The sequence below is a fragment of the Salmo trutta genome, chromosome 39 (assembly GCF_901001165.1).
Source record: "Salmo trutta chromosome 39, fSalTru1.1, whole genome shotgun sequence".
NCBI lineage: Eukaryota > Metazoa > Chordata > Actinopteri > Salmoniformes > Salmonidae > Salmo > Salmo trutta.
The window spans coordinates 1,599,593-1,671,681 of record NC_042995.1 but is presented as its reverse complement, the minus strand read 5'-3'; the positions used below and the strand labels follow the sequence as shown (position 1 = coordinate 1,671,681).

At 44.3% G+C, this 72,089-nt stretch overlaps 3 protein-coding genes across 3 annotated transcripts; all 3 read right to left on the bottom strand.

Moving 5' to 3' along the window:
- Positions 1 to 19,028: 19,028 nt before the first annotated feature.
- Positions 19,029 to 28,185, bottom strand: acadl (acyl-CoA dehydrogenase long chain). Its single transcript, XM_029741708.1, has 11 exons — positions 28,028 to 28,185; positions 26,933 to 27,109; positions 26,502 to 26,639; positions 22,566 to 22,730; positions 22,173 to 22,239; positions 21,813 to 21,977; positions 21,296 to 21,397; positions 20,932 to 21,045; positions 20,496 to 20,623; positions 20,150 to 20,236; positions 19,029 to 20,057 (listed from the first exon to the last, which is right to left on the bottom strand). Exons 1-11 carry the CDS (start codon positions 28,111 to 28,113, stop codon positions 19,964 to 19,966), a joined length of 1,323 nt encoding a protein of 440 aa, XP_029597568.1. The 5' UTR covers positions 28,114 to 28,185; the 3' UTR covers positions 19,029 to 19,963.
- A 13,565-nt stretch (positions 28,186 to 41,750) lies between these two features.
- On the bottom strand, positions 41,751 to 48,361 carry LOC115179308 (myosin light chain 3, skeletal muscle isoform). The gene is made up of 6 exons (XM_029740707.1): positions 48,203 to 48,361; positions 47,495 to 47,555; positions 43,522 to 43,665; positions 42,754 to 42,924; positions 42,409 to 42,486; positions 41,751 to 42,204 (listed from the first exon to the last, which is right to left on the bottom strand). The coding sequence occupies exons 1-6, from the start codon at positions 48,203 to 48,205 to the stop codon at positions 42,176 to 42,178; spliced, it is 486 nt and encodes a 161-aa protein (XP_029596567.1). The 5' UTR covers positions 48,206 to 48,361; the 3' UTR covers positions 41,751 to 42,175.
- Positions 48,362 to 52,857: 4,496 nt separating this feature from the next.
- LOC115179877 (glutathione S-transferase LANCL1) lies at positions 52,858 to 64,733 on the bottom strand. The gene is made up of 10 exons (XM_029741766.1): positions 64,652 to 64,733; positions 64,104 to 64,252; positions 63,761 to 63,878; positions 63,296 to 63,506; positions 62,741 to 62,894; positions 59,611 to 59,757; positions 56,521 to 56,703; positions 55,592 to 55,768; positions 54,552 to 54,624; positions 52,858 to 54,261 (listed from the first exon to the last, which is right to left on the bottom strand). Exons 2-10 carry the CDS (start codon positions 64,188 to 64,190, stop codon positions 54,185 to 54,187), a joined length of 1,227 nt encoding a protein of 408 aa, XP_029597626.1. The 5' UTR covers positions 64,191 to 64,252; positions 64,652 to 64,733; the 3' UTR covers positions 52,858 to 54,184.
- Between the last annotated feature and the right edge of the window lie 7,356 nt (positions 64,734 to 72,089).

Here is a 72,089-nt window from a genome sequence, read left to right as displayed (position 1 = left end):
CTTCCCAAGCAGGATATTTACTGCTGTCTGTTGAATGAGAGGCCAGCCGCTTTCCACATCTTCCCAAGCAGGATATTTACTGCTGTCTGTTGAATGAGAGGCCAGCCGCTTTCCACATCTTCCCAAGCAGGATATTTACTGCTGTCTGTTGAATGAGAGGCCAGCCGCTTTCCACATCTTCCCAAGCAGGATATTTACTGCTGTCTGTTGAATGAGAGGCCAGCCGCTTTCCACATCTTCCCAAGCAGGATATTTACTGCTGTCTGTTGAATGAGAGGCCAGCCGCTTTCCACATCTTCCCAAGCAGGATATTACTGCTGTCTGTTGAATGAGAGGCCAGCCGCTTTCCACATCTTCCCAAGCAGGATATTTACTGCTGTCTGTTGAATGAGAGGCCAGCCGCTTTCCACATCTTCCCAAGCAGGATATTTACTGCTGTCTGTTGAATGAGAGGCCAGCCGCTTTCCACATCTTCCCAAGCAGGATATTTACTGCTGTCTGTTGAATGAGAGGCCAGCCGCTTTCCACATCTTCCCAAGCAGGATATTTACTGCTGTCTGTTGAATGAGAGGCCAGCCGCTTTCCACATCTTGCCCAAGCAGGATATTTACTGCTGTCTGTTGAATGAGAGGCCAGCCGCTTTCCACATCTTCCCAAGCAGGATATTACTGCTGTCTGTTGAATGAGAGGCCAGCCGCTTTCCACATCTTCCCAAGCAGGATATTTACTGCTGTCTGTTGAATGAGAGGCCAGCCGCTTTCCACATCTTCCCAAGCAGGATATTTACTGCTGTCTGTTGAATGAGAGGCCAGCCGCTTTCCACATCTTCCCAAGCAGGATATTTACTGCTGTCTGTTGAATGAGAGGCCAGCCGCTTTCCACATCTTCCCAAGCAGGATATTACTGCTGTCTGTTGAATGAGAGGCCAGCCGCTTTCCACATCTTGCCCAAGCAGGATATTTACTGCTGTCTGTTGAATGAGAGGCCAGCCGCTTTCCACATCTTCCCAAGCAGGATATTTACTGCTGTCTGTTGAATGAGAGGCCAGCCGCTTTCCACATCTTCCCAAGCAGGATATTTACTGCTGTCTGTTGAATGAGAGGCCAGCCGCTTTCCACATCTTCCCAAGCAGGATATTTACTGCTGTCTGTTGAATGAGAGGCCAGCCGCTTTCCACATCTTCCCAAGCAGGATATTTACTGCTGTCTGTTGAATGAGAGGCCAGCCGCTTTCCACATCTTCCCAAGCAGGATATTTACTGCTGTCTGTTGAATGAGAGGCCAGCCGCTTTCCACATCTTACCCAAGCAGGATATTTACTGCTGTCTGTTGAATGAGAGGCCAGCCGCTTTCCACATCTTCCCAAGCAGGATATTTACTGCTGTCTGTTGAATGAGAGGCCAGCCGCTTTCCACATCTTACCCAAGCAGGATATTTACTGCTGTCTGTTGAATGAGAGGCCAGCCGCTTTCCACATCTTGCCCAAGCAGGATATTTACTGCTGTCTGTTGAATGAGAGGCCAGCCGCTTTCCACATCTTCCCAAGCAGGATATTTACTGCTGTCTGTTGAATGAGAGGCCAGCCGCTTTCCACATCTTGCCCAAGCAGGATATTTACTGCTGTCTGTTGAATGAGAGGCCAGCCGCTTTCCACATCTTCCCAAGCAGGATATTTACTGCTGTCTGTTGAATGAGAGGCCAGCCGCTTTCCACATCTTACCCAAGCAGGATATTTACTGCTGTCTGTTGAATGAGAGGCCAGCCGCTTTCCACATCTTCCCAAGCAGGATATTTACTGCTGTCTGTTGAATGAGAGGCCAGCCGCTTTCCACATCTTACCCAAGCAGGATATTTACTGCTGTCTGTTGAATGAGAGGCCAGCCGCTTTCCACATCTTCCCAAGCAGGATATTACTGCTGTCTGTTGAATGAGAGGCCAGCCGCTTTCCACATCTTACCCAAGCAGGATATTTACTGCTGTCTGTTGAATGAGAGGCCAGCCGCTTTCCACATCTTCCCAAGCAGGATATTTACTGCTGTCTGTTGAATGAGAGGCCAGCCGCTTTCCACATCTTCCCAAGCAGGATATTTACTGCTGTCTGTTGAATGAGAGGCCAGCCGCTTTCCACATCTTCCCAAGCAGGATATTTACTGCTGTCTGTTGAATGAGAGGCCAGCCGCTTTCCACATCTTCCCAAGCAGGATATTTACTGCTGTCTGTTGAATGAGAGGCCAGCTGCTTTCCACATCTTCCCAAGCAGGATATTTACTGCTGTCTGTTGAATGAGAGGCCAGCCGCTTTCCACATCTTCCCAAGCAGGATATTTACTGCTGTCTGTTGAATGAGAGGCCAGCCGCTTTCCACATCTTACCCAAGCAGGATATTTACTGCTGTCTGTTGAATGAGAGGCCAGCCGCTTTCCACATCTTCCCAAGCAGGATATTTACTGCTGTCTGTTGAATGAGAGGCCAGCCGCTTTCCACATCTTCCAAAGCAGGATATTTACTGCTGTCTGTTGAATGAGAGGCCAGCCGCTTTCCACATCTTCCCAAGCAGGATATTTACTGCTGTCTGTTGAATGAGAGGCCAGCCGCTTTCCACATCTTCCCAAGCAGGATATTTACTGCTGTCTGTTGAATGAGAGGCCAGCCGCTTTCCACATCTTCCCAAGCAGGATATTTACTGCTGTCTGTTGAATGAGAGGCCAGCCGCTTTCCACATCTTCCCAAGCAGGATATTTACTGCTGTCTGTTGAATGAGAGGCCAGCCGCTTTCCACATCTTCCCAAGCAGGATATTTACTGCTGTCTGTTGAATGAGAGGCCAGCCGCTTTCCACATCTTCCCAAGCAGGATATTTACTGCTGTCTGTTGAATGAGAGGCCAGCCGCTTTCCACATCTTCCCAAGCAGGATATTTACTGCTGTCTGTTGAATGAGAGGCCAGCCGCTTTCCACATCTTCCCAAGCAGGATATTTACTGCTGTCTGTTGAATGAGAGGCCAGCCGCTTTCCACATCTTCCCAAGCAGGATATTACTGCTGTCTGTTGAATGAGAGGCCAGCCGCTTTCCACATCTTACCCAAGCAGGATATTTACTGCTGTCTGTTGAATGAGAGGCCAGCCGCTTTCCACATCTTCCCAAGCAGGATATTTACTGCTGTCTGTTGAATGAGAGGCCAGCCGCTTTCCACATCTTCCCAAGCAGGATATTTACTGCTGTCTGTTGAATGAGAGGCCAGCCGCTTTCCACATCTTCCCAAGCAGGATATTTACTGCTGTCTGTTGAATGAGAGGCCAGCCGCTTTCCACATCTTCCCAAGCAGGATATTTACTGCTGTCTGTTGAATGAGAGGCCAGCCGCTTTCCACATCTTCCCAAGCAGGATATTTACTGCTGTCTGTTGAATGAGAGGCCAGCCGCTTTCCACATCTTCCCAAGCAGGATATTTACTGCTGTCTGTTGAATGAGAGGCCAGCCGCTTTCCACATCTTACCCAAGCAGGATATTTACTGCTGTCTGTTGAATGAGAGGCCAGCCGCTTTCCACATCTTCCCAAGCAGGATATTTACTGCTGTCTGTTGAATGAGAGGCCAGCCGCTTTCCACATCTTCCCAAGCAGGATATTTACTGCTGTCTGTTGAATGAGAGGCCAGCCGCTTTCCACATCTTCCCAAGCAGGATATTTACTGCTGTCTGTTGAATGAGAGGCCAGCCGCTTTCCACATCTTCCCAAGCAGGATATTTACTGCTGTCTGTTGAATGAGAGGCCAGCCGCTTTCCACATCTTCCCAAGCAGGATATTTACTGCTGTCTGTTGAATGAGAGGCCAGCCGCTTTCCACATCTTCCCAAGCAGGATATTTACTGCTGTCTGTTGAATGAGAGGCCAGCCGCTTTCCACATCTTCCCAAGCAGGATATTTACTGCTGTCTGTTGAATGAGAGGCCAGCCGCTTTCCACATCTTCCCAAGCAGGATATTTACTGCTGTCTGTTGAATGAGAGGCCAGCCGCTTTCCACATCTTCCCAAGCAGGATATTTACTGCTGTCTGTTGAATGAGAGGCCAGCCGCTTTCCACATCTTCCCAAGCAGGATATTTACTGCTGTCTGTTGAATGAGAGGCCAGCCGCTTTCCACATCTTACCCAAGCAGGATATTTACTGCTGTCTGTTGAATGAGAGGCCAGCCGCTTTCCACATCTTCCCAAGCAGGATATTTACTGCTGTCTGTTGAATGAGAGGCCAGCCGCTTTCCACATCTTCCCAAGCAGGATATTTACTGCTGTCTGTTGAATGAGAGGCCAGCCGCTTTCCACATCTTCCCAAGCAGGATATTTACTGCTGTCTGTTGAATGAGAGGCCAGCCGCTTTCCACATCTTCCCAAGCAGGATATTTACTGCTATCTGTTGAATGAGAGGCCAGCCGCTTTCCACATCTTACCCAAGCAGGATATTTACTGCTGTCTGTTGAATGAGAGGCCAGCCGCTTTCCACATCTTCCCAAGCAGGATATTTACTGCTGTCTGTTGAATGAGAGGCCAGCCGCTTTCCACATCTTCCCAAGCAGGATATTTACTGCTGTCTGTTGAATGAGAGGCCAGCCGCTTTCCACATCTTCCCAAGCAGGATATTTACTGCTGTCTGTTGAATGAGAGGCCAGCCGCTTTCCACATCTTCCCAAGCAGGATATTTACTGCTGTCTGTTGAATGAGAGGCCAGCCGCTTTCCACATCTTCCCAAGCAGGATATTTACTGCTGTCTGTTGAATGAGAGGCCAGCCGCTTTCCACATCTTCCCAAGCAGGATATTTACTGCTGTCTGTTGAATGAGAGGCCAGCCGCTTTCCACATCTTCCCAAGCAGGATATTTACTGCTGTCTGTTGAATGAGAGGCCAGCCGCTTTCCACATCTTCCCAAGCAGGATATTTACTGCTGTCTGTTGAATGAGAGGCCAGCCGCTTTCCACATCTTCCCAAGCAGGATATTTACTGCTGTCTGTTGAATGAGAGGCCAGCCGCTTTCCACATCTTCCCAAGCAGGATATTTACTGCTGTCTGTTGAATGAGAGGCCAGCCGCTTTCCACATCTTCCCAAGCAGGATATTTACTGCTGTCTGTTGAATGAGAGGCCAGCCGCTTTCCACATCTTCCCAAGCAGGATATTTACTGCTGTCTGTTGAATGAGAGGCCAGCCGCTTTCCACATCTTCCCAAGCAGGATATTTACTGCTGTCTGTTGAATGAGAGGCCAGCCGCTTTCCACATCTTCCCAAGCAGGATATTTACTGCTGTCTGTTGAATGAGAGGCCAGCCGCTTTCCACATCTTCCCAAGCAGGATATTTACTGCTGTCTGTTGAATGAGAGGCCAGCCGCTTTCCACATCTTCCCAAGCAGGATATTTACTGCTGTCTGTTGAATGAGAGGCCAGCCGCTTTCCACATCTTCCCAAGCAGGATATTTACTGCTGTCTGTTGAATGAGAGGCCAGCCGCTTTCCACATCTTCCCAAGCAGGATATTACTGCTGTCTGTTGAATGAGAGGCCAGCCGCTTTCCACATCTTGCCCAAGCAGGATATTTACTGCTGTCTGTTGAATGAGAGGCCAGCCGCTTTCCACATCTTCCCAAGCAGGATATTTACTGCTGTCTGTTGAATGAGAGGCCAGCCGCTTTCCACATCTTCCCAAGCAGGATATTACTGCTGTCTGTTGAATGAGAGGCCAGCCGCTTTCCACATCTTCCCAAGCAGGATATTTACTGCTGTCTGTTGAATGAGAGGCCAGCCGCTTTCCACATCTTCCCAAGCAGGATATTTACTGCTGTCTGTTGAATGAGAGGCCAGCCGCTTTCCACATCTTCCCAAGCAGGATATTTACTGCTGTCTGTTGAATGAGAGGCCAGCCGCTTTCCACATCTTCCCAAGCAGGATATTTACTGCTGTCTGTTGAATGAGAGGCCAGCCGCTTTCCACATCTTCCCAAGCAGGATATTTACTGCTGTCTGTTGAATGAGAGGCCAGCCGCTTTCCACATCTTCCCAAGCAGGATATTTACTGCTGTCTGTTGAATGAGAGGCCAGCCGCTTTCCACATCTTCCCAAGCAGGATATTTACTGCTGTCTGTTGAATGAGAGGCCAGCCGCTTTCCACATCTTCCCAAGCAGGATATTTACTGCTGTCTGTTGAATGAGAGGCCAGCCGCTTTCCACATCTTCCCAAGCAGGATATTTACTGCTGTCTGTTGAATGAGAGGCCAGCCGCTTTCCACATCTTCCCAAGCAGGATATTTACTGCTGTCTGTTGAATGAGAGGCCAGCCGCTTTCCACATCTTCCCAAGCAGGATATTTACTGCTGTCTGTTGAATGAGAGGCCAGCCGCTTTCCACATCTTCCCAAGCAGGATATTTACTGCTGTCTGTTGAATGAGAGGCCAGCCGCTTTCCACATCTTCCCAAGCAGGATATTTACTGCTGTCTGTTGAATGAGAGGCCAGCCGCTTTCCACATCTTGCCAAGCAGGATATTTACTGCTGTCTGTTGAATGAGAGGCCAGCCGCTTTCCACATCTTCCCAAGCAGGATATTTACTGCTGTCTGTTGAATGAGAGGCCAGCCGCTTTCCACATCTTGCCCAAGCAGGATATTTACTGCTGTCTGTTGAATGAGAGGCCAGCCGCTTTCCACATCTTGCCCAAGCAGGATATTTACTGCTGTCTGTGGACTGTTGCAGAGGGCTAGCGAAAACAAGCAGCGCTGTTTAGCCTCCAACATCTGGAAGCCATAAAGGCTGAATGGCTACGGTAGGCTATTTACACTAGGCTAAGTAACAGCAGGGCCTGGGGCCATAGATCCTGGGAGATAGACTCATTAGAGGCTGTGGGCACTAGCAGGACCAAGATGGGACCTCCTGTCACTCTCCTTCTCCTCTCTCTCTCTGCCGTCACTCTCCTTCTCCTCTCTCTCTGCCGTCACTCTCCTTCTCCTCTCTCTCTCTGCCGTCACTCTCTTTCTCCTCTCTCTCTCTGCCGTCACTCTCCTTCTCCTCTCTCTCTCTGCCGTCACTCTCCTTCTCCTCTCTCTCTCTGCCGTCACTCTCCTTCTCCTCTCTCTCTGCCGTCACTCTCCTTCTCCTCTCTCTCTCTGCCGTCACTCTCCTTCTCCTCTCTCTCTCTGCTGTCACTCTCCTTCTCCTCTCTCTCTCTGCTGTCACTCTCCTTCTCCTCTCTCTCTCTGCCGTCACTCTCCTTCTCCTCTCTCTCTCTGCCGTCACTCTCCTTCTCTCTCTCACTGCCGTCACTCTCCTTCTCCTCTCTCTCTCTGCCGTCACTCTCCTTCTCTCTCTCACTGCCGTCACTCTCCTTCTCCTCTCTCTCTCTGCCGTCACTCTCCTTCTCCTCTCTCTCTGCCGTCACTCTCCTTCTCCTCTCTCTCTGCCGTCACTCTCCTCCTCTCTCTCTCTGCTGGCACACTCCTTCTCCTCTCTCTCTCTGCTGTCACTCTCCTCCTCTCTCTCTCTGCTGTCACTCTCCTTCTCCTCTCTCTCTGCTGTCACTCTCCTCCTCCCTCTCTCTGCTGGCAAACTCCTTCTCCTCTCTCTCTCTGCCGTCACTCTCCTTCTCCTCTCTCTCTCTGCTGTCACTCTCCTTCTCCTCTCTCTCTCTGCTGTCACTCTCCTCTCTCTCTCTGCTGTCACTCTCCTTCTCCTCTCTCTCTGCTGTCACTCTCCTCCTCCCTCTCTCTGCTGGCAAACTCCTTCTCCTCTCTCTCTCTGCTGTCACTCTCCTTCTCCTCTCTCTCTGCTGTCACTCTCCTCTCACTCACTCCTCTTCCTCTCCTATCACTCTCCTCCCCTCCTATCACTCTCCTCCTCCCCTTTCATTCTCCTCTCCTATCATTCTCCTCTTCTCCTCTCCTCTCCTCCTATCACTTTCATTTCCATGTGTTTTCTTAATGAGAGTCTGGAGAAACCAGTTCCTAAAATAGAAACACATATTGTGAAGAATGTGTTCATGAGCAGTTGTCTGCATGTTTGTGCTCTAACGGAGCGGTCTGGAAGGAGGACACACTGAAGCCACAGAGGATGTCATCACAAAGTATGAGACACTTGAAGAGATAAATCCACAGTAGGACATACAGCACATCGTCCTATAGACCCCAGTAGGACATACAGTACATAGTCCTATAGACCCCAGTAGGACATACAGTACATCGTCCTATAGGGCCCAGTAGGACATACAGTACATCGTCCTATAGACCCCAGTAGGACATACAGTACATAGTCCTATAGACCCCAGTAGGACATACAGTACATCGTCCTATAGGGCCCAGTAGGACATACAGTACATCGTCCTATAGACCCCAGTAGGACATACAGTACATCGTCCTATAGACCCCAGTAAGACATACAGTACATCGTCCTATAGACCCCAGTAAGACATACAGTACATCGTCCTATAGGGCCCAGTAGGACATACAGTACATCGTCCTATAGACCCCAGTAGGACATACAGTACATAGTCCTATAGACCCCAGTAGGACATACAGTACATCGTCCTATAGACCCCAGTAGGACATACAGTACATCGTCCTATAGACCCCAGTAGGACATACAGTACATAGTCCTATAGACCCCAGTAGGACATACAGTACATAGTCCTATAGACCCCAGTAGGACATACAGCACATCGTCCTATAGACCCCAGTAGGACATACAGTACATCGTCCTATAGACCCCAGTAGGACATACAGTACATAGTCCTATACACCCCAGTAGGACATACAGTACATCGTCCTATAGACCCCAGTAGGACATACAGTACATCGTCCTATAGACCCCAGTAGGACATACAGTACATCGTCCTATAGACCCCAGTAGGACATACAGTACATCGTCCTATAGACCCCAGTAGGACATACAGTACATCGTCCTATAGACCCCAGTAGGACATACAGTACATCGTCCTATAGACCCCAGTAGGACATACAGTACATCGTCCTATAGACCCCAGTAGGACATACAGTACATCGTCCTATAGACCTCAGTAGGACATACAGTACATCGTCCTATAGACCCCAGTAGGACATACAGTACATCGTTCTATAGGGCCCAGTAGGACATACAGTACATCGTCCTATAGACCCCAGTAGGACATACAGTACATCGTCCTATAGGGCCCAGTAGGACATACAGTACATAGTCCTATAGACCCCAGTAGGACATACAGTACATCGTCCTATAGACCCCAGTAGGACATACAGTGCATCGTCCTATAGACTCCAGTAGGACATACAGTACATAGTCCTATAGACTCCAGTAGGACATACAGTACATCGTCCTATAGGCCCCAGTAGGACATACAGTACATCGTCCTATAGGGCCCAGTAGGACATACAGTACATAGTCCTATAGGGCCCAGTAGGACATACAGTACATAGTCCTATAGACCCCAGTAGGACATACAGTACATAGTCCTATAGACCCCAGTAGGACATACAGTACATAGTCCTATAGACCCCAGTAGGACATACAGTACATCGTCCTATAGGGCCCAGTAGGACATACAGTACATCGTCCTATAGGGCCCAGTAGGACATACAGTACATAGTCCTATAGGGCCCAGTAGGACATACAGTACATCGTCCTATAGACCCCAGTAGGACATACAGTACATAGTCCTATAGACCCCAGTAGGACATACAGCACATCGTCCTATAGGGCCCAGTAGGACATACAGTACATCGTCCTATAGACCCCAGTAGGACATACAGTACATCGTCCTATAGGGCCCAGTAGGACATACAGTACATTGTCCTATAGACCCCAGTAGGACATACAGTACATAGTCCTATAGACCCCAGTAGGACATACAGTACATCGTCCTATAGGGCCCAGTAGGACATACAGTACATTGTCCTATAGACCCCAGTAGGACATACAGTACATTGTCCTATAGACCCCAGTAGGACATACAGCACATCGTCCTATAGACCCCAGTAGGACATACAGTACATCGTCCTATAGACCCCAGTAGGACATACAGTACATTGTCCTATAGACCCCAGTAGGACATACAGTACATAGTCCTATAGACCCCAGTAGGACATACAGCACATCGTCCTATAGACCCCAGTAGGACATACAGTACATCGTCCTATAGGGCCCAGTAGGACATACAGTACATTGTCCTATAGACCCCAGTAGGACATACAGTACATCGTCCTATAGACTCCAGTAGGACATACAGTACATCGTCCTATAGGGCCCAGTAGGACATACAGTACATCGTCCTATAGACCCCAGTAGGACATACAGTACATCGTCCTATAGGGCCCAGTAGGACATACAGTACATCGTCCTATAGGGCCCAGTAGGACATACAGTACATCGTCCTATAGGGCCCAGTAGGACATACAGTACATAGTCCTATAGGGCCCAGTAGGACATACAGTACATAGTCCTATAGACCCCAGTAGGACATACAGTACATCGTCCTATAGACTCCAGTAGGACATACAGTACATAGTCCTATAGACCCCAGTAGGACATACAGTGCATCGTCCTATAGACTCCAGTAGGACATACAGTACATAGTCCTATAGGGCCCAGTAGGACATACAGTACATCGTCCTATAGACCCCAGTAGGACATACAGTACATCGTCCTATAGGGCCCAGTAGGACATACAGTACATCGTCCTATAGGGCCCAGTAGGACATACAGTACATCGTCCTATAGGGCCCAGTAGGACATACAGTACATCGTCCTATAGACCCCAGTAGGACATACAGTACATCGTCCTATAGGGCCCAGTAGGACATACAGTACATAGTCCTATAGGGCCCAGTAGGACATACAGTACATCGTCCTATACACCCCAGTAGAACATACAGTACATCGTCCTATAGGGCCCAGTAGGACATACAGTACATAGTCCTATAGACCCCAGTAGGACATACAGTACATCGTCCTATAGACCCCAGTAGGACATACAGTGCATCGTCCTATAGACCCCAGTAGGACATACAGTACATCGTCCTATAGACCCCAGTAGGTCATACAGTACATCGTCCTATAGGGCCCAGTAGGACATACAGTACATAGTCCTATAGACCCCAGTAGGTCATACAGTACATCGTCCTATAGGGCCCAGTAGGACATACAGTACATCGTCCTATAGGGCCCAGTAGGACATACAGTACATAGTCCTATAGGGCCCAGCAGGACATACAGTACATAGTCCTATAGGGCCCAGTAGGACATACAGTACATCGTCCTATAGACCCCAGTAGGGCATACAGTACATAGTCCTATAGACCCCAGTAGGACATACAGTACATAGTCCTATAGACCCCAGTAGGACATACAGTACATCGTCCTATAGACCCCAGTAGGACATACAGTACATCGTCCTATAGGGCCCAGTAGGACATACAGTACATAGTCCTATAGACCCCAGTAGGACATACAGTACATCGTTCTATAGGGCCCAGTAGGACATACAGTGCATCGTCCTATAGACCCCAGTAGGACATACAGTACATCGTCCTATAGGGCCCAGTAGGACATACAGTACATAGTCCTATAGACCCCAGTAGGACATACAGTACATCGTCCTATAGGGCCCAGTAGGACATACAGTACATCGTTCTATAGGGCCCAGTAGGACATACAGTACATCGTCCTATAGACTCCAGTAGGACATACAGTACATCGTCCTATAGGGCCCAGTAGGACATACAGTACATCGTCCTATAGACCCCAGTAGGACATACAGTACATCGTCCTATAGACTCCAGTAGGACATACAGTACATAGTCCTATAGGGCCCAGTAGGACATACAGTACATAGTCCTATAGGGCCCAGTAGGACATACAGTACATCGTCCTATAGGGCCCAGTAGGACATACAGTACATCGTCCTATAGACCCCAGTAGGACATACAGTACATCGTTCTATAGACCCCAGTAGGACATACAGTACATCGTCCTATAGACCCCAGTAGGACATACAGTACATCGTCCTATAGACCCCAGTAGGACATACAGTACATCGTTCTATAGGGCCCAGTAGGACATACAGTACATCGTCCTATAGACCCCAGTAGGACATACAGTACATAGTCCTATAGGGCCTACACAACCCTGTAACACAATTGTAAACAAGACTAGTGTTTCTGCATTTGAGAGATGTTTTCATAAACAGGTGGTACATGCATGTGGTTGTACAAGACCTATATGACATTGGTAACGGGTAATATGACATTGGTAACGGGTAATATGACATTGGTAACGGGTATTATGACATTGGTAACGGGTAATATGACATTGGTAACGGGTAATATGACATTGGTAATGGGTAATATGACTTTGGTAACGGGTATTATGACATTGGTAACGGGTAATATGACATTGGTAATGGGTAATATGACATTGGTAACGGGTAATATGACATTGGTAACGGGTAATATGACTTTGGTAACGGGTAATATGACATTGGTAACGGGTAATATGACATTGGTAACGGGTAATATGACATTGGTAACGGGTAATATGACATTGGTGGGTGTCCTAGTGGGTGTTCTAGTGGGTGTCCTAGTGTGTGTCCTAGTGGGTGTCCTAGTGTGTTCTAGTGGGTGTCCTAGTGTGTTCTAGTGGGTGTCCTAGTGTGTGTTCTAGTGTGTGTCCTAGTGTGTGTCCTAGTGTGTGTCCTAGTGTTTGTCCTCTGTGATATAAGAAGGGGACAGCTCTGTGATGCACTGTGACATGGGCTGACAGGAGTGATTGGGCAGAGTGGCTTCTAGGGAGGGGAGAGTCTTGGTCACCCACAGCCAGGGTCTTAGCCCTGACTCTATCTGCGGTCTAACTGGCTTCCTATTCCCTATACCCCTCAAACTCAACTCTGGACTCTCTCTCTCTGTGTGTGTGTGTGTGTGTGTGTGTGTGTGTGTGTGTGTGTGTGTGTGTGTGTGTGTGTGTGTGTGTGTGTGTGTGTGTCCGTCCTAGCTGGAGGTCAGTAGACCGGCTGGTCTGTTAGACATGTGAGAATTAGCTTAGACTCCACAGACAGCTCAGACACCTTGAGACTTAATCACACATTAAACCACCCCACAGCCACCTCTCATTAGACGCCTGTAGAGAGGCCATGTTCACACACATACAGTGAGGGAAAAACTATTTGATCCCCTGCTGATTTTGTACGTTTGCCCACTGACAAGGAAATGATCATTCTATAATTTTAATGGTAGGTTTATTTGAACAGTGAGAGACAGAATAACAACAAAAAAATCCAGAAAAACGCATGTCAAAAATGTTATAAATTGATTTGCATTTTAATGAGGGAAATAAGTATTTGACCCCTCTGCAAAATATGACTTAGTACTTGGTGGAAAAACCCTTGTTGGCAATCACAGAGGTCAGACGTTTCTTGTAGTTGGCCACCAGGTTTGCACACATCTCAGGAGGGATTTTGTTCCACTCCTCTTTGCAGATCTTCTCCAAGTCATTAAGGGGGGGTAATGTCACGTCCTGACCAGTATAGGGGTTATTTGTTATTTTAGTTTGGTCAGGACGTGGCAGAGGGTATTTGTTTTATATGGTTTGGGGGTTATGTGTATGTAGAGGGGTATTGTATTTATGTGTTCCGGGGTTTTTGGTATATGTTCTGGTGTTGGTGTTCTAGGTTTTTCTAGTTTGTGTATTTCTTTGTTGGCCTGGTGTGGCTCTTAATCAGGAACAGCTGTACATCGTTGTTCCTGATTGAGAGTCATATTTAGGGAGCTAGTTTTCACCTGTCTGATGGTGGGTAGTTGTTTTTGCATTGCTTATAGTCTAGCCTGCAAAACTGTTTACTATCGTGTTTTCCCGTGTTCACGTTTATAATAAATATAATGATGAGCACGCATCCCGCTGCGCCTTGGTCTAATCACTACGACAGACGTTACAAGAGAACTAGTTTCCCCTGCACTCTGGCACTGCAAGCCACTATTCCCAATCTGCATGACAAAAGCTAAACGCACACTTTAGGATGAAATTAGCGTCAAGTCTGTTTGCAAACTCCTACAGTACAAATAGACCTATGAATGGTTTTTCAATCCAAACAAAACTTCTACTGCTGGAAAAGGAAGTCTCCCGAGCCAAGTGTGTATCCATTTCCCACGTGGCACTCGAGACAGACTCAGTTTCCCAGGCTTGCAACAGCAAAGTGTGGAGAAGATTGAAACTGAACCGCCGTTGGGGCTCCTCAGGGCTCAGTCAGAGTACCGCTCAAGGTTGTGATTAAGGTCATTTCAATTACCGTTGCTGTGATTACAGTTACCCCAATCTAGGCTGATAGAATAATGTCCATACAGGAGAGATGGGGGACCCGGATACACACGTCCAGTGTGTACTCACTAATGTACTTTGTCAAACCCCATTTTGCTTGGACTGAGCACCCGCTAATCTCTAGATTGAGGAGGAGGAGGACATTGAGGAGGAGTGTTACTAGCGTAGGGGGTCAAAGGTAGCCTGGTTAACAGACTGAAGGATAGTTTAACCAGGAAAGGTCCAAGCTGTTTCTGGGTCTCAAACCCAAACCATATTGTGTATTACTGATAAATGTTTATTTTATGATTTATCCCCCTTTGTTTCATCTATACTGTACTGTAACATCTACAGTATTCGCACAGTAACATTCACAGCGTTTTAATTTGGTTCCCATAACACATCCATGTTTTCCAGAGGTATTGATCAGTAGGCAGGCCTATACCGTATGTATCATAATATCCTACTATACAATACAGAATGTTTTATGTGGACATTAAATCCCCACAGACCCTATATTATACACAGGAATGTTCTCACATCCAGACATGGGAACTCAAACGTCCCTGTACTCCATCAAGATGTAAAGACCAGGCGTTTAGATCAGAGAACGCATAGCAGCACTATAGCACTTCAATCAGACTCCAGTCAGGCCAGAGTAATGGAAACAGAGACCGAATGAGATCAGTATCTACTGTAAAGTGTCAGGACATCAAACTGAGGTATAGAGGTGTTCATCTATTAGCTGTACTGGCTGCAGACACTGGCCTGTTACGGGGGATTCACAAAGAGCACAGAATCACAATGTAATAATGTGGAATTGGTTCAATATTGGAAATATAATCATGTCCAATGCTGCTATTTGATTCACATAACATTATATGAACTAAGGGCTCTAGGCACTGCCCAGTATTTAGAGGGAAAATAGGTGTGTTTTTTAATAAATACGTTTTGAATATGTCCTGTAAACTAGCTATACTGTATGTTGTAGATGTACTTATTACATCAATACTCTTAGAAGACTAGCTGCTGTCTAGGGTTGGCACCTGGCAATGCAGAAGTATTTGTCTGGGTGTGCTTTTTCAGAAGCTCTCACATCTGAGAGTTTTTCAGATGCTTGATATTGTCTATTGCTGTGAAACTTCAAAATGTAAAAATGACCACACCTCTTTCATTGTTAACAATTGCAATGCATATTGACGGGGTTTGTGGGGCATTGGTTTCGACTGCAGTGCTGAATGCTGTAAGTAGGACTACACTGCAGGTCTCCTGTATATTCCGGTGTGGCTCCTAGACTCCATTCAAATCAGATCTAGAACACTGCTCCTGCCCATACGTCATGAAGAGTGAATAAACAATAAACAACGAATAACAAAGATACCACCAATAGTCCTATATTGCCATACAAAACCGTAGGCCTAGTTTAAATGTGGGATTAGGCAGAGAGTAGGCTATAGCAGGCTGGGGCGGTTACTGCAGTTATCCGCCAGAGCAGCCCCCGCACCGTTTCAGCACCATGCATGGTGGACCTGAACAATGGGCACAGCCCGCAGCCCCGGAGCGCTCACACGTTGACCAACAAAAATACTAACGGCCTTTTTATTACGAATTTTTACGAGACAAATAAACACTTAAAGGTGTGAGGTAAAAAAAAAAGTAAATAAAACGAGATGGTAGCAAAAAAGCAGACGAATGGACATGCCGACTAAGCCTTTCTCTCGTAAGGGTGAGGCTGATGTGCAAACCTTGTTCATTCTCAAAGGTAAAATACAGTAGTATTCTTACCAAGTTAACAAACAAGGTTGTCATTTTTAACTAGGATATAGCACAAACAGTTTAACACATGCCTTTCCTAAATGCGCAACAACTCGGATTAGAAGCCACCTTCAATGCTTTCAGTGATTCCGAGAACATCAAACTTTTTTATCTAAACTAAATCAAGTGTGTTGAAAGTGCAATTCATTTAAATGTAATTAAAACATAATTAACCATGCTTTGCCTTTAAATTGAATAAATTCAATATCGCATTTCCCTTACCTGTTCGTGGCAAATGAACCGTATAAATAAATCCCTTGTGCACTGTGCCTTGAGCCCTAGTGACAATGCAAAGAGATGTCGGACTCTCTGACCCTTCCCACTGCGTTCAAATGCCGTAATTACATCAGTAGTGGCGCATTCATTTGTATGCAATCAACGGTTGCAGGTTCTCGCTCTCACACACACGCACGCATGCGCAGCCACGCACACACACACACACACACACACACACACACACACACACACACACACACACACACACACACACAGGTGGGGAGCTACATTTAAGAGGATGGATGGGCTTCTGTGAGTAGCTGCATTGCTCTGCTTACAGGGAGGGGTGCGGCATTGGTTGAGGAGTGAGAGAGATGTGGAGGGGAGAGAGGAGATGGGGGTGGGGAGGAGAGAGGATATCGGGAGAAAGAGCGAGGGAAAGAGGGGAACTGGATTCATCAAGAGAGCAGCTGCTCCTGTCTTCCCCCTTGGGATCCCAGCCACACCATGTCTGGTGCCCGTGCCAAGACTGGCACTGTTGGATTTGGGGGAATGTGGGGGTTGGAGCAGATTGACTCTCCCTCTCCTTAAACAGATAACATGTGTACCCATGCCAGCTGGCCACAGGCATATTCCCCCTGACAGCAGCATACTAGAACAACTGAAACACCAGCTTGATCATGTAAAAACAACACAAGACATCCAACTCAACCTAAATCAAGCTATGTATGTTAGCCAACAGTATATAGGTTTCCTTGCAGTGTCAGAGCTGTAGCTTGCTGCTTTGTTTCCTTGCAGTCTCAGAGCTGTAGCTTGCTGCTTTGTTCCCTTGCAGTGTCAGAGCTGTAGCTTGCTGCTTTGTTCTCTTGCAGTGTCAGAGCAGTAGCTTGCTGCTTTGTTCCCTTGCAGTCTCAGAGCAGTAGCTTGCTGCTTTGTTCCCTTGCAGTCTCAGAGCAGTAGCTTGCTGCTTTGTTCCCTTGCAGTGTCAGAGCAGTAGCTTGCTGCTTTGGTCCCTTGCAGTGTCAGAGCTGTAGCTTGCTGCTTTGTTTCCTTGCAGTGTCAGAGCAGTAGCTTGCTGCTTTGGTCCCTTGCAGTGTCAGAGCAGTAGCTTGCTGCTTTGTTCCCTTGCAGTGTCAGAGCTGTAGCTTGCTGCTTTGTTTCCTTGCAGTGTCAGAGCAGTAGCTTGCTGCTTTGTTCCCTTGCAGTGTCAGAGGAGTAGCTTGCTGCTTTGTTTCCTTGCAGTGTCAGAGCAGTAGCTTGCTGCTTTGTTCCCTTGCAGTGTCAGAGGAGTAGCTTGCTGCTTTGTTCCCTTGCAGTGTCAGAGGAGTAGCTTGCTGCTTTGGTCCCTTGCAGTGTCAGAGCAGTAGCTTGCTACTTTGTTTCCTTGCAGTGTCAGAGCAGTAGCTTGCTGTGTTGTCTGTTGGTGAGACTAGCCTACATGCTACATCCATATATATATATATATATATATATATATATATATATATATATATATATATATGTATATATATATGTGCTACAGTAGGCTAGTCGGTGCATTGACCTGCTTGCTAATGCTAGGATCCTGTTACCAGCTGTGCATCCCAAATGAAACCCTATAGAGCTCTGGTCAAAAATAGTGCACTACTTCATAGGGCTCTGGTCAAAAGTAGTGCACTACTTCATAGGACTCCATTCAAAAGTAGTGCACTACGTATAGAGAATAGGGTGCCAGTTGGGATGCTTACACAGTACATGTATGTGTTTCAGTTTGGGACTGGGTCAATGGGAGCCAGAAATGACACCTACCTTTATGTTGAGCCAAAGCATTTTACAACAGAAGTGTTCAGAGAGGCAGCTGGACTTAATACCACACCTGGGTAAATAGGTTCAGCCAAGAACAACGTTGTAGATTTCAGATAGAAATGCATTATGTAGAACAGAGTGATGTGTAGAATAAGGAAGCACTTCAGCTCTATTCATTACATTTCTCTCTAATTCAGCAACATTTGACTACTGAATGTGGCCCCTGCCCAACGGTGTTTCATGAATTGGACAAGCTTTGAAGCCACAGACAGAATATGATACAAAACAGTTGGTTAATATTAAAAGCACCTTAGATGCGTTATAACAGTGTGTGGATTTACTTTTTGTTCTACATCCTCTCTCTCTAACACAGCACCTGGGACAGGAGCTTTTAATGGCTGTGCCCATACCACTCCACTAAGCTTTAATATTGAAGGTAACAGGATGATTATCACAACCATACGGATAGGAATTAATAAAAATAAAAGGAATAGAACCAAAGCTAATGAAAATGCTCCTAGTAGACAGACATCCTATTGATATGGAATGAAACCCAGGTTTAATCGGTTCACAAGACTTACTGCCATCTTGTGGTTAAAATAATCCATAGCAGGAGACAGCACTGCGCAGAAGACTATAAACCTTAGTAGTTGAGGCTGCCGTTCTCGTCTTCCAGAGCTGTCACGAGGGCATCAATCTCAGGCTCACACATCTTCTCACGTACCACAGACGCACACCCAAAAACCAGGCTTATAATGCATTATTCCTGTATGCCTTCATCCACTGCAATAGAACACCCCACGTCTTCATGAAACTGACAGAACACAATAGAACCCCCCACGTCTTCATGAAACTGACAGAACACAATAGAACCCCCCACGTCTTCATGAAACTGACAGAACACAATAGAACCAAATAAATTGTTAGAGGGATCACCAAAATTGTATAACTTTAATAAACAAGCAATATCATTACATTACAATCAAAATTAAAAAGGTGGCGTTTAAAATGTTCAACCATACAGCAATGTTCTAATTACCAGCTTGTTGTGGTGTTAAGTCAGCCCCCCGCACCTCTCCGATTCAGAGGGGTTGGGTTAGATGCGGAAGACACATTTCAGCTGAATGCATTCAGTTGTACAACTGACTAGGTCTCCCCCCTTTCCCTTTTAATGCTGACCATCAATAGTTATCAGGAGAAGAACGCAACGGCACTTCAGGTTAGGAGCTACGAACAAATGGATGGATAAAATACTGTTCATTCAAACTAAAACATTCTAACGTACATGACTATACCATTTAGTTTTCTACCCCCATAAACACAGCAGGACAGACAGTTGGACACAAACACAAAGGTGGTATTACAAAAATACACAATTTAACTGTGCATTTATTTGATCAATGTTTCAAACTTCTTAGATTTCAAGTGTGAAAGGAAGGACGGATTCAAGAACATATTGTTGACTTTGTAGAAGCCCAAAAGGATAAACAATTCCACATCTAGAGTGTTAAAACCACATATTCCCAGCAATATTAGCAAATAAATGGGAAAACCTGAATATCTATTATTTCACTCCATGCTTATTCAAAGAGGAGTGAATGCTAAGTTCCACTTAAGCAAAATGTTTATCTCAGTCCTGCACTGAAGTCTATGGGAGACTAAGTGAAAATTTGACTTAAGTGAAAGTTCAGATTCACCCCAGAAATACCACTGGCCAACCTTCAGTGAACATCACTTCAAAAGGCACGGACAACCAGCTCAGTAGCTAACCCAGTCAAAACTGCTGTTGGTGTTAAGAGACTTATGTTAACCACTTCCCAGCTCTCCTCCATGGTGATGTCACTGGGACGTCCCCTCACTTCTGGCTGACGATACTGCGGGCGATCAGCTCCTTCATGATCTCATTGGTGCCTCCATAGATGGGCTGGATACGGGAATCCACAAACGCCCTGATGGGGAGAGAGAGGATTTTCATATGCACTGACAGCATAGAACTAAATAGAAAAACGTGTTATATTTCCATGGCACAGACGTCACTCACTTGGCGATGGGGTACTCCCACATGTAGCCCCAGCCTCCGTGGAGCTGCAGACACCGGGTGGCCACAGAGTTCTGGAGGTCAGACGCCCTGATAAACAACAAAAAAGTCAAGTCAGACGATACAGAAGGTGTCTCAATTCTCTACCCTTCTCCCTGAAGTGTGCACTTCATCACTTCATCATGGGTTTAAAAGCATTGTCTGGAAAGACATCTCCAGCATTACTCTTATATCAATCCACTCCCTTTAAATCCATAAGTGCACTTTACACGTCAAACATACTGACAGTTCTGGACTGGAGTACCATAAAGCTGGTGAAATTAGGTTTAGTATCTGGTAGTGTTCTCACCAGTACTTGGCCATAGAGGCTGTTTGAGAGTCCAGGCGTTTCTCTGCGTGGAGCTGGAGACAGTTGTCTAAAAAGGATCGGCCCACACAGATCTCAGTCTTCAGCTCTGCCAGCTTGTGCTGCACAGTCTGCACCATGAGACAGGGGGATGGAGTTAGTGGATCACTTCAATATACTACAACTTTATTCATCCATCTGATCAAACACAAATGTGTCCTATGGAGCTAGTTTGAGGTTAAGTGCCTTGCTCAAGGGCACAACGGTAGGAGAGACGGGGTCTGACACCAACAGCCCTCTAGTTGCTAGTTCAGTCCCCACTTTGATTCAGCTTCTCTAACCTAGGTTACCTACCACCCGAATAGAGCTAGTGTTCACTACACTGAAAACATACCTGTTACTACAGCAGAAATACATGTCAAAGATAATGCTATCCAACCTGAAGGTGAGCGATGGTCTTGCCGAAAGCCTTCCTCTGAGTCACATAGTTCCTGGTCTCCTCAAACATGAACTCACTGCTGGCAATGGCCATGTCTGCAATCAGTAGGCGCTCCTGCAAGAACAAGAGGAAAGAAGGTGAAGAGCATTAATAATGACGTGGTTTGTAGCTACTAGATATAGCCATACCTTTGTGACAATCGAGTACATAGGAATAGGTTAGGGGTCAATTCCCTTCTACTCAGTCATTGCTTTTTAAATAAATACAATTGGTATTGCAATTTCAGTTTACTTCCTAAATTGAAATGTAACTGACCCCAACCCTGGTATATCATGCAAGTGTAATTCATCTCTGAAAGGTGTACCTGTGGCAGCTCGTTCATCAGGTAGTAGAAGCCCTTGTTGGCCTGTCCCAGCAGGGCAGAAGCAGGGAGACGCACGTCCTCAAAGAACAGCTCAGCCGTGTCCTGTGGGGACAGAGAGACAACAGTTAATATATATAGAAGGTAATGGCTGTTCTAGAAAATGGGCTGACATGACCGTGACCCCTTCTGGTCATCTGAATCCACTTCTCAAGGGACATCAATGTCAAACCGACTGTTTGAAGCAACGAGGGGTCTTTTCATTTCACCAGACCTGGATTCAATAGTGTTTGTTTTCTTTCAAATACTTTAGCGGCCTTCAATTAAGCTTGAACTACGCAATGGAATCAAAGGAATAGTAAAACAAAAACATACCCATCCATCTGGGTCTACATGCAGGCTCAATCAAACTCAAAGGATTTGAAAAGGAAATCAAAAGTATTTGAACCCAGCCAGGTGGTCAAAATGGCCCCTTAACAAGAGGGGGTTAAAAACTAGCAATTGAGAATTCTGACTGTACCTGTGCCATCAGGCCAATCTTCTCCAGCTTCTTGCCCGCCTGGAAGCCTGGCATTCCTTTCTCCACCAGGAAGAGGCTGATCCCGTGGGCCGCTGTTTTTGCCTCGCGGTTCGTTACGGTCACCACGATCACCATGTCGGCCATACAGCCGTTGGTGATGAACACCTGTGGGTCAATGGACAGAAGTCAATGACATGGGTCATATTCAGTTGGGAGAAAACATTTTGAAATGGAGAGGCACTACTCGAATTTGTCAAACAAGAATACAGATTTTTGTTCTTCAATGCAAAACGTTTTGCTACAGCGTGCCCTACTGAACACAACCCGAGTCTGGTTAAACCACATCCACCCTGAAAGCACCTTGTTGCCGTTGAGGATCCAGTCATCGCCGTCCTTCTTAGCATACGTCCTGACACCTTGGAGGTCACTGGGTAGAAAGGAGAGAAGAGGATCTTTAGGATGGACTGCTATTGGCTAGACAGAGGTAGAAGTTGGAGAAGACAATGAAAATAGAAAACAAGCAGAATGACCCCCACATTGACCTTACCATTGTCAAATTGTCATGCTGAAAGTATAGCCTATTAAATTAACAATTTTCACACCATCGTGCCGACCCAAACCGTATTGTGCCTGCTTGGATATTTTCTTTTCACATCGTCCTTTCCAGTAGGGGTCCAGCAACTAAAGATGCCTAAACAGACCAATGCAGTACAGCTCGGGTCAGCTTGGCCCAGTCGTGTTAAAAGTCCTCACCTGCCAGCTCCTGGCTCCGTCATGGCGATAGCCCCGATGCAGGTCCCAGCAGCCATCTGGGGTATGAAGCGATCGATCTGTTCCTTGGAGCCATAGTTACTGATGTAGGGCATGCAGATCTCAGAGTGGAGGGCAAAGCCTGGGCCAGAGCAGTTAGAGTACATCCTTGAAGAGTAAGAGAGACAGGGTGAGGAGAGGGGTCTGCTGGGTGGGACTGGGTGGGAGGGGGGGTGACTGTGTGTGTGTCGAGGGGGAGTGTTGACTGTGAGTGTGTGTATGAGTTGGTGGGAGGGAGGTAGTGTTCAAATCAAAATTTGTCACCTTACAGTGAAATGCTTACCTACATGCCCTTAACCAACAATGCTTTAAGAAGAAAAAAGAAAAAAAGTGTTCAGTAAAAAATTGAAAATAAAAGTAACAAATAATTAAATAGCAGCATTAAAATAACAATAGCGAGGCTATATACAGGGGGTACCGGTACAGAGTCAATGTGGAGGCTATATACAGGGGGTACCGGTACACTGTCAATGTGCGGGGGTACAGGTTGGTCAAGGTAATTGAGGTAATATGTACATGTAGGTAGAGTTAAAGTGACTAGCAGCAGCGTAAAAGAAGGTTCTGGGTAGCCCTTTGATTAAATGTTCAGGAGTCTTACAGCTTTGGGGTAGAAGCTGTTAAGAAGCCTTTTGGATCTAGACTTGGTGCTCCAGTACCGCTTGCCGTGCGGTAGCAGAGAGAAGAGTCCATGACTAGGGTGGCTGGAATCTGACAATTGTTAGGGCTTTCCTCTGACACCGCCTGGTATAGAGGTCCTGGATGGCAGGAAGCTTGGCCTCAGTGATGTACTGGGCCGTACGCACTACACTCTGTAGCGCCTTGCGGTCAGAGGCCAAGCAGTTGCCATACCAGGCAATGATGCAACCAGTCAGGATGCTTTCGATGGTGCAGCTGTAGAACCTTTTGAGGATCTGAGGACCCAATGACAAAACCTTTTCAGTCTCCTGAGGGGCAATAGGCTTTATCGTGCCCTCTTCACGACTGTCTTAGTGTGTTTGGACCATGTCAGGTCTCTGACCTCCTCCCTATAAGCTGTCTCGTTGTTGGTGATCAGGCCTACCACTGTCATCGGCAAACTTGATGGCGTTGGAGTCGTGCCTGGCCGTGCAGTCATGAGTGAACAGGGAGTACAGGAGTGGACTGAGCACGCACCACTGAGGGGCCCCTGTGTTGAGGATCACCATGGCGGATGTGTTGTTACCTATCCTTACCACTTGGGGGCGACCCGTCAGGAAGTCCAGGATCCAGTTGCAGAGGGAGGTGTTTACTCCCAGGATCCTTAGCTTAGTGATGAGCTTTGAGGGCACTATGGTGTTGAACGCTGAGCTGTAGTCAATGAATAGCATTCTCACATAGGTGTTCCTTTTGTCCAGGTGGGAAAGGGCAGTGTTGAGGGCAATAGAGATTGCGTCATCTGTGGATCTGTTGGGGAGGGGTGCAAATTGGAGTGGGTCTAGGGTTTCTGGGATAATGGTGTTGATGTGAGCCATGACCAGCCTTTCAAAGCACTTCATGGCTACAGACGTGAGTGCTACGAGTCGGTAGTCATTTAGGCAGGTTACCTTAGTGTTCTTGGGCACAGGGACTATGGTGGTCTGCTTGAAACATGTTGGTATTACAGACTCAGTCAGGGACAGGTTGAAAATGTCAGTGAAGAAACTTGCCAGTTGGTCAGCACATGCTCGGAGTACACGTCCTGGTAATGTTGACCTGTTTAAAGGTCTTACTCACATTGGCTACGGAGAGCATGATCACACAGTCATCCGGAACAGTTGATGCTCTTATGCATGCTTCAGTGTTATTTGCCTTGAAGCGAGCAGAAGTAATTCAGCTCGTCTGGTAGGCTCGTGTCACTGGGTAGCTCGCGGCTGTGCTTCCCTTTGTAGTCTAGTAGTTTGCAAGCCCTGTCACATCCGATGAGCTCTACCCTTTAGCTCAGTGTGGATGTTGCCTGTAATCCATGGCTTCTGGTATGTACGTACGGTCCCTGTGGGGACGAAGTCATTGATGCACTTATTGATGAAGCCAGTGACTGATGTGGTGTACTCCTCGATGCCATCAAAAGAATCCCGGAACGTATTCCAGTCTGTGCTAACAAAACAGTCCTGTAGCTTAGCATCTGCTTCATCTGACCACTTTCTTATTGACTGAGTCACTGGTTCTTCCTGCTTTAGTGTTTGCTTGTAAGCAGGAATCAAGAGGATATATTTATAGTCAGATTTGCCAAAAGGAGGGCGAGGGAGAGCTTTGTACGCATCTCGGTGTGTGGCGTAAAGGTGGTCTAGAGTTTTTCCCCCCCCTCTGGTTGCACATTTAACATGCTGGTAGAAATTAGGTAAAATGGATTTGAGTTTCCCTGCATTAAAGTCCTCAGCCACTAAGAGCGCTGCCTCTGGATAAGCGTTTTCCTGTTTGCTTATGGCTGTATATAGCTCATTGTGACAACAGCAAATTTTTGACATATACCAGGTTTAGTATCACGATACATAATACCAAAACATGTGACTGGGTGGGTGTGTGTGTGTGTGTGAGTGAGTGGGTGGGTGGGTATTGTTCCCTTCGGACTTTCCCTGCAGTACAACAAAGCTTGTTGACAGAATAACATTGATGTTATCAGTAGCCATCTTAGTTAAGTCAATTGTGTCGTGATGTGACTTTCAGTAACGTGATGACTTTTGTTTATCGAATCAACTATGTTTAATTGTTACCAGATTATTTGGGGCACCACGGAATACGTTTTTTTTTATATGAGTTAACATCTCCCGAAATTTAACTCAAGATGATAAATATATATGATATATCAATAAGTAATTTATTTATTACCTCATATCAGTCTCATTCTGAACGTCGCAGACTTCTTGAATCTGCAAAAACCCCAACCTTTTCTGATTATTCAGTTCTACACAAATTGATTTAATGATTTATTTACTAACTAACACAGAATTCACATACACGAGACAATTACATGAGACAAAAGTCCCTAGTGGACTGACAACTAATGACGGCTTATTACACAGAGGGAGACGGGGGTGGGGGAAAATAGAGAGATAGGTCGTAAGGGACATTTGTCGTACATTTGTTAACTACGCTCACAGTAACCATATACCTTGCACACAAGCCCCTGCCCGTTTGGGTAAGAAACGCAAAAGATCTTTAGATGCACCAAAGGTTGTCTGAGATGGGATTTCTTCCTTCCCACCTCGTGTCTTTAGTCAAAGTTCTAGGACCACCTTGACATGCCCAGCTGCAGACTGGCAATGTTAAGGTCTAGTCTTTCTCTTCTTCACCTCATGTGGAGATTCAAAGTTCTGGCCATTTTCAGCCATGTAGCCACAGCTACACATTTTCTGGTCTTAATGAGTTTCAACAATTTGTAACGTTTAGCTCATGCTTCACGTCTTCTGGTCTGAATATGTTCATTCTTAGCAAGTCCTTTTAAGCACTCTGGTCAGGAGTGGGTGTTAGTTGTGGTGGCAAAAATCTTCTGGGGGGGAGATTTCCCACCATCCTAATTTATGACAGTGTTAAGGTGTCAAAACCATCTCAACCCCCCCCTTCTCTTCTGTGGGTTATTGGGGTCTGGTCATGTTGTCAGCCATTTGCCAAGCTGATCTGAGGCCTTGGATCCTCAACCAGGAGAGACATGAAAGTTGTTTGAAATATATCACAACTGTTACATTCTGATATACGCCCATGGTCATAGCAATAGGGCTTGTGGAATTACTAGCCAATCAACCAACTCCTACACATAGGACACCAGGGCCTGTATTCATATAGCATCTCAGAGTACGAGTGCTGATCTAGGATCAGTTTAGATAATAATGAAAATTATTATATGGACAGTGGGGAGCTGATCCCTGATCAGGACAAGATACTCACTGCTCCTCCCACATCACAGCTGCAGACAGCAGATCACCTCCGATTCCACCGTGCTCCTCTGGAGTGAGGATGCCCAACAGACCCTGCTCCCCAGCCTTCTGCCACAGCTCCCTGCTCACCATACCTGCCTTCTCCCACCTGGAGAGGGGAGGGAAGACAGAGACCATACCTTAAGTCAGCATAGAGTCATCACAATACACATCATGAAAACCATTCAGTTCACTAAAGAAAAAAAAAGCTTGATCACCAGGGCCTGTTTATTAGGTCACACAATAGCAAAACCATTTCAAAACATTCTGCAATGGAAAACGAGTGTTCAACTGGTTCCTCCCTCTTTCAGTCAGTTTCCTACCGTTTGGTACTTAATGAACAGGACCCTGGTGGGGAACACTAGGCACATGCAGAGATGGTTACAGACAGTCAATACATACTCCTTGTGGTAGGGCACCACCTCCTCTGTCCAGAAACGTCGGACACTCTCCCTAAACATGTCATGGTCCTCGTTGAAGATCCTGCGGGTGCCGATGTCCATCAGAGTCTTGGCGCTGGACGTCTCTGGCCGATTGGACGGGGGAGCTTTCCCTTCCTGGGGCTGGCTATGCTGCATTCTGGGAAATGGAGGCACGGGCACTTACAAATAAACTACATGTTGGTCTAAGGGCATAACAAGGCTGTCGTAAGGCTTAACGTGTCCTACAAAGTCCACATTTAATCTTCTAGGTGTGGTACTGAAACACTTCTGTGTTTGCTAAAAAAAGTTATAAACTGACTTATTCTGAGATCAGTGTAGTTAGTAGTGGATTGAGTCATGGAATGAGACTAGCCCCCATGGTGGGCTGAGTAATCTAGAATGACATTCCTAATGTATTTAGGTTAATGCGACCAAACCTAGGAGCAAACAAAACAACCAGTCAATCAACCAGGATAGTCAGGTTCATGAATAACTTAGCGAGTATGCAGTGATGTATCTCCAAATTAAATCACATTATCTGGTGTAAAAACCTGTAGCTAGCAGTGTTTGATATCTGACTTACAAACTCAAACCCACTAGTTACCTCATATTTGAAGGAACACGTTAGGTAGGCTTTTTTATTGTGTTATTGACTGTACGTTTGTTTATCCCCCGTGTGTAACTCTGTTGTTTTTGTCGCACTGCTTTGCTTTATCTTGGCCAGGTCGCAGTTGTAAATGAGAAATAGTTCTCAACTGGCCTACCTGGTTAAATAATGGTGAAATAAATAAATAAATAAATAAATAATACAAAAAGGTCATTTCTGGGGAAAGTGTGCCAAAGGTGACTGTGTCCCAGTTTAGCATTAGCAGGTCAACAGACAATGTTGAACACTATAAGTAGCTATATTTTGCTTCCGGACTAAATATATGACAAGGCTGTCCAACAAAAACATTTATGTTTAAAACAACGAACTTTATTTCCTGCTCAATGACAGTAAATGAACGTTTATGATTAGCATATCTACGCACACCGTTTCCGCCGTAAAATTAGCATGTAAAACTACGACACGCACCTGGCATTTGCAGAAGAAAGTACTTGTCCACCTCGACATACATTTTTCACACCAGAATAACACGTTTTGACAGATTTTGACAACATTTTCCTCTGTACCGCCTTAAGCAACAGACACAACAAAAGTGAATGCGTTTCTTCTTCAGTATTTCAAGGGTAGGCTACGGTCTCACCTGTTGAATTTGCTGCCCTCTACTGGGCGGAGGTAAGGCCTGCTGAATGAACATATTACATCAGTTTTACACATTCCAAACATAATGGATGATATACAGTGCATTCGGAAAGTATTCAAACCCCTTCACTTTTTCCACATTTTGTTACATTACATCCTTATTCTAAAAAGGATTAAATAATTATTGTTTCCTATCAATCTACACACAATACCCCATAATGACAAAAAGAAAACAGGTTTTTAGAAATGCTTGCAAATGTATTAAAAATGTAAAATCAGAAATACCTTATTTATATAAGTATTCAGACCCTTTGCTATGAGACTCAAAATTGAGCTCAGGTGCATCCTGTTTCCATTGATCATCATTGAGATGTTTCTACAACTTCATTGGAATCCACCTGTGGTAAATTCAATTGATTGGACATGATTTGGAAAGGCACACACCTGTCTATATAAGGTCCCACAGTTGACAGTGCATGTCTGTGCAAAACCAAACCATGAGGTCGAAAGAATTGTCCGTAGAGCACCGAGACAGGATTGTGTTGAGGCACAGATCTGGGGAAGGGTACCAAAACATTTCTGCAGCACTGAAGGTCCCCAAGAACACAGTGGCCATCGTCATTATTAAATGGAAGAAGTTTGGAACCACCAAGACTCTTCATAGAGCTGTCCACCCAGCCAAACTGAGCAATCGGGGGAGAAGAGCCTTGGTCAGGGAGGTGACCAAGAACCTGATGGTCACTCTGACAGAGCTCCAGAGTTCCTTTGTGGAAATGGGAGAACCTTCCAGAAGGACAACCATCTCTGCAGCACTCCACCAATCAGGCCTTTATGGTAGTGGCCAGATGGAAGCCACTCCTCAGTAAAACGTACATGACAGCCTCCTTGGAGTTTGACAAAAGGCACCTAAAGGACTCTCATACCATGACAAACAAGATTCTTTACACTGATGAAACCAAGACTGAACTCTTTGGCCTAAATACCAAGCATCACATCTGGAGCAAACTTGGCACCATCCCTACGGTGAAGCATGGAGGTGGCAGCATCATGCTGTTGGAGGTTTTTCAGCGTCAGGGACTGGGAGACTATTCAGGATTGAGGAAAAGATGAACAGACCAAAGTACAGAGAGATCCTTGATGATAACCTGCTCCAGAGCACTCAGGACCTCAGACTGGGGCAAAGGTTCACCGTCCAACTGGACAATAACCCTAAGTACACAGCAAGACAATGCAGAAGTGGCTTCTGGACAAGTCTCTGAATGTTCTTGAGTGGCCCAGTCAGAACCCGATCAAACATCCCTGGAGAGACCTGAAAATAGCTGTGCAGCGATGTTCCCCATCCAACCTGACCGAGCTTGATAGGATCTGCAGAGAAGAATGGGAGAAACTCTCCAAATACAGGTGTGCCAAGCTTGTAGCGTCATACCCAAGAGGACTCGAGGCTATAATCGCTGCCAAAGGTGCTTTAACAAAGTACTGAGTAAAGGGTCTGAATACTTACGTAAATGTGATAATTTCTAAAAAAGTTTTTGCTTTGTCATTATGGAGTATTGTGTGGTGATTGAGGGGAAAAACAATTTAATAAATTCTAGAATAACGGAACGTAACTAAATGTGGAAAAGTAAAGGGGTCTGAATACTTTCCAGATGCACTGTATACTAGGGTAATATGGGATTTGGGCTTCAATAATAATCCAGTGAGATTTTTAACAAAACATTTAAATCTGTTGTTTTATTCAAAAGGCAATATGTTTTGTGGTATATTGGCTTTTCACAGTAGAAGTCAAATCGTATTCATCACATGCGCTGAATACAACAGGTGTAGACCTTACCATGAAATGCCTACTTACAAGTCCTTAACCAACAGTGCAGTTCAAGTAAAATAAGAGTTAAGAAAATATTTACTAAATAAACGAAAGTATATATAAAAAAAAAAGTAACACAATAAAATAACAATAATGAGGCTATATACAGGGGGTACCGGTACCGAGTCAATGTGTGGGGATACATGTTATTGAGGTAATATGTATGTATGTAGTGGTAAAGTGACTATGAATAGATAATAAACAGCGAGTAGCAGCATCATAAAAAGGGGGGGGGTCAATGTAAATAGTCCGGGTAGCCATTTGATGAACTGTTTAGCAGTCTTATGGCTTGGAGGTAGAAACTGTTAAGGAGCCTTTTACCGCTTGCCGTGTGGTAGCAGAGAGTCAGTCTATGACTAAGGTGGCTCATACTTCATACTCCAGGTAATCCAGAGATTGTGAACTATCTTTTTGAATTGGTCATTTCATTCAACAGCAAGTATGTACCAAAATAGAATATGTTTTACAGTGAGTTTTAGAGTGGGCTAACGTACATCTTCTGCAGTACAAAAATGCTTTATGATATAGCCACTCTTGATATATTACTTGATGACACTTCAATACCCATACATGGATAAATGTCACAGCTCATATGCTAAGTGGGATCCTTGAGATGACCCTAGAGTTTGATGTCCCAAGGAACCCACTTAGCATAGACCGACATGGATGTTGCATTGGTTTCATCCAGGTTTGTTTGACAGGGATTGACTGCAAACGTATTCACTCATTCCATCCACAACATAAGACTTCTGGTCGTATTATCTCATAAATGAACTAACTTATCTTCATTGGACCCAATGCATCATTGATAGGTATTCTGACAATGGATCAAGTTTCTGAAAATGTGTCAAACAGTTGATGGAAAAAAAGTGACTTTGTAATGTCTTATTCAGTCTTCTTCTTTGATCCCACTAACTTACTGTTGCAACATGTTACTGTAGAGATTCAGCTGTGTCTTCTTTCAGTCAACAGGTGAGGTGAGTTGTTCACATTACCTAAATACCTAAATATAGATTTAGTATATATATATATATATACCAGTCAAAAGTTTGGACACACCTACTCATTCCAGGCTTTCTCTTTATTTGTACTACTTTCTACATTGTAGAATAAAAGTGAAGACATCAAAACTGTGAAATAACACATATGGAATCATGTAGCAACCAAAAAAGTGTTTAACAAATTAAAACATATTTGAGATTCTTCAAAGTAGCCACCCTTTGCCTTGATGACAGCTTTGCACACTCTTGGCATTCTTTCAACCAGCTTTCCCTGGAATGCTTTTCCAATAGTCGTGAAGGAGTTCCCACATATGCTGAGCACTTGTTGGCTGCTTTTCCTTTACTCTGCGATCAAACTCATCCCAAACCATCTCAATTGGGTTGAGGTTGGGTGATTGTGGAGGCCTGGTCATCTCATGCAGCATCTCCTTCTTGGTCAGATAGCCCTTACACAGCCTGGAGGTGTGTTGGGTCATTGTCCTGTTGAAAAACAAATGATAGTCCCACTAAGCGTAAACCAGATGGGATGGCGTATCGCTGCAGAATGCTGTGGTAGCCATGCTGGTTAAGTGTGCCTTGAATTCTAAATAAATCACAGTGTCACCAGCAAAGCACCCCCACACAATCACACCACCTCCTCCATGCTTCATGGTGGGAACCACACATGCGGAGGTCATCTGTTCACCTACTCTGCGTCTCACAAACACACAGGGGTTGGAACCAAAAATCTCAGATTTGGACTCATCAGACCAAAGGACAGATTTCCACCGGTCTAATGTCCATTGCCCATGTTTCTTGGCCCAAGAAAGACGCTACTTTTCATTGGTGTCCTTTAGTAGTGGTTTCTTTGCAGCAATTCGACCATGAAGGCCTGATTCACACAGTCTCTGAACAGTTGATGTTGAGATGTGTCTGTTACTTGAACTCTGTGAAGCATTTATTTGGGCTGCAATTTCTGAGGCTGGTAACTCTAATGAACTTATCCTCTGCAGCAGAGGTAACTCTGGGTCTTCCTTTCCTGTGGTGGTCCTCATGAGAGCCAGTTTCATCATAGCGCTTGATAGTTTTTGCCACTGCACTTCAAGAAATTTTCCGGATTGACTGACCTTCATGTCTTACAGTAATGATGGAGTGTCGTTTAGCTTTGCTTATTTCAGCTGTTCTTGCCATAATATGGACTTGATCTTTTACCAAATAGGGATATCTTCTGTATACCAACCCTACCTTGTCACAACACAACTGATTAGCTCAAACTCATTTAAAAGGAAAGAAATTCCACAAATTAACAAGGCACACCTGTTCATTTAAATGCATTCCAGGTGACTACCTCATGAAGCTGGTTGAGAGAATGCCGAGAGTGTGCAAAGCTGTCATCAATTCAAAGAGTGGCTACTTTGAAGAATCTCAAATATAAAATATATTTTGATTTGTTTAACACTTTTTTGCTTACTACATGATTCCATATGTGTTATTTCATAGTTTTGATGTCTTCACTTTTATTCTACAACATAGAAAATAGTAAAAAATTAAGAAAAACCCTGGAATGACTGGTATTGTAAATGTGATGAGTTTTCAGCTTATTTCAGAGATAAGATAACCAACATTAGGCTGGGTATCAGTCTCAAAATACCTGATGAGAAGTTATGATATTTGCCCTAGCCTACCATGCAAAGGCTCTATGGATGTATTTTCCCTGGTTGACACAGACATGCGCAGGAAAGCTTTATCACAACTTAAGCCTTCTACCTGCCTTCTCGATCCTATTCCCACCTTCTTCAAACAGTTTTTAATTGCGCATCTGAAGAAGTGAAAGCTATTGTTAATCACTCCATGTTCACAGCCTCTTTCCCCACCGCACTAAAAACTGCTATGGTGAAACCCCTTCTGAAGAAAAGTCATCTAGATTCTTCAGCTCTTAGCCAACTGTATCATGTTTTGAAAAATTCCAATCTGGTTTTCGTGCCGCCACAGCACAATGACAGCTTTAGTTAAAGTGGTAAATGATCTTAGAGCCAACAAAAATGCCGAAAAGCTCTCTGTCCTTGTACTCTTAGCTTTAAGTGCTGCATTGAACACTATTGACCGTGATGTCCTTCTGGACAGACTGGAGAGGTGGGTTGGCCTCTCCAGTCCAGTTCTAAATTGGTTTAGGGCCCATTTAACCAGTCGAGAGTTTGTCACCCTTAACTCAGGAGAAAATACATATCACATGTGGCGTTCCATAAGGATCCATTTTGGGTCTGGTACTGTTCAGTTTATATATGTTATCCCTTGGCAGCGTTAAATACTTGGATGGCTCACAACTTCCTCCAGCTAAATCAAGACAAGACTGAGGTACTTATTGTTGGAGCCATAGCACAGAGATTCACGGGCAATAAAGATAAAACACCAGGTAAAAAACCTAGGTGTTGTTTGAGATTCTGAACTAAATTTCAAATCACACATTAGGAATGTGACCAAAACAGCTTTTTACCACCTGAGGAACATTCCCAAGGTGCGACCATTTCTCTGAAACAGAGGCTCATCCATGCTTTTATTAAAAGCAGGCTTGACTACTGTAATGTCTGGTCTACCCAAGAAAGCCATTTGTCAACTGCAAAACATACAGAATGCTGCAGCACAGGTACTGACCAAGACCAGACGGATAGCACACATTACACCGGTTTTAAGGTCTCTGCACTGGCTGCCTGTGAGTTTTAGAATTCATTTAAACATTCTTCTATTGGTTTTTAAATCAATCCACGATTGTGCACCCCAATACATGTCAGACATGCTTTTAAGTTATGTACCCAGTAGGTCCCTCAGGTCCTCTAGCACTGGCCTTTTAACTATCCCAAAGCCTCAGACCAAGAGGCATGGAGGCAGTGTCATGACTTCCGCCAAAGTCGGTGCCTCTCCTTGTTCAGGCGACGTTCGGCGGTCGACGTCACCGGCTTTCTAGCCGCCATCGATCTACATTTCATTGTCCATTTGTTTTGTCTTGATTGTACACACCTGGTTTCAATTACATTATTATTTATTCCCTATTTAACCCTCTGGTTCCCACATGGTTTAGTGCGTGTTTGTTCGTTGTTAAGTGTTCAACATTTTCTGTGAGCTGGAGTATTTTCCCTGCGTGGAATTATTTTGTGGTTTATTCGAGTAAAGTACGTTTTTTTACTCAGTTCTGTGTCCTGCGCCTGATTTCGTTCTACCCGCTGCACACAGACACTTGACAGGCAGCCTTCAGTTATTATGCCCCCAGCCTTTGGAATAGCCTGCCAGAGAACCTGACGGGGGCTGAAACTGTGGACATATTTAAAAGAGATCTTAAAAAAACATTTTTAGCTTTGCTTTTCCATAGGGTGCTTTCTAGTTGTTCAGTTTGTGTCATTATTTTGGTTTTTATATCTTGTTTGTTGTGTAGTAAATATTTCGACATTAATTTCCATTGGTTTTTTTTTGTTTTCTTCTGTAAAGCACTTTAAGTTGCAATCCATGTCTGAAATGTGATATTTGATTAAGTGAAAGTTCAGATTCACCCCAGAAATACCACTGGCCAACCTTCAGTGAACATCACTTCAAAAGGCACGGACAACCAGCTCAGTAGCTAACCCAGTCAAAACTGCTGTTGGTGTTAAGAGACTTATGTTAACCACTTCCCAGCTCTCCTCCATGGTGATGTCACTGGGACGTCTCCCTCACTTCTGGCTGACGATACTGCGGGCGATCAGCTCCTTCATGATCTCATTGGTGCCTCCATAGATGGGCTGGACACGGGAATCCACAAACGCCCTGAGAGAGTGAGAGGATTTTCATATGCACTGACCGCATAGAAAAATTATAAATATATATACACACACACACTACCAGTCAAAAGTTTGGACACACCTACTTATTCAATGGTTTTTCATTATTTGTACAATTTTCTACATTGTAGCTTCATGAAGTAGTCACCTGGAATGCATTTCAATTAACAGGTGTGCCTTGTTAAAAGTTAATTTGTGGAATTTCTTTCCTTCTTCATGGTGAAAGGCTTCCTACAGCCACTGACTCCCACTGCAGGTAACACAGTTATTGAGCGCAGCCCTGCTCCAAACCAACTTGGTCATTTTTTACTGTTATAAAGATCACACATTTTATTTACCTTCCTTGCCATGTTGAATATCCTTTTGCAGAGTTCCATTGTGAGACATGCAAGGAGACCGGTACAGCAGGCATGAAGGACCGGCAAAGGAGTGGCTACTTGCCTGCCACCTTCAACAAACGTGTTCTCTTCATATGAAGAAATGAAGATTGCTGCGCCATGCATGTCAAAAATGCTTGATGTTACAATGCTTGATCAGAGGACCGAACATTATTCTAAAGCAAGACTAACAGACTCATTTTAATGCAAGACTGGTGGAGGCTATTTAATAATTTACTGCTCTTTTGTTATTTGTCAGACACGGAAAACCACTGCCGTCTTCTAAACTTCCATGGCTAGTTGCAGGTGGAACGTTGGAATTTAGAAAATGCTCTGTTATTAAAATAAATACATGTTTTGCTCCACTAAGTAGTACAACAATGCGTACGCCGCCATCTTGTCTATTTCAAATCTTCTCTCATTGAGCGAGACAGGTAGGTATCCACCCCAAAGTGCTGCATGTCATGAGCGTGTCTCAGAAATCAAGCGTTGCTCAGTGGCTGTAGAAGATTTGAAATAAGACAACATGTTGGATGTTGGTGGTGGGGATGTTGGATTACAATGTTGATCATTTTTTATGTAATAAACTGAGCATTTTCTCAATTCCAACTTTCCACCTGCAACTGGTCATGGAAGTGTAGAAGACGGTGGTGGTTTCCAAGTCGGGAATTTTGAAAAGTCCTTTACTTGGTGGTACAAATGCACTCCTTACCATTAACACTAGCTACTGCACGTATCAGCGGCTGTCCACCAGCTGGAACAGCTAGTGAAGTCAGGCTAGCCATTGATTTATTAGTTAGGTGAGAGACGCAGCGAGAGAGAGATTCCAAAGTATAAATACACATCCAAAAGCCTGTTGATTTTAATTGCTTATTCAGTGGCCCTCTCCTTCTCCCGGTAGATGTGAGGCTGGTCGAGGCTGAGGTCCTGAGTGTCCCAGTGGAGTAGTGCAGACAGGGAACAGAGCCTAGACACTTACTCATAGACCTGAACACCGGCCTGATAAGGAACACATCAGCGAGATGGACAGGAGAGTTAAGGAGGTAAGGAAGATTAATAGAAACGTTAAGGTCATTTTCCAGACATTTTGAATAAAGTTCTGTCAACTGCTGGAAGTCTCTCTCTCTCTCTAGTGTACACTCCTTCTGTGGGCTAGTTCAGATAGGGAACCGAGAACTCCCAGAAAACTCTGGTGGACATCAGGAGCAGACGCATCATCAATCCTGTCAGGAGATGGAGAGAACTTGCACCTCAGGATGAGGAAGTGGGTGTGTGTACTGATGGAGTCTGCTTGCTGTAAAGCCCTATCTAAACCATTTACAATTGTCTGTTCACACTTTCCAGGCTGCCAGTCACTTCCAGTTATGCGGGGTACGTACAGGCCAGAGTCAGCTCCTCTATGTCCTGGGGGACATGAAGAACATCCAGAAGCCCCTGGTAGACATAAGCAAGGACTGGAGGCAAATCATCGACATCATTGAATCCTGAAGGACGTAAAATATGCTGGTGGCAGACCCTCCTTTTAATGATAGAGGAAGCCGAGTTGCTGGAGGGCCACCACAAGCTGATGACCCTGGAGTGTTCATGGAATGACCTCATGTATGAGCAGTACCGCATGGACAGCAAAAACACGCACAACATAAACCTCAACCCGCTTTGGCAAGGTGGAGGGCCTGTTGAACGACCCGGCCAAGCAGCTGTGGCGCGTCAAGGGCACCGAGTCGGTGACACGGGAGTCGGTCAAGATGTGGCCGAAGGAATCAAACCTAAAACCTCAGCAGCACGATGACGACAATCAGACATGATGAGCAACACCTGCGTTAAAAGACAGCGCCAGGAGGCTGTTGAAGGAAGAGAGTGTCAGCTTGTCTATCCACACAACTCAACCTGGTTTGTCTTTAATATTTAGAAAAATAATAATATCTCTGGAAGACCCATCTTCTCCATATTGTAACACAATCACACTGGGATATATGAATGAGAAAACCATGTATGTGCTTTACTGTACTGTGGACATTCACACATAATGCACGCACCCGCACACACATACACTACAGTACCTGAATCAAGCGCAGACGCGTGTTCAATCAGTGACATTCCCTGCTCTGAAACCTAGAAGTAGTAATTTCCCTTGATCTGGGTATGCGGCTTTGTGGAACGATAGGTTACGATGCTTCATGGGTGACTGTTGTCGATGTGTTCAGAGGGTCCCTGCTTCGAGGCCAGGTTGGGGAAAGGAGAGGGAAGGAAGCAATACCGTTACATACAGAAACACATACCCATTCACAGAAAATCAGAGAGAATATCTATCATTTAAATCGGTGCAGGCAGGCCAAACAAAGCTAACACTTACAGTACGACAGCAGCAGCAACCATATATTTGTGGATCTACTTTCCATGCAATAATGAACAAATTCACGTTAAGGAACAGATTGTACAATAAAACTGGACTACTTGATAAAAATCCCAGCTTTTAAAATCCTCACTTGCGCCTACATTATTCATAATAATGGGCATTCCCCTTATTTTTTCCAGAACTGTTGCAGTGGCTTAAACAGAAGGATTGAATGAACGCTGCTAAGAATTGAAATAGCAGTGTCGAAAACATCATTACACACTTCCATGTTGACATTCCTTCAGTGCTTTGCACCCCATTGAAGTTGGAATTTAAAATGGTTAAGGTTAGGGTTAGTTAAGGTTTATGGTAAGGACGTCCCAAGGACCCAGAATAGCACTGACATATGATAAACACAGTTTATGATGGTGGACACGTCGATGGTGGACACTTTGCAAGTCGCATTGGTACACTTTCTAACATCTCCCCCAGTACTTAATAGAGCGTCTGACAGAATTACGCAAGATTTTAGTTCTGGGTTAACCGAAATTAGCCATGAAAGACTGAAGTGTTTTTGTATTGCTTATAAGCCCATACTCAGTCAAAGACCGTACCACATCGTACTTGGTATTGTTGGTATCATAGCGTGGTTAATAGTCTTTGACAATAACGTGCTCATCACAAGGAGGCAGGTAGCCTCGCAGTTAAGAACGTTGGGCCAGTAACTCATTCGAATCCCCAAACTGACTAGGTGAAAAATCTGTCGATGTGCCCTTGAGCATGTTACTTAACCAGAGCGACTTACAGGAGACATTACAGGTTAAGTGTCTGATAAATGACTAGAATGCAAATGTAAAGACAGAATACTTCAATTGGTGAAACAGCCAAGTCCGTTTGGGATATTATAACAACAAAGAAGTTACTTTGGACAGTGGGGGCACTGAGTTGATTTTGTCTTGTTCATTTTTCCTGAAAATAAAAAAACTGTGTTGTGGGTAATATAAATGTTGAGCTGACCCGAGTAATCTAATGGAGAGGATGCAAAATAAAGCACCAATGCAAGCAAAAATGCAATAAAATGTATAAATGAAATATAAAGAATTATAATTACCACTGAACAGATTCCAAGATCCCAGATTGTAACTTTATGGGTTCCCCAATCCCAGATTGTACCTTTATTGGTTCACAAATCCCAGACTGTACCTTTATGGCTGGTATCAGGAACAAGCCAACAATGTGGCAAGCTCTAATAACAGGTCTGAGATCTGCATACAAATAAACACCCTTTTTTAAAACTGTATAACTGATCTTGGACCTGCAGTTTGCTTGATGGTACTAAGGTATTTCATTTTTGCTGATATTATTTTATATTTAACCTTTATTTAACTAGGCAAGTCAGTTAAGAACAAATTATTATTTACAATGACAGCCTATGATTTCCAGGATTGTGGTAAATAAATTTGAAACCATGCTGATCAAACGAAATTATTTTGAGAATCTATGAAATCATTACACTGCGACTATGTTAAAATGCAGATAGGGATCAGCTATTGTTATAAACTGTAAATGAGGTTTGTTAAACACACGTTTGGCTAACCTTACTTTATGAATCCAGTATGACTGTTTCGGTTAAACTTCGGAACTGATCGGGGAAAATGTGCGTTCGGTCGCCGACGAACCATAACAGTATTGATTACTAGGCAGCATGAAGCCAAAAGATAAACGAAAGAGCTTCAGAAATAGAAGCACCCGATTAGCCCCCAATCACCCCATTAAAATGTGGAAAAATCCACATTCACCATATGAATGGTGTGATTGGTAAGATGTTTCCACCTTTTAATGGAGTGATTGGTAAGATGTTTCCACCTTTTAATGGTGTGATTGGTACGATGTTTCCACCTTTTAATGGAGCGATTGGTAAGATGTTTCCACCTTTTAATGGTGTGATTGGTACGATGTTTCCACCTTTTAATGGAGCGATTGGTAAGATGTTTCCACCTTTTAATGGTGTGATTGGTAAGATGTTTCCACCTTTTAATGGAGTGATTGGTAAGATGTTTCCACCTTTTAATGGTGTGATTGGTAAGATGTTTCCACCTTTTAATGGAGTGATTGGTAAGATGTTTCCACCTTTTAATGGAGCGATTGGTAAGATGTTTCCACCTTTTAATGGAGCGATTGGTAAGATGTTTCCACCTTTTAATGGAGCGATTGGTAAGATGTTTCCACCTTTTAATGGTGTGATTGGTAAGATGTTTCCACCTTTTAATGGAGTGATTGGTAAGATGTTTCCACCTTTTAATGGTGTGATTGGTAAGATGTTTCCACCTTTTAATGGAGCGATTGGTAAGATGTTTCCACCTTTTAATGGAGCGATTGGTAAGATGTTTCCACCTTTTAATGGGGTGGTTGTAGTCTAATCGGGTGCACCCGCAGTCACACGCTATTGCCAAGGACTGAGTAACCTAGATAACGTCAAAGTTAGGTTTAAACCAAGTCAAGAATTAAACAAAGCAACCATTCAATCAATCAGGATAGACAGTTTCATGACTAGGGAGTATGTATGCAGTGTTGTATAGTTGAGTTATTATGGACTCAAACCCTCTACCAAGCTAGCTAACTAAGCGTAAATAGGTATTTCTGGTTAAATGTTCCCAAGGTGACTGTGTCCCAGTTTCGCATTAGCGGGTCAGCAGACAATGTTGAACAATATAACTAGCTAGCTATATTTTTCTGGCTGACTACATGACAACATTGTAAAACTAAAATATGTTTATGCATAATTTTGATGAATTCAACACTATTCTCCATAGAAACAATAAACAACTTATGTACTGCTCATTGAGTACTGCTCAAAACTAACGTATCTGGCACTTGCAGTAGAGAGTATCTGTCCACCTCGACATACATTTTTCACACCAGTTAAACACGTTTTGACAGCTTTTGAGAACATTTTCCCGTGTAACACTTTTACCCAACCGACACAACAAAAGTGAATGCGAAGGCTACGGCCTCATCTGTTGAATTTGCTGCCATCTACTGGGCGGAGGTAAGGCCTGCTGAATGAGTCTACGACATATTTTCTCTGCCTACACATTACATACGTAACGGATGATATATCCTAGGGTAGTATGGGATTTGGGCTTCAATAATCCAATAAGATTTTTAACAAAACTTTTTAATTTGTTATTTTATTCAAAACCCAATATGTTTTGTGTTACATTGAAAAGTCGAAATTTCCCTCAGGGTATTTTTTAAATATTTAACCTTTATTTAGCTAAGCAAGTCAAGAACAAATTATTATCCCCCATCAGTGTGGGACTTGCTATTCTCTAATCCAGTGAGATTGTGAACTAACCTTTTGAATTGGTCATTTCATTCAACAGCAAGTATGTACCAAAATAGAATATGTTTTACAGTGGATTTTAGAGTGGGCTAACGTACATCTTCTGCAGTACAAAAATGCTTTATGATATAGCCACTCTCTATGTTATTTGATAATACTTCAATAACCATGTATGGATAAATGGCACGGCTGTCTGGGACTAGTCAAACATGGTAGATGCTAAGTGAGATCCTTGGGTTTCTGAAGATGTGTCAAACAGTCGATGGAAGAAACGTTATTTGTAATTTCTTCAACCTTCTTATTTTGATCCCATTAAAGGCCCATTGCAGTCAAAAACGTGACTTTCCTGTATTATATATTTCCACGCTATGAGGTTGGTATAATACTGTGGAATTGTGAAAATTATGCCCTTTTAGATTAAGAGCTGTTTTGATAAGAATGCCTTAAGTTTCAGCCTGTTTTGGTGTGATGGAGTTTAGTTAATAAACCAGTAACAGAGTTCCAAAACTTTCTGCCAATAAATGTTTTCAGCCCCCCCATTGAAAACAATAATGCATCCTTTAACTTACCATTGCAACATGTAACTGTAGATTCAGCAAATTGTGTTCTTTCAGTCAACAGGTGACAGTAGTTCACATTTAATATAACTACATGTTTATGAAAAAATATGCTATGATATATGATAGTTGTATTTCATTGAAGGTGTAATTTATACACTTCTTTAGACAGAGGATACACATCTTTATATTCCTGTCTTATCTTTTCATGGAGGACACCTCTAAAATAGTACATCGTCACAAGCTCAATGAAGAAGACCAAGAACCAAGCCAGGTGGGGGATGTACTTTTGGAAAAGTTTATTCTGATACGACAGAGTGAAAATAAATATAACTGATGGGGGAGGGGCTTGGCGGCCGATCCACAATCTTTTCCAGCCAGCATGGCCGGCAAGATGATGATGACATGAGGTGGGCGGGGCAGAGGGTACAACCTCCCACTTGATGAGTGGTCACCGTCCCACCCCAAGTGGAGAAACATGCCCCAGGTGGAGGCGAGGCCAGGGTCGCCATCTGACAGCGGAGAGGTACCTTCTGTAGAGAGGAGGAGTGAGGTGTTGAAAAGTTGACGGACGAAAATAAAACAAACACAGAATGGCTTTTCGACATCCCATTATAGTCCTTTTCTTTCCTAGGTTGGTCTTTAGAAAAACAGTCCTGACACCATGGGGTCTGGGAGATAGATCAGCTCTGGTTGCCGCAGCACTATCTTACACAGACAGGACGTGCTTGACAAATGCTGTGGGGAGAACAGAGGACGCATAAGTACAGGAGCAAGAAACATAAATAAAATAATCATATAAAAACATACATTTATAAAATCATGATAAACATCAATTTGATCAATTTAAATAAGAGTACAAATATTTGAATGATAGTGTTATTAAAACAGATCTGTGCAGGATCCTGGGTATTTGCTCTTTAGAGGTTGAACAAGACTTGCCCTCATAGTTGATGCTGCCGTTCTCGTCCTCCTGACCTATAAGGAGGGAATCAATCTCGGCCTCGGACATCTTCTCACCTAACAGGAACCAACAACGAGCCAGTCAGGAAAACACACACATCCTGAATGCTAAATCAACCCCAACACACCCTACACCCGAAGCACTTGTGTAGATCTGAGACGGTTAGACAGGTGTAAGCAATCTGGCAGTAGTGTACCTAGGGTGTAGGGTGGCCAGGGGATTGACGTCACCCAGCCAACCAGACTTTTTAGCTGGCTAACCCCTAACCCACTGCCCAGCCAGTGCTGTAGTGTAACGTGTCTAAATGTATCGACTCCACTCACCCAGTGTGCCCAGCACGATGCGCAGCTCAGCCCCAGACACGGTGCCGTTGCCCTCCTTGTCGAAGACGCGGAGACCCTCTACGTAGTCATCAAGTGTACCCTTCACTATTTTATCGACTTTTTCCATCATGGGCATGAAATCGGCGAAGGCCAGCCTCTTGTTGGCCATATCTGACACGACGAAGGAGAAGAGATCGACGTTAGTCACACACGGTAGGGTGGTCCATCTATAGCCTTCCACTGCTTGTTTTCATACGATCACATCATGCACACCACGTCAATGACAAACAGTGTCTCGCTAGTGACGGTCATTACATCATTATTTTATATGATCAGTCTTTCAACCAGACAACTAAATTAACATTCGTATCGTTACCAGATGTGGGTTCAAAGAGTATTTGTTTTTTTCAAATACGTGGAGTGTTTGATCAAGACCACCCGGAGGGCCAGATGGGGGCGGGATTTACACTTTTGGGACTATTCCATCCCCGGGGCCACATTCAGTAGGGCAAACGTATGTGGGACTTTGCAATGTCATGACTAGAACAGACATCATTACTTATTCTACAGGAGTAGAGAGGCCTGTTTGGTCTTCATACTACATTTATACCTGAACCTATCATGACGTTCTCACAACGTTCTCACAACCTATCCCTATAGGAGTAGAGAGGCCTGTTTGGTCTTCATACTACATTTATACTTGAACGTATCATGATGTTCTCACAACGTTCTCACAACCTATCCCTATAGCAGTAGTGGTGGTCTCACCATCGACGGATGGTTTTCCCAGGATCGCTGCAACCTCCTTGTTCTGGGGGTTCTGTCCCAGGGCGCGCATGACATCAGCCACCTGGTTGTATCCAATCATGCTGTCACCGACTCTGTCGAAGAGCCCGAAAGCCTCTTTGAAGTCTGGAGGGTGGAGGGAAACGCAGAAGAGTTACGATGAGTTGGATGAAGACAAGCGGAAAGTGTGCAAAAACATACAGTAACCTGACAACTCTTGTTCACACTCAAAATGTTTCAATAAATCAAAGTTGTAATATTTTAGTTATTGAAAGGGACGAAAAGGAGCTTCGTCGTTATTAGTCATTTTGTTTTGTGAACCAACGGCAAAACAGACCAGATATTTGTTCAATACTTCTAGTAAAACTACACGCAATCAATGACCAAGTTCACCGTCCTCGTAAAAGTTCATTCTAAATGCAGCACTGGAGAATGGTGAGAAACGACATGTCTCATGTTGCCCTGCAGCAGATTCAAAGAAGGCGACCACTCGATTCCTCCCTCATTGTCCCCTGAATAATTATCAACTGTAGAGGTGCAGAAAGGTAGCATGGTAGGCGGGTCACTATTTCTCTGGACTCCACTGTGAATCCCAATTGAAAGTGATCCAACAGATTACTGGCCTTATGTGATTTCCTGAACTGCAGCAGCTGCCCCCCTCCCTCCCTCACTCCCCCCTACAAGGCCCGCTGGCGTTTGGCATTTAGAACCACCGACTGACAACCGATACGCCCTAAGAAACCCATGCCGTATACGGGCACGGACGTTTCCTCCTGCCCGGCTCGGTTTAAACATAAGAATGCTGACTCCGGAGTAATCAACACACGCTAGCATTGGGCCAGCCTGTATTCCTGCAGCACCCAGCCTAGCTGCTCCTCCAGCCAATAGGGCCAGCCTGTATTCCTGCAGCACCCAGCCTAGCTGCTCCTCCAGCCAATAGGACCAGCCTGTATTCCTGCAACACCCAGCCTTGCTGCTCCTCCAGCCAATAGGGCCAGCCTGTATTCCTGCAGCACCCAGCCTAGCTGCTCCTCCAGTCAATAGGGCCAGCCTGTATTCCTGCAACACCCAGCCTTGCTGCTCCTCCAGCCAATAGGGCCAGCCTGTATTCCTGCAGCACCCAGCCTAGCTGCTCCTCCAGTCAATAGGGCCAGCCTGTATTCCTGCAGCACCCAGCCTAGCTGCTCCTCCAGCCAATAGGGCCAGCCTGTATTCCTGCAGCACCCAGCCTAGCTGCTCCTCCAGTCAATAGGGGCAGCCTGTATTCCTGCAGCACCCAGCCTAGCTGCTCCTCCAGTCAATAGGGCCAGCCTGTATTCCTGCAGCACCCAGCCTAGCTGCTCCTCCAGCCAATGGGGCCCGCATGCATTCCTGCAGCACCAAGCCTAGCTGCTCCTCCAGCCAATGGGGCAGCCTGTATTCCTGCAGCACCCAGCCTAGCTGCTCCTCCAGCCAATGGAGCTCGCCTGCATTCCTGCAGCACCCAGCCTAGCTGCTACTCCAGCCAATAGGGCCAGCCTGTATTCCTGCAGCACCCAGCCTAGCTGCTCCTCCAGCCAATAGGGCCAGCCTGTATTCCTGCAGCACCCAGCCTAGCTGCTCCTCCAGCCAACAGGGCCAGCTTGTATTCCTGCAGCACCCAGCCTAGCTGCTCCTCCAGCCAACAGGGCCAGCCTGTATTCCTGCAGCACCCAGCCTTGCTGCTCCTCCAGTCAATAGGGCCAGCCTGTATTCCTGCAGCACCCAGCCTAGCTGCTCCTCCAGTCAATAGGGCCAGCCTGTATTCCTGCAGCACCCAGCCTTGCTGCTCCTCCAGCCAACAGGGCCAGCCTGTATTCCTGCAGCACCCAGCCTAGCTGCTCCTCTAGCCAACAGCAATTTCTCTAGTCTAGAGTATGCAGAAGCAGTGGATTCATTAGGAAACACTTTATAATAACTTTTATTACATTATAAATGGTTATAAATGTTTACAAATAATGAAAAAACATTTGTTTATTAATGGTTATTTATGAAAGTTGATAGTGTTACCAATTTGTTCTAATAGTGACTTGTCTGATAAAATAACACCTATACAATAATTGTATTGTATAAGATGACATACAGTAATTGTATATGGTCTTAAGAACAGTGTGTTAATGATGTATCCAGTATAGGACAGTGTACATACCACTGGACTGCCACTGACTGACGTGATACTTAACTAGGTGCTAAAATGAATAAAGGGCCTCAACAGTTCATTTACAGCTCACCCTTTTCTGACCAGTTCTACACACACACACACACACACACACACACACTGCCACCAGTTCTACACACACACCAACTACCACTACTTCTACACACACACACACACACCTGTCACCAGTTCTACACCCCAACTGCCACCAGTTCTACACACCAACTGTCACTAGTTCTACACCCCAACTGTCACCAGTTCTACACCCCAACTGCCACCAGTTCTACACACCAACTGTCACCAGTTCTACACACCAACTGCCACCAGTTCTACACACCAACTGCCACCAGTTCTACACACCAACTGCCACCAGTTCTACACACCAACTGTCACCAGTTCTACACACCAACTGTCACCAGTTCTACACACCAACTGTCACTAGTTCTACACACCAACTGCCACTAGTTCTACACACCAACTGCCACTAGTTCTACACACCAACTGCCACCAGTTCTACACACCAACTGCCACCAGTTCTACACACCAACTGCCACCAGTTCTACACACCAACTGCCACCAGTTCTACACACCAACTGCCACCAGTTCTACACACCAACTGCCACCAGTTCTACACACCAACTGTCACCAGTTCTACACACCAACTGTCACCAGTTCTACACACCACCTGTCACCAGTTCTACACACCACCTGTCACCAGTTCTACACACCAACTGTCACTAGTTCTACACACCAACTGTCACCAGTTCTACACCCCAACTGTCACCAGTTCTACACACCAACTGTCACTAGTTCTACACACCAACTGTCACCAGTTCTACACACCAACTGTCACTAGTTCTACACACCAACTGTCACTAGTTCTACACACCAACTGTCACCAGTTCTACACACCAACTGCCACTAGTTCTACACACCAACTGTCACCAGTTCTACACAAAACAACAGCCACTCTGAAGGAGTCTTTTAAAAGATCATGTCCTTCAGTGAGGAACAAAGGGTGGGGGGGGGGGGGATCAGGCTCCTGCTGCACGGAGATGCGGCTGCCATGCGAGCCCTAAGGACCACTGTGCTCTGTCATTCAAGACAAGACAGTGCTGCTCAGAATAGAAGCAAGGACACTAATCTCCTCTGGACAGCTGAACAAGCCCCTGGGTTATTCTGCATTTGTGTTGTCAAGGCCATGGGCTCCAAAACTAGTGGACCCAACTTAGGTCATTTCCAGTGACTTATCACACTTTGTTAGGCCTTCACAGAGGGGACCTCATGGTGCAGAAACCATGCAGAGCATACAATTCTACTGTGAGAGCCTAACTAAAGCTAGTCCACAGGGGAACTTATTCTGGGGGCAACTTGACCTATTTGACTGAGTGTAATTTTGCCTATTGAACTTGGCGAGTGCTACTTTGTAAAACACAGGGGACATGCTTTATCACTGAGCTAGCTATCTGTAAAGACCCTGAGTCCTCACCTAGTCCTACACAGAGTCCTCACCTAGTCCTACACAGAGTCCTCACCTAGTCCTACACAGAGTCCTCACCTAGTCCTACACAGAGTCCTCACCTAGTCCTACACTGAGTCCTCACCTAGTCCTACACAGAGTCCTCACCTAGTCCTACACAGAGTCCTCACCTAGTCCTACACAGAGTCCTCACCTAGTCCTACACAGAGTCCTCACCTAGACCTACACAGAGTCCTCACCTAGAGAGTGTATAGGGCCCTCTCTTTGTTCTGTCTAAGAAACTCCACACACACACTTACCCTCGATCTGGTCGGCCGTAAAAGCGGAGGCGCCGGATGCCTCAGCGGGAGCAGCATCAGTCTATTAAAGATGCACACAGCACAAGACAAGGATGAGTCCCTAGGACCTGATCTGAGACCTGTTATAACCAATCCACCACCACCATGCACCACGGGCGTCCTGACATTCTCAAAGTACCAACACATCGTGGTGATAGATGACACCATGGTGATGACACCATGGTGATAGAGACTAATCTCAAAGTGATGCAGGTGCTCAACAGAATAACATAGAAGTACAGGTGTATAGAAGGTCTACATTCTAGATATAGAACAATACATGAATTAGACACTAGGTGAGAAATTACAGTAGTTAGTGTGACGATGGCTAGATTAAATGTTTTCAATGGTACAAGTATGTAGAGATGTACAGACTAGCATTAGGGATATATTTCAAGGTTTCTCTGTGAGGCCAAATGAGAAACTCTAATCTAATACTTCCACCTTGGTTTCTTCCCAAAAAAATGGAGTATGACAATGGCTTATGTTGTTAACAAAGAACGGAACCACCCAAGTGTTGATATCCAATCTCTATACCAAATCACACAGATGTCCCATGGTAGTTCTGAAGCAACGTCAGCCTTTTACATAATCCAATAGCCCCAAAGCCACACAAATGTACAGGCACAAAAAAATCATTCAGGCAGTGGTAAATCCAAAAGTACACACCATTACGGAGATGAAGGAGTTGACACGGGGCAGAAAGAAGAACTAAAGAAGCCGGAGTCCCGAGAGAGAGTGGTCCTGAACCATCCTCAATGTCCCTCTCTTATTTATGATCGGGTCGTGATGTCACGGGGCGGGTCAGGTGACGGGTTGGAACTTTAACTTTCTTAGGGCAATACGGAAAGTGGAGCTGTGGTCCTCTCGGAGCGCTAGCAGGCCTTTAGAAGGACGGGGACAGGGCTATTTTTAGTCGGCTAAGGAACTGATTCGAGACGCCTTGTCTCGGGTCAGCATTTCCAAACCCCTTTACAAGGGTCGCAAATGATGTTGTTGGTTGACATTCTAGCCTGGAGTAGGTGAGTGATAGATGGGCACTGAAATGGGCTGGATTTGCGTGTTCTGGCGCGGATTTTAAAAAATGCGCCGAACCAACGACTGCAGAAAGCTTCTCATGTTTACAATGTGATATTTTTAAACGGTGAGAGTCTTCCTCCTCTTATGGTTGTATAGGGGAGTAGTCAAAACACACAACGAAAAGCAGGGTCCTGCTGGGTCCGCAGCAACAGTACGTCATGAAGCACAACGTTTAACTGCATAGTTTTGGGACGTAATGAGCATAGCGCCCTAAAGATCAAGTCAGCCTTTTCCTATTGATGCTGCACACCTATTTTCAGTAGGCCTTAAACAACTGACACGAATTCGGTGGTAGGCTAATAAGTAGATGTGCGTGGGTAAAAAAATAAATCACCGGGGAAGCCAAGCCAGATTTTTTGTTGTTGCCATATTACAACCTGTGTGTTGTGATAATTGCGTTGTTTGCTCTATAACCTGTTAATTTGCCTTGACACCGTGATATATAGGCCTAAAGGCAGAGACAATAAGTAGACAGCGGCAGAATAAATTAAACCACACCTTTGTTTCATCACAAAACTGGACAGCAACCTCTATCCGGTGGAATCCACAAAGCATATTGTATGTAACAGACAGTTACATGACCTACAGCATGCTCAAGAAAGTTCATGTGTCCCATATTTTCGGACTAATGATTTAGAACCAGGAACAGTTAGTCGCAAAGAAAACAAGAGCTGCCTCCACTATTCCAACACCATCAAATCACACATGCTTAGTATAAAACAGTGACAACTAAAAGATACCACAAATTGTCCAATCAATGTAAGCTAAATGTGGCTGTCCATGGTTCTGATTTGTGTGTTTATTCGTGCAAGTAGAAAACATGTTGACTCCCCCTACTTGTAGAGAAACGCCATCCTCCTCTTGCACGTTGACGAAACGGTCTATGATTGTCATACAGTACACGCGTTTATTTTTTGTTGTCTTAGGCTACCTGGCTAAAACGTCTGCTCGCTAGCCTAACTTCCTTTCAGGGGCAACGTTATCTAGTTAACATTAACCTTCTACATCTAGCTACATATTGAACTTCCATCTTCTTAGTCCAGGGGCACAATGTATTCTATGGTTGAATCAAAATCACTGTAATAATAATCATTGGCCAGTGCAGAGAACTAAGTAAAACCACAAATCCAAATACCCATCTCCATCCATGGCAAATTTAGGAAAGGGACAATTTTAGCTAGATGGCCACCGGTGGACAACAACAAAACGAGATGCAACAAGTTATTTTTCTGTGATATGAGTGATGCCATATCCAAGCTGGCTTCCCTTGACACTTTGTTTTGGTGCGCCAGGTCCATTCACAGTTAAGCTCGCTCAGTTTAGCTCAAGGCTGATTGGCTATTCATACTTCTTTTTTTAATCAAGGTAGGCCACATGATCGCTGGCTTCCCTTGTATTCAATGCTACAGGTGGCAACAATGTCATAGTCTTTTTGACCAGACAGCATCAGATAGATGGCCTACACATACAGAAGGGGGGCTGTTTCGCTCACAGCTGCTTTCTCCGGTGAGATACATTTAGCCTCTTGCGAACTGAAGTGAAATTATGAAGAAATACAGAGGTGAAATAATACAAAACAAAAAAAAGCAATTGGGGGGGGGGGCTTACACGTCACTACTGATCCTCCACATATCTAACAAACGAGATGGCATTTTTATTGGAAGAGGAAAGGCTTGTTCTTGTTTGTTTACCCAGTTTGTGTGTTGTATGTTTTACCAATACATGATGAAGAGTAGCAGAGGTGGACGTTAGCCAATATTCTTTTGTGTGGGCCACTGTAATATGAAATGACCAATAACGAGCAGAAAGACATTTTATTCTTCTGTCTTATTGGTTCAATTGTTCTCTCAATACGAGACGCACTCTTTCGTAAAATAAGATGAGCTGGCATGTCAGGAATGTCACCTGACAATCACTACACAATCTAATAGAACAACCTCCCCCTCCAAGCTTCTTCACCCTGTTCAATCGAAACCAGACACCAGGGGATTGCGGAGTGTGTGTGTGGGGGGTAGCACACATCTTTGCGCAATAGGAATACACATTTGGACTAAAATAACCAAACAATGTGGGCCTACTATAAGAAACAATTATTCTTATTCTTTAATAAGTTTGTTATCCTACCTATGGTCCAAGATTGAGAGAGTCATATGCTACTGTACTGTGTTAACAGGCCTAACACCATAAAACACAAGACAAATAAATGATGTCTGGGCTGTCAGAAGTGGACAGGCTACATATCAACACGTCTATGATATAGGATGCATGTTGTATGATACGTTATCGAAATGGTGTTTGAGAACGTTGATAACATTTTAAAACATCGAAGCCTGGCAACTGTTGAAAGAAATAGAATAATCCATGTGATTGAGATAAAGGTTGTACGAGTCCAGTCTGTGCTGACAGATTATAGCTATAGCGTGTGTGTGATGTATAAAAGACATGGAAATCAACAGCATAAAGAATGAGTAATGATTCACAACAACGGAGTAATGTTCTGTTCTACAATTCATTAATGCCATGGAAAAGGCTATAGCCTACAGCTGAGTACTGATCTATGACGTATGCAACAGCTTGGATGGACACGAATAGGTGGATTTGCACCGAATCCAGATATCCAAAGCAATTTAAAAAGGATAGTTACAGTATTTTAATTGGGACTGTGCTGCACTTAAACAGAGTTTGCATTGAACCAGTGGCCACTTATTGCCCAATCGGCTGTACTTTTGTCTGAAGTTGTTTTTGTCAGAAACAATGTTGGAAATGTTGTGCCTGTGTGGAATCTGCCTGACTCCGCCCCTTATATCACAGTGGTCAGTAGGTCAGACTATAGAATCCACAGTGTGACTGTCACTGTCCTCGACCCCCAACAAGGTCAAGAACACAGCCATCATTAGTAACATCCCCTGTTAATACCCAGCCACCAAGCACCGCAAAGTCAATTCTAAATGAAACAAGACCTGGGTTCAGGTCTTGTTATGGCACCTGTGCTTGATTCAGCTTGCCTGTAGCTTAATGGCCCAACAGATTAGTCCCAAAACTGCAAGCCCCACCCACCTGGCATTCTAGGCAGGCTAAAGCAAACGCTCAATGTATTTCAAGTAGTATTTGAACCCAGGTTTGAATCAGCCAGACCTTGTAGTTCCTTCCCCCTCCTGTTGTATGTAATGTGGTGTAGGCCGCGCCCTGGGACACATGAGCACTATTTTTACCCTCGCTCCTGCGGTGTTCAGTTTCTTACCTCCTCCTCCCCCCTGTCCCGATCTCAGAGAGGGGGACAGGGAGCAGCTCCTGGGGGGGGGGGGGGGGGGGGGGGGGGTCACTGGTTGCTTCCCCCTTCTAACACCCTCCTACCCTGAGCCAAGTTCTCTTGGGTTCAAATACTATTCAAATTCAATTCACACATTAAGCTATGGTTGATTGAGCTTGCCTGGCTCAAGGGCACCAATAGAACAGTCCCAGAATGTCAAGCCCAACCATCAAACCCACTCACAGGCTAAAGCAAAGTCAAATACTATTTAAACCCAGGTTTGAGCCCATGTCAGCTACACATCGTAAAAGAGGGGCAGGGAGCAGGCTTAAAAAAAAGAGCTGACGTATTGTACCCCTCTCCTTCAGGGTTACCGGAGCCTGATCTGGCATAGAGAGTGTTAGGAGTGGAGTTCCTTAGGGACAGGGTAGATGGACTTCAGTAGTCATCCAGCTCCACGGTTACAGCCCAATTAGTGTCCTGTTAGAGGCTCATACTGTAACACCCCTTTACAGCTGACCCGGGTGCAGTTGACAGGACCAGCCAATAAGGATGTTGTGCTAATTACGCATGTATAACCGCATAAGTAACTTGATCAACACAGCAGGTTACAGCGCAATTGCTCACTTGTGATGGAGGTTCGGGGAACCTTGTGTTGGCTCCCGAAGCTCAGTAGGTAAACAGTCTTGTTGCACACAGGAGACCTGTGGTTTAAACATGCACATTTTTGGTGCCTTTGTGAATGGAGTCAAATATAGAAAAAGTTGGAGTGGTCAAGTCAGAAAGAGTATATTAACCACTTAACAGTGTTTGGAAAGGGGACAGTAAAATGGAGGCTTTAGTAGATGGACGGACGGATGGACTCACCGATTCTTGCCGCTCAACGTGAACACTCCCATTCCAAATGGACAAACTCTCCGCTGCCCCTTAGTGGCTTTGCTGTTATTATAACATCAGGTCGAGACAAGGAGCCAGTCAGATTCAGAACACTAGAACGATGAATAATAGTTTAATAGCAAAGGTAACAGACAGGTGAGATGTAAAAAATACCTTGTTTTATTATTTAGCCAATGGAAATGTGAAGAAACCGTAGATGAGCAGTAGAGTTACAAGCGTACATCACACACACACAACTTATGATGCGTCACATGGTCATTACAGTTTTACTGTAGTACTTTGTCACACAGTATAATCATTTTACTACAAAGTTTCTATTGCAGCCACAATCTGCAAAGATGAAAAATCCTCTACACCATGGAATTTCTATTCCGGGTAATTCAAAAAAAAGGTGAAATCTAAAATTAACAATTAACAAACATGAATGTTGGCGCAAAGAAGATGATTATTTTAATAGGAGATTGGCCGGGACTCAGATCCCCTTGGTATTTTTATTGATTCATAGACAGTACAGCTGGACAGTAGAGACAGATAAAAGGGACATGGACAGGAGAGGTGGAGACAGGGCTCCAACCCCTGTCACCAAGGGGGTAATTATGGTCCCGAGTTGAGAGGACTACCTTTTGACCAGACTACAGCCCAAGAAAAAACATCGTAGTCAATTTCATCTCAGATAAACTGAAGACTCAATGCGTCATAAAATGAATGAAAAGTAAATATTGAATTGATGTCCATAAATGGACAATCCACTCGAGGTGGTTCTCTCTGCTTATGCCCCATGTCTAGACACAAAATAGTGAGCAAGTTTCAGTGCATAACACTTCAAACCCCCATGCACCATGCACATATTTGACTAGGGGCGACATTTTCCTCACGCAAAAAAAAAAAGGTGCAGCTCTGTGCAAAGAATACCATAAAACTCAATCTGCATGATAAACTCATTATAAAGCATGATATCATTTGAACTTTTCAACAAGTAGTGTTATAAGAAGGCAAGAATTTAGCCAGGGTTTAGTCAACTGAGCAATGCATGCGATGTATGCGATGCAATTGAGAGTTGAAGTTTTTGGAATTCACATTGGATAATTTGCCTTCACATCTATTTGAAATCTTATGGTTCTTTTGCTCACTGCTCAATGCCATTTGCTCGTGCAAAATGTCACCCTTGCACTGATTGTCCCTGGTCCCCCTCCCTACAACACACAATTACTGTTCGTTCAGCCAATAAGGAGAGACTGTGGGAAGATTTTGTTGTGATGGAAAAAGTCATCTTGATTATCACCTGCAGAGGTGACTCTGTGGTGTAAATGCCTGTGTGTGTTTCTTTAAATGTCTCGGTGTGTGTGAGAGAGATTAGGTGGTTGGATGTGTATGATAGTTTCCAGAGCAGCAGGCAGGAGACCAGGGGTAAGCAGGGATACCTTTTACACCTCAAATGCTGGGAACTTTGATTTCAGGGGCTGGAGGAGGTCCGCCAGGAAGTAGATGGTTCCAGCCATGCCTGTGGACAGGAAGTGACACGTTGATTTCACATCTAAAACAGTTATTGAGTCGTATTTGTACACCTTAGCAAAACATTTGCAAAGGAAAATGAAAACAAGTGTTCAGGTAGTCCCTCCCAGTTTGTCAGTTTCCTACCATTTGATACCTAATGAACACAACCATGTTCTCAAGCTTTCCACTATTCATTGACTAATAGAAATTGTCAAATTATTGAGCAAATCTGTGATCTAGGCTAAACATTCCAATTCAAACACTTGATATTGTGTGTGTTAGATGGCTTCACATTACCTTCAAATAATGAGAAAGGAGTGTCCGGTGTCCTGCAGCCATGTTTGCCGTAGTTCATGCACCAGTCTGCAAACTACAGAAAACAAAAAGACCCGAGTCAAACTTCATGAGTATCAGACGTTCGCCAAATACTGTCCTAAGAGAAATACTGTCCTAAGAGAAATGCTGTCCTAAGAGAAATGCTGTCCTAAGAGAAATGCTGTCCTAAGAGAAATGCTGTCCTAAGAGAGATGCTGTCCTAAGAGAAATACTGTCCTAAGAGAAATACTGTCCTAAGAGAGATACTGTCCTAAGAGAATTACTGTATTAAGAGAAATTCATCTTTAGCAGCCCATTCTTACTGTGTGCCTTACAGTGCCACTTGAGATGCCACTAGGATTAAATGGCCCACCTATGTGACCACAAAGCCCTTCTAGTCGTTCCAATACAGTACATTAGGTTAAAAATGGAAGAGCTTAAACTACCACCACCACTGTCTGGATGAAAAGACACGCTGACAGCCACCTAGCGGCCGTCAATAGCAACGCGGCTGTCAATAGCAACGCGGCTGTCAATAGCAACGCGGCTGTCAATAGCAACGCGCCGACAGCCACTTAGCGGTTGTCAATAAACATACAACGGTTCACTTCTCAAACGTCTCAGGTTCTCTGAATAATTTTCCATTTAAGTTTGGGTTGCTGCCAGCAGGATGATTGAGTGTAGTTCAAAGTATTGCTAAAGTGACCTTCAATCTTATATGGAAACTCTGGATTCTAGACAAGCTGCTAGTGGGTGATAAACCTTGTAGAGACCCTGTCAAATGTCTATTTGTTGAAACATCAAACCATCACAGAGGGTGGTAGAGGGTGAGGACATACAGTTGAGCCAGGAGTTTTTCCTGATTTAAAAAAAAAAAAAGTCATTTGATCATGTGACCGGACGAGGGGAAACTCCAGGCTCCACATCCTCATCCATTGATAAGAGCTTGCTTGTGGTAACAGGTGAGGACATTGGGTCAGGAGATGTCCCTGTCAGGTCAGTAAGTTCAGGCTGCCTCTCACCATACAGGCCCTGTAGAGGTGCTTGGGGTCATGGGTGAGCTTGTAGAGGGCCAGGAAGGCGTAGGCGTTACCCGCGGCGCCGTGACACAGGCCGTAGCCCTTCTTCAGCAGGCCCCTGTGCCACACCACCTCCCCACACTGTAGAGCCTCTTCCAGGTACTGGCCCACTCCAAACACCTGCAGAGGGAAAACAGGGCAAGGGCATGTTCAGTAGGGCAAAATGCTTTTAAATGTTTCAAACAGGAAACAAATGTTTTTCTTTAGGAGACGTTGAGACAGTACTGTATTTACATTTTAGTCATTTAGCAGACGCTATTATCCAGAGCGACTTACAGTAGTGAATGCATACATTTCATACATTTTTTTTTCTGTGCTGGCCCCCCGTGGGAATCGAACCCACAACCCTGGCGTTGCAAACACCATGCTCTACCAACTGAGCTACAGGGAAGTATAAAACCAGTAGTCTATTTCTAACCCAAGAGGATTGATTGGCAGACAACTAATGCCCTCTATGTTAAATGTGTGACACATGAAACACAGAAGAATAAAAGCAAAGTCATAATGTTTTAATTAAGGGACATCTATCCTAGTGTATTGTAGCTATACTATTTGGCTGGTTGCTAATACAGCAAATAAACAACTTCACCACCAGATGCCACCATAACTTTCCAAGAGACCCCCGACCTCGATGATGTTATTCTGCCAATTACATCTGAGATTGCATGTACCATAGTAATTATCCATCACATATTCTATCCTTAGCATAGTGCTGGGGTGTGTTGAGTAGAGGCACACCGTATCAAAACATTTTGGAATGGGAAAAAAGCAAACATCTGCATTTTTATTGGATGAGTTCAGATAGAAAAGATCACCTCCCAGTTTCACTAAAACGTTTACCCTCTACTGAACAGGGCCCAGGTTTCCAGTACCTTGTAGGCCTGCAGCAGCATGTAGATAATGCCTGGGGCTCCATGACACCAGTGCACCAGCAGGTCCCTGTTGTCCCCTATGCAGGGCGGGTAGTTCCCAGTGGGAAAGCGGAGTCGACAGACGTGGTCCACGCTGGGCCTCACCAGTCTGTGGACCCTCTCATCCCCCGCCACATAGCCTGGCTGCAGGGCACAGAACAGGGAAGATGAGCAATCATTTTTCATGGCTCACACTTCATAGTAGGTTGATGAAAATGTTGGGGTCAATTCCATTTGGTGGTTTGTTTTCAATGAGAAAAAGCAAGTTTACTCCCTGAATTGATCCCAACCCTGGATGCTGATTTGTCTATGTTTAAGGTCCCATAATACAGTGTTTCCAAACCTGGTCTTCAGAGTCTCCCAGTAATTTCACATTCTATTCCAGCATCAGCGTATGATTCAACTAGTTAACTATTTGGTGGAATAGGACTTAACATACAGTGGCAAGAAAAAGTATGTGAACTCTTTGGAATTACCTGGATTTCTGCATAAATCTTCATCTAAGTCACAACAATAGACAAACGTAGTGTGATTAAACTAATAACACACAAATGATTGTATTTTTCTTGTCTATATTGAATACATCATTTAAACATTCACAGTGTAGGTTGGGAAAAGTATGTGAACACCTAGGCTAATGACTTCTCCAAAAGCTAATTGGAGTCAGGAGTCAGCTAACCTGGAGTCCAATCAATGAGACAAGATTGGAGATGTTGGTTAGAGCTGCCCTGCCCCATAAAAAACTCACACAATTAGAGTTTGCTATTCACAAGAAGCATTGCCTGATGTGAACCATGCCTTGAACAAAATAGATCCCAGAAGACCTAAGATTAAGAATTGTTGACTTGCATAAAAGGCTTGATGTTCATCAGTTCACGGTAAGACAAATTGTCTATAAATAGAGAAAGTTCAGCTACTCTCCCTAGGAGTGGCCGTCCTGCAAAGACGACTGCAAGAGCACAGAGCAGAATGCTCAATGAGGTTAAGAAGAATCTTAGAGTGTCAGCTAAAGACTTACAGAAATCTCTCAGGTTGAGAGCTTCAAGTTCCTTGGTGTCCACATCAACAACAAACAAGAATGGTCCAAACACACCAAGACAGTTGTGAAGAGGGCACGACAAAGCCTATTCCCCCTCAGGAAACTAAAAAGATTTGTCATGGGTCCTGAGATCCTCAAAAGGTTCTACAGCTGCAATATCAAGAGCATCCTGACTGGTTGCATCACTGCCTGGTACGGCAATTGCTCGGCCTACAGAGGGTAGTGCGTACGGCCCAGTACATCACTGGGGCTAAGCTGCCTGCCATCCAGGATCTCTACACCAGGCGGTGTCAGAGAAAGGCCCTAAAAATTGTCAAAGACCCCAGCCACCCCAGTCATAGACTGTTCTCTCTACTATCGCATGGCAAGCGGTACCGGAGTGCCAAGTCAAGGACAAAAAGGCTTCTCAACAGCTTTTACCCCCAAGCCATAAGACTCCTGAACAGGTAATCAAATGGCTACCCGGACTATTTGCATTGTGTCGTCGCCCCCCCCCAACCCCTCTTTTTACACTGCTGCTACTCTCTGTTTATCATATGCATAGTCACTTTAACTATACATTCATGTACATAGTACCTCAATTGGGCCGACCAACCAGTGCTCCCACACATTGGCTAACCGGGCTATCTGCATTGTGTCCCACCACCCACCAACCCCTCTTTTACACTACTGCTACTCTCTGTTCATCATATATGCATAGCCACTTTAACTATATCTACATACTACCTCAAATCAGCCTGACTAACCGGTGTCTGTATGTAGCCTCACTACTTTTTATAGCCTCGCTACTGTATATAGCCTGTCTTTTTACTGTTGTTTTATTTCTTTACTTACCTATTGTTCACCTAATACCTTTTTTGCAATATTGGTTAGAGCCTGTAAGTAAGCATTTCACTGTAAGGTCTACTGTATTCGGCGCATGTGACAAACTTTGATTTGAACATGCTAACATCTCTGTTGACGAGTCTACGATACGTAAGACATTAAACAAGAATGGTGTTCATGGGAGGACACCACTGAAGAAGCCACTGCTGTCCAAATAAAACATTGCTGCACGTCTGAAGTTTGCAAAAGTGCACCTGGATCTTCCACAGCGCTACTGGCAAAATATTCTGTGGACAGATGAAACTACAGTTGAGTTGTTTGGAAGGAACAGACAACACTATGTGTGGAGAAAAGAAGGAACAGCACACCAACATCAATACCTCATCCCAACTGTAAAGTATGGTGGAGGGAGCATCATGGTTTGGGGCTGCTTTGCTGCCTCAGGGCCTGGACAGCTTGCTATCATCGATGGACAAATTAATTCAAGTTTATCAAGATATTTTGCAGGATAATGTACGGTTATCTGTCCGCCGAAATTAAAGTTCAACAGAAGTTGGGTGATTCAACAGGACAACGACCCAAAACACAGAAGTAAATCAACAGCAGAATGGCCTCAACAGAATAAAATACTCCTTCTGGAGTGTCCCAGTTAGAGTCCTGACCTCAACCCGATTGAGATGCTGTGGCATGACCTTGAGAGCAGTTCACACCAGACATCCCAAGAATATTGCTGAACTGAAACAGTTTTGTAAAGAGGAATGGTCCAAAATTCCTCCTGATCGCTGTGCAGGTCTGATCCGCAACTATAGAAAACATTTGGTTGAGGTTATTGCACCAAAGGAGGGTCAACCAGTTATTAAAACTAAGGGGTCACATACTTTTCCCACCCTGCACTGTGAATGTTTATGCGGTGTGTTAAATAAAGACATGAAAACGTATAATTGTGTGTTATTAGTTTAAACAGACTGTCTATTGTTGTAACCTAGATGAAGATCAGATTTTTTTTTTAAATGACCAATTCATGCAGAAATCCAGGTATTTCCAAAGGGTTCACATACTTTTCTTGCCACTGTATGAAGGCATTTTCTTTAGATTCAGAATCCTGCATAAATGGGAATTTTCAACCTGTCAGCGAACCTGCATGGGAATAAAGGGAAGTTCGAACCAATCAGCTCTAGCTTTATTACCTGCATGAGGAAGTAGTAGATGCCTGCCAGGCCATGGGCGGGGCCTACATACTGTTCTTGGTACCACTCGTACATCAGAGGGCTCTGGTCCTGACAACGGAACCTCTGGGACTGTCCCTCCCCCGATATTAACACAGCCTCACAGATCTGTGGGAGAGAGAGAGACCAGGGTCAAAACACACCACACATCCCTGATATCAACACAGCCTCACAGATCTATGGGAGAGAGAGAGACCAGGGTCAAAACACACCACACATCCCTGATATCAACACAGCCTCACAGATCTGTGAGAGAGAGACCAGGGTCAAAACACACCACACATCCCTGATATCAACACAGCCTCACAGATCTGTGGGAGCGAGACCAGGGTCAAAACACACCACACATCCCTGATATCAACACAGCCTCACAGATCTGTGGGAGAGAGACCAGGGTCAAAATACACCACACATCCCTGATATCAACACAGCCTCACAGATCTGTGGGAGAGAGACCAGGGTCAAAACACACCACACATCCCTGATATCAACACAGCCTCACAGATCTGTGGGAGAGAGACCAGGGTCAAAACACACCACACATCCCCAATATTAACGCAGCCTCACAGATCTGTGGGAGAGAGACCAGGGTCAAAACACACCACACATCCCCGATATTAACACAGCCTCACAGATGTGTGGGAGAGAGAGAGAGACCAGGGTCAAAACACACCACACATCCCTGATATCAACACAGCCTCAGATCAGACGGAGAGAGACCAGGGTCAAAACACACCACAACTCAGTCAGAACCCTCCCAATAGAGCGGTTGTATTGCCTCTGAAAATCTGTAGGGTGGAAGACTGAATGTACACAACATATATCAACGGGAAAAAAGAACATTCACACTTTTCACACTATTGTGCCGACCTGAACCTTACTGGCGCTGATATTAAATAATGGTTTTGTCCAGGGTAGCTGAACTCATCACCAGGGGCTGCAGTGGCTCGCGGGTCAGCTTACCCACATCCACACACGCAGTCAGACCCGCCCCTAGCCTTTTGGGAGCTTTATGCAAAATATTGTTATGCGAACCCTCCCGAGCAATAGATTTTACTCCCCCCTCCATTTGAGCCAAAGACTAGTATACTCAGTGTCTAGTCTGTTTCAGAAATGTGCAATAAGCAGTTAAATAAGGAATTGGCAACACATTCTCATTCTGGGAAATATGGTAGGACACTTGATTTCAACATCTGAACCAGGTGGACAGGCTAGCATGCTGTTCAAACAGCTGGAGACAGACAGAAGGGTGTGTTCATAACAATTCAACCGTTCAACCTTGTTAGCCAACAAACAGATCCATGTTGACTAAACTTAAAATTGAAAGATTAGCTGGCTAGTCACTAGCACGTGGGCTTGAGAGATGGCTGATGAGCCCTGTGTTCATTCTCTATAGTCTAATGCCTGCTACAAGAAGTTAGTCATTATTAGTGAAGGAGCATTATTTCATGGTTCTAGTCACAGTCGTAACAAAACAAATACATTTTCATAGACTTCAAAGACAGATCAGTGATTATTGCAACAAAAAAAGCAGGTTCAACTATTTTGATAAAATAATGAAATGATTAGTGGGTCTTATGGTCGTGGAAGGTTTATATTTAGCCTCGGTATAACTTTACAAACCCTGAATTCATTAGGTTTATTTCTGACTGTTTGAAATGCAGTGTATTTTACCTTTAACTGTACAACAACTCATATATATCTCATGAATTGCCCATAAGTTTGAGAAAGAAAAAAACGTGAGATATGGTTCAGGCTATATCGCCCTCCAATTCTACTTCATTTGCCTTGGGGACGGAGGGAAAAATGTGCAGTTTTACACCCAATGTTCTGCATTTATCCACATTTTGCCCCTGCCTTATGCCATGATAATAAAATATCTGAGTGAGAGTGACTAACAAAGTCAACTACTACAAGTTATGATAGCTGGCTAGATTAACGTATTACTCTAAACAATGTTAGCCGACATGGGCCAACTGAGTGACTGTCACCACGTTTCCATCTCCAGGTTTTATGTGAGTAGGCCTACCTGCTCATACAGTATACATGTTTTTTGATAGAAATAAAGGTATTACAATTTTATAAACGCACACAAATCATTTGTTCGTTCGACATGGTGGGATCTTTTTGATTCGGTAAAATGTATTATGCGAGAAATGGCGGTGAAAACGCTCTTATGAGCAAATATTGATATAATAACCATCTCGTGGAAGTAAACTTGGAGTCACGCAATGAAACCATGCAGTTTATTAGGCTACAGATGAAATAAGTTCTGAAATTCACAGGGTTGTGCTCCTTTCCAATAAACATTGAGTCTTATTCTGGTTACCTGAGCGATACTCGACTGTCGTTTGACAAATAAAAATACTTGCGCTCTTATTCATGTTAAGCTCATCATGTAGTCTACCTGCACTGTATCTGCCAGCTGTTTGCTAGAGCGCATGGGCCAAGACGCAACAGTTTGACTTAACTATCGGTACAGTTGAAAACTTCAGATTTTTATTCGGGACATGAAAAGGGAAAAAGTACATTGTGTGCACTACGTCATCACCCACTGATTTGTATCCACATCAAGTCTGCTTGGTGGAAACACCAATGGTGGGAAAATCTGCATATTTTCTTTATGCATGAAAATCAGTCGCCAATTTGATGAAAACCTAGCTAATGACTGACAAGAGACTGCTGATGCACTACTACATTACTAAACTGCACCTTGTGTATTCTAACATTCTAACTCTCAACAGTATGTTGAGAAGGCGACAGTTCCTAAAAATAAAATGTTTTTAACGTGAGCCTACAAAAGGGGGGCCTCCCTGGCTTTGTCCTTTAGAGCACAGCTCCACCAATGGATGCATTATCAGGCCAGCACAGTACTTGGCTCGACTAAGCTCCTTTCAGTAGTGTTAAAAAAGGATAACAATTTCATTTCATTATTAAATGGTCCTACTTAGAAGATCGTTCACCTTTCTGATGACAATGCTTGTAGCTCACTCAACCAACTCTGTTTCTACTGAACAGAGTCAATGTAACAGTGCTTCAATACATGTCCAATGTGTATGTGATGAACCTTAACCGTGAGCCTACGACTGACCTGTTGGATGTACTGGATGGGGATCTTGTCGTGGCCAAACTGCTGGTTGATGAAGGTCAGGGCGTAGAGGTAACCCATCCTGCCGTAGAGCAGCTCATCAGGGAGACCGCTGGCCCCGGAGCCCATTACCACTGACTGATGGAGCTGCAGCAGCCTGGAAGGAAGGGGGAACACTCAGTTTACTTCAGACCTCTTATGGCATCTTACTGATGAACTGTTTGGACTTTATTCCAAATTAACATCTAGCCTTTATTCCCTAGGATGTTCTGGAGACCTGAGGATCTTGCCTTCCAATAGACCAGGTGGACCTGTTGCCATATTGTGACACCTACCAAATCCTCTCAGATCTACACAAGTGCGAGGAGTGACTGGCATGATATCCAGATACTGATCAAATTAGCGATTAGGTGGAATGAAATCTAGACACACAGAGCACCAGTGCCTTAATTCTCTGACTGGTGAGCCGTCCCCAATGACATATATAACACGTCATTACATAAACAGATCATTCATATATTCATATATATCTATGGCTGGCCCATGTCCTGTACTGACCTGCTGAGGCATTCGTCTGACTCCTGTGCCCTCTGTACTCTGTGGTAGACCACTGCAGCCACGGCCAGGGGCCCGGCGTCACCACACAGGAAGGTGACATCACGTCGCCGCGTCGGACACGTCAGGCTGTGGCCCACGTAGTCCAGAGCCTTCTGCAGGAATGAAGGCTCGCCAAACACACCGTGGAGGTGCAGGTAAAGCAGGGCGATGCCTGGGGAGGGAGAGGGGATGGGGGCAGAGGAGACAGGGAAGAGGGCAGAGAGGAGATGGGGGGGGGGGAACAAGGAGGGGGTGAGGGGACAGGGAAGAGGGCGGAGAGGGGATGGGAGACAACGAGGAGGGGGACAGGGAAGAGGGATGCGAGGAAGAGAGGGGAGGGGACAGAGTTTAGGAGACTTGTGATTTGAGGTGACAGAATGTAGTCTAAACCTAGAAAAAGCAAGATGGTGGGTTCTTCTTCCTCACCTGCCCAGCCAGTGTAGCCAGTGCAGTCTCTAGGGTCAGCAGACTTGAGCCCATTCTCCATGTGCATCAACAGCTGACTGATGGCATTGCTCAGCCGCCCTGCAAACTCTGCTGTGAGCTGTAGAAAACACCATGACAGAACATATTGGATTTTATAGTATTAGATCTTTATCAGTAGTCCTGGCTTTGAAGTCCTTTGAATGTTGCATATTTCAGTTACCTGATGCATTTACCATAAAAAGGCTCATGACATGTAGGCTATGTATTGTACAGCCAGGGTATGACCGTTTGCTTACCAGGCCTAGCTAGCTTTAACTTCAGCTAGCTAACGTTAGCTTCATACCTTTCCTTGTGAATCAAATAGTTCTTGCACAGATGCAGGGTTCCCATCATAGTCTGCGTATGGGTTTTTCCAAGCTCTCTGGTCCATTTTCTTCCAACTCCCCTCCGCTCCCACTAAAACTCAAGTTTTTTGGTCAAACGAGAAGGAATCTGCGAGAGAGGTGGGATGGGGACACACGATGTTAAGACCACTCTCGGTCTGGCTCTCGCTACAGAGATAATTACATGAATTCCAACAACTCCTTGGTAGAGGGTGCAACAAAAATATACAATGTATCTCGCTATCTAACTAAATCAAATATATAGTTAGAGACACTGCTTTGAAAGAGATTCGTGCAACACGCCCCCAAACTTGCTAGCTATGCTAACTAGCGCTAGCATGCTACGCTAGCTCAATATCATGTGCTCAGTCGCCATTGAAATTAGCATGTGTGATAGTGCAGCTAGCTATAGCTACAATATTAGCTAATATTTTGAAACACATGCCTTTGCGCTAAATACACAAAAAAAAGGCCGAATGTTAAAAGTCAGTCGATAAAAAGGACATACCACTGCAGACGGTTGATGTTTATAATGTTCTTGATCGCTTCACTGACAAACACGTTGAATGGACTTTACAACGCCAGTGTGGCCACCTGGTGTGAAGGAGTCCGCATTACAGGCCTTTTTTTGGTTACTTCGAGCAGTGTGAGGTAATATGTTGATGTGCAGTAAATAACGAGTTAAATAATCAACTATCATATTTACTGACTATTCATTTATAAAACACTATTCATCTTCAACTGACACCTTGTAATGCTGCCACCTGTGCATTGCAAATACGATATGGAAATTATACTGTGTATTTTCTCTTGTGCCTTAATGACGGTGAAAAGGCGAAAGCAATGCTATAGATTTTTTGCACGCAGGGATAGATTGAGCTGGTGGAAGGATATGCAGCCAACTGTTAAAACTATTGTTGCCTTTTAAACAAAGCATAAGGTTTGCTATGAAGGCCTACATGTCTGTTTTGAATTATCAAAACCCATCCCAGTCTCTGAATTAAGGTCTTACACAGCAAATGAGTCGTTCAACGAAAAGAGTCCATTTTACATTTTAAGTAGAAATTGTGCACCAATATTACATTTTAAAAGCCTGTTATATTACATGAAGTGCCCTATAATATACAGTACCAGTCAAAAGTTTGGACACACCTACTCATTCAAAGGTTTTTCTTTATTTTTTACTATTTTCTACATTGTAGAATAATAGTGAAGACATCAAAACGATGAAATAACACATATGGAATCATGTCGTAACCAAAAAAGTGTTAAACAAATCACAATATATTTTATATTTGAGATTCTTCAAAGTAGCCACCCTTTGGGGCGACAGGTAGCCTAGTGGTTAGAGCGTAGGACCAGTAACTGAAAGGTTGCTAGATTGAATCCCTGAGCTGACAAGGTAAAAATCTGTCATTCTGCCCCTGAACAAGGCAGTTAACCCACTGTTCCTAGGCTGTCATTATAAATAAGAGTTTGTTTTTAACTGACTTGCCAAGTTAAATAAAGGTTAAATAAATAAAAAAATGCCTTAATGACTGCTTTGCACACTTTTGGCATTCTCTCAACCAGTTTCATGAGGTAGTCACCTGGAATGCTTTTCAATTATCAAGTGTGCCTTGTTAAAAGTTAATTTGTGTCATTTCTTTGATTCTTAATGTGTTTGAGCCAATCAGTTGTGTTGTGAAAAGGTAGGGGTGGTATACAGAAGATAGTCCTTTTTGGTAAAATACCAAGTCCATATTACGTCAAGAACAGCTCAAATAAGCAAAGAGAAATTACAGACCATCATTACTTTAAGACATGAAGGTCAGTCAGTCCTGAAAATGTCAAGAACTTTGAAAGTTTCTTCAAGTGCAATCGCAAAAACCATCAAGCACTATGATGAAACTGGCTCTCATGAGGACCGCCACAGGAAAGGAAGACCCAGAGTTACCTCTGCTGCAGAGGATAAGTTCAAATTGCAGTCCAAATAAATCCTTCACAGAGTTCAAGTAACAGACACATCTCAACATCAACTGTTCAGAGGAGATTGCATGAAAGAGGCCTTCATGGTCAAAATGCTGCAAAGAAACCACTACTAAAGGACACCAATAATAAGAAGAGACTTGCTTGGGCCAAGAAACACGAGCAATGGACATTAGACCAGTGGAAATCTGTCCTTTGGTCTGTTGAGTCCAAATCTGCAATTTTTTTTTGTTCTAATCGCCATGTCTTTATGAGACGCAGAGTAGGTGAATGGATGATCTCTGCATGTGTGGTTCTCACCGTGAAGCATGGAAGAAGAGGTGTGATGGTGCTTTGCTGGTGACACTGTCTGTGATTTATTTAGAATTCAAGGCACACTTAACCAGTATGGCTACCACAGCATTCTGCAGTGATACGTCATCCCATCTGGTTTGCTCTTAGTGGGACTAGCATTTGTTTTTCAACAGGACAATGACCCAACACACCCCCAGGCTGTGTAAGGGCTATCTGACCAAGAAGGAGAATGATGGAGTGCTGCATCAGATGATCTGGCCTCTACAATCACCCGACCTCAACCCATTTGAAATGGTTTGGGATGAGTTGGACCGCAGAGTGAAGGAAAAGCAGCCAACAAGTGCTCAGCATATTTGGAAACTCCTTCAAGACTGTTGGAAAAGCATTCCAGGTGAAGCTGGTTGAGAGAATGCCAAGAGTGCAAAGCTGTCATCAAGGCAATAGGGGTGGCTACTTTGAAGAATCTCAAATATACAGTATATATATATATTTGGATTTGTTTAATACTTTTTTGGTTACTACATGATTCCATATGTGTTATTTCATAGTTTTGATGTCTTCACTATTTTTCTACAGTGTAGAAAATAGTAAAAATAAAGAAAAAACCCTTGAATGAGTAGGTGTGTCCAAACTTTTGACTGGTACTGTAGATCACATAGAGAATTTAAATCTGATTTTTAATATGAATAAAGGCTTGCTAAAGTGACATGTTCCAAAGGTTCCAAAGGTCAACCATGTGTCACTGATAAGGAAGATTTCAACCCACTTAACCCTTGTGAGGTGTTTGGGTCTGTGGGACCCATTTTCAATGTTTACTTAAAGAACAATTATACAATTAGTTATTTTTTCAACCTGAGACTCATTGGCCTTGGCTCATTTTCTGTAAAATAACACATTTTCATTGAGTGCACACTGTGCACCCCCTACACATTTATATTACATATGTGGTGTTCTGGTCCACTGGACCCCCCTACACATTTATATTACATATGTGGTGTTCTGGTCCACTGGACCCCCCTACACATTTATATTACATATGTGGTGTTTTGGTCCACTGGACCCGAGGGTAATGAAAGTGTGTAAAAGTGTGTGTGTAGGTGAAAACAAGTAAAAATGAAACAAAAAGGTTTGTTGTGTGCCTTCACTCTGTCTTCCTCCTCCCTGGGCCTGCTGTTTCAACATAGCACCAAGAACCTGTCTGTCTCTCAGCCTGTCTGCATGTCTCCCGCTTTTCTCTCACTCTTTACCCTTTGTAGTGTTTGAAACTACACAATGTCTTGCGGGAACCTGCACAATGTTATTACAATACATTATTTCGATACATTATGTTGATACATTGTAAAAAAGTCAGTATTTTCCCACACTCTCCCCCAGCCAGGTGCAATTTGGGGGAGGGACACAACAAATAAATAGCTTTGCATGTGTGTCTCCTTACCATGTTCAATCAGTATGGCAAAAATAATCTCTGCTCAGAGGGCCTTAGAAAGAGAGAGAAGCTAGTTCCACTTTGGACATCTCGGCATACAATGCATTTGTCATCTGGATGGGGTTGAACCCAGATTGGAACAGAGGGAAGCTCCGTAGAAGACGGCTCTTTCTCGAGGAGCTGGGCAAGGCATTGGTAAGACCTCCAATTCAGAGGAAGCAACATATCCCAAGGACCCCAGCTTCTGCAGCCATCGTGAGGAGGATTCAGAAGGAGGATGCTGGTGCCCCATCTGCCTGACCCACAGAACCAACAACTCCGATACCGGAACTAAGTGTGAGTGATGTTGTTGCATGTGTGTATGTCTGACTCTCTTACCTTGGCCTGCTGTAACTAAATATGTGAGTGAGTGAGATGTTAGTAAAATTCCTGAACTAAATATTTTCATCATTCGAGATTGCAGCCGGTAGCAATAAGAAGAAGCGTTGTGATCTGTGTGGACCCAAGAAGGACAGGAAGACACAGTACACATGCATCAAGTGCAAGAAATACATTTGAAATACACACACAGTAAAACTCTGTCCCTCTTGTGGTGTGTAGATCGGCCTTAATTTGTGTTGGGGCTCATTTATCATTTAGATAAAATACAATATGAAAAATGTGTCCTTTCGATTTGTTCAGTTCAAAGCAATAAACATCAATAGTGAAAAACAGAAGTGGAACATGGGTGGTTATTTCTGTACACTACACTCTTAGAACAAAGGTGCTATCTAGAACCTAAAAGGGTTCTTCGGCTAGCCCCACAGGAGAACCATTTGAAGAACCATTTTTGGTTCCAGGTAGAACACTTTAGCTTCCAGGTAGAACCCTATAGGTTCTGTTGGCATGTGGACTAATATGTTGTTGAGTTGTGTTCTTACACTGGTACAGTCATGCCCTATGAGAGATGTATGACTGCGCATGTGCGAAAATAAATAAAGTGCATTTTCCCCCGTTCTGGTTAAAACACCAATGATGAACATGTGTGTTTATTCCTCCGTTAAGTAAACCGGTATTCCTGTCCTTAAGATGTCAGCACCAACAGGTTATGGGCCCAGGAGGGAACATGGAAGCCGATGGAATAGATTATATTTCGACGGAGATGAAAAAAACTACGAGTTATGGGAGACAAAGTTTTTGGGGCACTTGCGTTTGCTTGGGCTAAAGGCCGCAATATTGAGCGTGGATGAAGATGAAGAAGACTGAGAGAAAAATGAATAAGCCTACGCCGAATTGATACAGGTTTTGGATGATAAAAGCCTTTCCCTGATAATGAGAGAAGCAGCAGATGATGGGAGAAAAGCGTTGAAGATATTGAGGGAACATTATGCAGGTAAAGGGAAGCCACGTGTGATTAGCCTCTACACTGAACTAACTTCTCTTCAGAAAGCCGCTGACGAAAGTGTTACGGACTATATCATTCGTGCTGAGACGGCTATTACAGCACTGAGAAATGCTGAAGAGACTTTAAGTGACGGGCTGTTGATTGCAATGATTCTGAAAGGTTTGCCCGAATCATTTAAGCCGTTTGCCATCCACATAACGCAGAGTGACGAGCTGACAACTTTTGGCGAGTTCAAAACCAAGTTGAGGAGCTATGAAAGCACTGAGAAGTTTAGCGCCATTTCCACTGACGACAACGTGATGAAGGCAAGTAACATTAAAGTTAGCTGGCCAAGAGGGAGAGATAAAGGGACCGAGATAACCTGCTTCAACTGTGGCCAGAAAGGGCACAAGGCCCGGGAATGTACCGTTACTGGAGAGCGCAAAGAACGGAGAAAGTGGTGTAGTTTTTGCAAGAGCTCCACTCATACTGACGCAAATTGCAGACCAAAAAGAAGAGACAATGTGAAACAAGCAACAGATGCTGAAAGCCACACATTTGCATTCAGAATAAGTGACTGTCAGGTTAGTGGACTGATGGTTGATACGGGAGCAACGTCACATATAGTCACGGACATCGGGAAGTTTAAGGAGTTTGACGAGACTTTCAAAACGGAAAAACATTCCGTGGAGCTGGCTGACGGAACAAGAACGAATAGTGTCGCGGAGAGGAGAGGTGCAGCGGAGGTTTACCTGAGAGACAACACGGCTTGTCGGGTAAAAACAACGCTGACGAAGGCGCTGTACGTGCTGTCGTTTCCACAGGACATTTTCTCTGTTAAAGCAGCGACAGCCAACGGAGCTTCAGTCAACTTTCGACAGGGGTGTAACAAGCTCATCCACAAGAACGGTACCACTTTTGACATCGAGGAGTACGATAGACTTTACTATCTTAACACTGTAAGTGATGAAAATGATGATGGATGTCATGGGTGCTATGATATTCACACATGGCACAAAATTCTTGGCCACTGTAATTTTGAGGATGTGTCAAAGTTAGAAAATGTGACAGAGGGAATGAAAATCACAGGTAAGATTGACAAATCTACCCTCAACTGTGAAATCTGCACTTAGGGAAAATTTGTTCAGAGCAGAAACAGAGAGCCTGATGAAAAGGCAAAAGCGGCTCTTGAGCTTGTGCACACTGATTTGGCTGGCCCTATTGAGCCAGAGGCGAAAGATGGGTTCAGATATACTCTAGCATTTACGGATGATTATTCAGGGGCAGTTTTTGTGTATTTCCTAAAAGCAAAGAGTGATACTGTAAAAGCAACTGAGAAGTTTATTGCTGATGTGGCCCCTTATGGGAAAATAAAGTGTGTCAGGTCAGATAATGGCACAGAGTTCACAGCCAAAGAGTTCCAGTCACTGCTCAGTAAGAACGACATAAGACAAGAAACTTCAGCCCCTTACTCACCCCATCAAAATGGGACGGCTGAGAGAAATTGGAGAACACTGTTCGAAATGGCAAGATGCATGCTACTTGAAAGCAACCTACCAAAGAACTTGTGGACATATGCTGTAATGACTGCTGCAGTAATTCACAATAGGTGTTACAATAAGTGTGTAGGACAGACTCCACACTACATGTTTACTGGGAGAAAGCCTGATCTTTCAAAGATGAAAGAATTTGGATCTGTTTGCTATGCATATAGACAGAACAAGAAAAAGTTAGACTGAAGATGTGAAAAGGGTATTTTTGTCGGGTATGATAAAAATAGTCCAGCATACCTAGTCTACTACCCAGACACTGGGAAAGTTCTTAAAAACAGATTAGTCAAGTGTGTTACAAAAGGTGTAGTCGAACACCAAACTCAGACAGATTTGGAAATCAGTGATGATCTTCATGGGGAGAGATTTGAAAACCCCATGCCGAAAGCCAAGATGGCAGATCAAAACTCAGAAGAGACACAAGATGTGCAAATTGAGACTTCAGATGGTCAGAGTCCACGCTATCCAGACAGAGCGAGGAAGAAACCCCAGTACTTAAAAGACTATGAGTGTAAAGTGAAATGTGATGACCAGATACCACCTAGTGTTGACTGCTGCTACAGAGTAATGTGCAATGCACCACAAACCTTCAAAGAAGCAATGATTTCACCAAAATCAGAGATTTGGGCTACTGCTATGAAGGAGGAGATGGATTCCCTTAGGGAAAATGATACATTCACATTAACCACACTGCCAGAGGGTAAAAATGCAGTGGGGGGCAGGTGGGTCTATGCGGTCAAAAACTATTCAGATGAGACTGAGACATACAAGGCAAGATATGTTGCAAAGGGGTATAGTCAAGTGGCAGGAATAGACTATAAGGAAACTTTTTCTCCAACTGCAAATATGACATCAGTACGCTGTTTGATGCAGCTAGCAGCTCAGTATGACTTAGAGTTACATCAGATGGATGTCAAAACAGCATATCTACATGCTCCTATTGACTGTGAAGTGTACATGGAGCAACCAGAGGGTTTTGAAGTCAGGTCAGATACAGGTGAGCAACTAGTCTGCAAACTGAACAAGTCACTGTACGGCCTGAAACAGTCAGGAAGGAACTGGAACAAAATGTTGCATGATCACCTTAGTGAAAATGGTTTTACACAGAACCCAGCGGATCACTGTGTTTATAACAAACAAACTGCAACAGAAAGGATCATTTTGATAATTTGGGTCGATGATCTAATTATCGCTGCTAGTGACAGTGACTCACTCACAAGTGTAAAAGAAATGTTAAGTGAAAAATGTAAGATGAAAGATCTTGGGAGGCTTGGACATTTCCTAGGCATTGATTTTACACAAAGTGAAGGGAAAATAAAGATGAACCAAACAAGGTCAACACCAT

Excerpts from the sequence above, each read along its gene's own strand:
- acadl (XM_029741708.1), bottom strand. The coding sequence starts at position 28,113 with ATGTTGTCAAAATCTGTCAAAACGTGTTATTCTGGTGTGAAAAATGTA. Across the intron at positions 22,731-26,501 it reads GCTGTGATGTGGGAGGAGCA|GATGTACTCTAACTGCTCTG; the intron begins GTGAGTATCTTG and ends TTACTCTTCAAG. Across the intron at positions 21,978-22,172 it reads GGATCCTCAACGGCAACAAG|GTGTTCATCACCAACGGCTG; the intron begins GTGCTTTCAGGG and ends ATTGACCCACAG.
- LOC115179308 (XM_029740707.1), bottom strand. Across the intron at positions 42,925-43,521 it reads GGGAAAACCATCCGTCGATG|ATATGGCCAACAAGAGGCTG; the intron begins GTGAGACCACCA and ends TCGTCGTGTCAG. Across the intron at positions 42,487-42,753 it reads CATCGTGCTGGGCACACTGG|GTGAGAAGATGTCCGAGGCC; the intron begins GTGAGTGGAGTC and ends GGTTCCTGTTAG.
- LOC115179877 (XM_029741766.1), bottom strand. The coding sequence starts at position 64,190 with ATGGACCAGAGAGCTTGGAAAAACCCATACGCAGACTATGATGGGAAC. Across the intron at positions 62,895-63,295 it reads TCAGACGAATGCCTCAGCAG|GCTGCTGCAGCTCCATCAGT; the intron begins GTCAGTACAGGA and ends CCTTCCTTCCAG. Across the intron at positions 59,758-62,740 it reads CCATCCAGTACATCCAACAG|ATCTGTGAGGCTGTGTTAAT; the intron begins GTCAGTCGTAGG and ends TCTCTCCCACAG.